The sequence below is a fragment of the Heptranchias perlo genome, chromosome 32, assembly GCF_035084215.1.
Source record: "Heptranchias perlo isolate sHepPer1 chromosome 32, sHepPer1.hap1, whole genome shotgun sequence".
NCBI classification, from domain to species: domain Eukaryota; kingdom Metazoa; phylum Chordata; class Chondrichthyes; order Hexanchiformes; family Hexanchidae; genus Heptranchias; species Heptranchias perlo.
Window position 1 is genome coordinate 19,675,273 of NC_090356.1, and position 71,603 is coordinate 19,746,875.

The 71,603-nt window shown below is 48.8% G+C and overlaps 2 protein-coding genes across 3 annotated transcripts in view; both read right to left on the reverse strand.

Annotated features, from left to right (window-relative positions):
* Positions 1-2,516: 2,516 nt before the first annotated feature.
* Positions 2,517-30,736, reverse strand: efhd2 (EF-hand domain family, member D2). Its single transcript, XM_067970578.1, has 4 exons — positions 30,418-30,736; positions 13,049-13,196; positions 9,763-9,897; positions 2,517-8,347 (listed from the first exon to the last, which is right to left on the reverse strand). Exons 1-4 carry the CDS (start codon positions 30,702-30,704, stop codon positions 8,216-8,218), a joined length of 702 nt encoding a protein of 233 aa, XP_067826679.1. The 5' UTR covers positions 30,705-30,736; the 3' UTR covers positions 2,517-8,215.
* A 20,305-nt stretch (positions 30,737-51,041) lies between these two features.
* The window catches only part of fhad1 (forkhead-associated (FHA) phosphopeptide binding domain 1), a 112,675-nt gene continuing 92,113 nt past the window's right edge, over positions 51,042-71,603 (reverse strand). The window contains exons 27-31 of one of the 2 annotated variants that reach the window (XM_067970580.1): positions 69,553-69,773; positions 63,495-63,660; positions 60,317-60,397; positions 58,104-58,244; positions 51,042-51,801 (exon numbers count right to left, since the gene is read on the reverse strand). In XM_067970580.1, coding sequence (XP_067826681.1) covers positions 51,769-51,801; positions 58,104-58,244; positions 60,317-60,397; positions 63,495-63,660; positions 69,553-69,773 — 642 coding nt within the window. In that variant the 3' untranslated portion in view covers positions 51,042-51,768. Of the gene's footprint in view, positions 51,802-57,909; positions 58,245-60,316; positions 60,398-63,494; positions 63,661-69,552; positions 69,774-71,603 lie in introns of those variants that run through there. The other variant, XM_067970579.1, reaches the window with a different exon arrangement.

Here is a 71,603-nt window from a genome sequence, read left to right on the forward strand (position 1 = left end):
TACATGGGCACACGGCAACAGGTGCACACTCCTACATGGGCACACGGCAACAGGTGCACACTCCTACATGGGCACACGGCAACCGGTGCACACTCCTACATGGGCACACGGCAACAGGTGCACACTCCTACGTGGGCACACGGCAACCGGTGCACACTCCTACATGGGCACACGGCAACAGGTGCACACTCCTACATGGGCACAGGCAACAGGTGCACACTCCTACATGGGCACACGGCAACCGGTGCACACTCCTACATGGGCACACGGCAACAGGTGCACACTCCTACGTGGGCACACAGCGACAGGTGCACACTCCTACATGGGCACACGGCAACCGGTGCACACTCCTACGTGGGCACACGGCAACAGGTGCACACTCCTACATGGGCACACGGCAACAGGTGCACACTCCTACATGGGCACACGGCAACAGGTGCACACTCCTACATGGGCACACAGCGACAGGTGCACACTCCTACATGGGCACACGGCAACAGGTGCACACTCCTACGTGGGCACACAGCGACAGGTGCACACTCCTACATGGGCACACGGCAACCGGTGCACACTCCTACGTGGGCACACGGCAACAGGTGCACACTCCTACGTGGGCACACGGCAACCGGTGCACACTCCGACGTGGGCACACGGCAACCGGTGCACACTCCTACATGGGCACACGGCAACCGGTGCACACTCCTACGTGGGCACACGGCAACCGGTGCACACTCCTACATGGGCACACGGCAACAGGTGCACACTCCTACGTGGGCACACAGCGACAGGTGCACACTCCTACATGGGCACACGGCAACAGGTGCACACTCCTACGTGGGCACACGGCGACAGGTGCACACTCCTACATGGGCACACGGCAACAGGTGCACACTCCTATGTGGGCACACAGCGACAGGTGCACACTCCTACCTGGGCACAGGCGACAGGTGCACACTCCTACATGGGCACACGGCGACAGGTGCACACTCCTACATGGGCACACGGCGACAGGTGCACACTCCTACATAGGCACAGGCAACAGGTGCACACTCCTACATGGGCACAGGCAACAGGTGCACACTCCTACATGGGCACAGGCAACAGGTGCACACTCCTACATGGGCACAGGCAACAGGTGCACACTCCTACATGGGCACAGGCAACAGGTGCACTCTCCTACATGGGCACAGGGCGACAGGTACACATTCCTACATTGTTTATGAATTAAAAATTGAAATGATTAATTGTACCACCTGAAAGCTTGAGATTTCAAATAAAGCTGTTGGACTATAACCTGGTGTTGCACGACTCATGACATTCCTCGCCTCTGTGACCGACTGTCCAACAGGAGATTGTTTGTAGGGTCAGACGAGGACAGGGTTCAGCTCTGCTCCTGACCTCCTCTCCCGTTTGGTGCAACCTGGAAGCAGCAAGAGGAGGTCGAGCAGCCGGCGATCACTCGGTCACCCGCTATGGAAAGGCTCTCCACCTCCTCCTGAGGGCTGGCAGCGTGGCCAGTGTTCCAGGGAGCCGCCCTTAGCTAGGGGGGCCTCCCACCTGCAGACCGACCTCTCCACCAGCCACTGCATCAACACCGTCTGGCAATTCTGATACACACTCTGCAGGAGTGCTTGTCTAGAACCAGACAGGAGGGCTCCCTCCCAGTCGGGGAACACTTCAGCAGTCAAGGACATTCAGCCACCGACCTTCGGGTAAGCGTACTCCAAGGCGGCCTTCGAGACACGACAACGCAAAATCGTCGAGCAGAAATTGATAGCCAAGTTCCGCACCCATGAGGACGGCCTCAACCGGGATCTTGGGTTCATGTCACGCTACACGTAACCCCACCGGCGAACAAAGGTTATCTGTTTTTAATATAACGGGTCAATTGCTGTCTTTTCCTTCCAGATGTTTCTATGTTTGTGCCTCGCTCTGTTTTTTTTTGTTTTGGCCGTTTGTATATTCCGTGGCCCTGTAGGTAACACCTATCTGTCTGAACACTGTGATTGCCTTGGCAACGGGCAGTTGAAAAGACTATCTGTAATCACCATGTATTGTTCTGTGATTTATAAATGCGAGAGGTTTGAGGATTTCTTTACATTCACCTGAGGAAGGAGGAAGCCTCCGAAAGCTTGTGAATTTTAAAATAAAATTGTTGGACTATAACTTGGTGTTGTAAAATTGTTTACAATTGTCAACCCTAGTCCATCACCGGTATCTCCACATCATGTCTAGAACCCATGCTTGCTTGGAATTATTACTTTTTTCTCCCGAATTTTCTCTCTTCCTTTCCCAAAGCTGACAATTCCCATTTGGGGGGGGGGAAGGGGTGATGAACAGTTCTATGGGCACCTCCCACTACCTCCCCTGCTCCTCATGCGTTGTCCAGTTATTGAACTGGACTTTGCCCCCGCCCCTCCATGGGGGAAAAAATAAATTCGAGCTGCCCAACCCTCTCCTCCATATGTAACAATCCTCCATATGTAACAACGTCACACAAAGTATAAAGAAAAATCAAAACTTAAGATGTATTTATTAGAACGTATAGGTATAATTAGATTTTTTTTTGGTAAGAAAATCAAAAATAGTTTCTTTCACACAACTTCTGTTTCCCCGATTGAAGAAACTTTAGACAGCGATTGTACAACATTATAGAAAATGTCATTTTTCAGTACACACAGATAAAATGTACAAGAGATGACAGCAACATTAATTGTCAATTTTATGCAGATTCATTGGTGCTGGTGTAATTCAGAGAGCTGCAGCTTTCTCTCCTTGGCTCCTGTTACTGAGTCTCCCCCCACCCCTCAAACCATGGGAGCCCCCTTCAGATTCCAGAGTTTAGCAATTCCTGGTTATTCCCTCATTCCCATTGTCTCCTCTGGGAGAACTATTCAGCTCCTATTCCAGGACAGAACACAAGCAAAATCACACCACGGCAAACTTGGATTCTCCCAAATCAGAGTAAAAGACACAGACACGACACAGAGTCACACACAACGCACTCAGAGTTAGACTCACACAAAGAGCCCAACTACACCACTCTTCCATATTCCAGATACACTGAAAGCAGAACCGTGCAAAGACAAACTCAGATTCTTTCCAATTGAAGGCGAGGGAACCTGTCAAGCTGCGGCCAAATTTTATGATCTGATAGCTCAGCGCTGGCTGTGGACAAACCCAGTCCTCCCGACCAGTAACCCATCCATCTTTGCTGTTCACGGCCATGATATTGAGAGGAGGGGACACAGATGGAACGCAGCTCAGTGAGAGACGAAGGAGCAAAACTGAAGGCTGGGAGGCCAGGCCCCCTACCCTGGCACTGTGATCAGAGGGCCAGCCCTCTCGAGTGCTTCCCCGAGGCCTGTTGCAGGTGGTGCACAGGCCGTGGATTGTCCTGCCTGGCCACCTGTGCCCTCAGCTGCTGCTGTGGAGGAAAACAGAAAGCAGCGAGGGTAGATGTGAATTGTCCTGTTTATGGCGGCCCAGTCACTCAACCTGACTTCAATGCAGGTGCCGGGTGAGGGCTCAGCAAAGGCTTGATTCAAAGTCCACGGAGAGGCCGTACCAGCTGCCGATGCTGATGGCTGTGGTGGGGGGGGAAAGAGTGTGTGTGTCTGAACTCGAAGCTAAATAAATCATGCACCTGTGACCTCAGCTTGGAAATGGAAGCAGTGACTTGCTCGTCAGTGGGGCACGAAAGGGTAATTTAGCTCCCCACCCCGCTACCGCCTCCAGTGCCTTTAAAACTAAAACGGGCATCGGTCCGATACGACAAGTGTTCAGCACAACAGATCAACAGGATACAGTCAGCAGACAGGAATAAGCCCCACCCACCCCAACATTCGCCATGCAAAGGAACGTAGAACAGTTTAAATCGACCGTCTTGTGGGGTAAAGAGCACCCCCCAAACTGTGAGCTCAACCCGTACTATTTACATCATCAGGAGCTGTAACCACAAGAAATAGGAGCAGGAGCAGGTCATTCGGCCCCTCGAGCCTGCTCCACCATTCAATAAGAACATCAGTTCACACTGGAGAATCAGACACCATTACCTTGTGCTGCAGGTGCCTGTCGGTGTTCAGGCCACTGCGGGGCCGGGGGTGGGGGGGTCATGATTTCCACCCCCCCCTCCCTCCTCCCAATCACTTTGTATGTCAGCACTCAGCCCAAACCATGGAGGTAATTGTAGCTGAGCTCACCTGATGCCCACACACACAAACACACAAACAATGACACAGCAAGGGTCACTGACTGGTGCTCAGGTGCAGGAACCCTAATTGATATTCCCCCTCCCAGCCCAAGAGAGGTGAAATCAGCTAACTTGTCACAGACCAGGGATTGAATCGGAGGCCTCTCTGGTGTTAAAAACAGAAAATTCTGGAAACACCCAGGTAGCATCTGTAAAGAAAGTCAAAATGTTAACGTTGCAGGTATAACCCTGGACTGACAAACGGTTCGATCTGAAACATTAATATTGATCCTTTTATTGCAGAACCTGTTGCATATTTCCAGAAGTTTCTCTTTTTGTTTCAGATTTCCAGTATGTGTGGTATTTTGTCGTATTGTTTAAATCACCTCCCTGGCGTGTGCGGGAGTTCCACCCCGAGCAGTGTATTTACTGATTAGACCACTACAGGAGCCAGTTCAAATAAACAGCTCAGTCCGATTCCGCCCCCCTCCCGATATTTTACTCCACAAATAAAAAGGAAACCACATGTAGCTTAAATGCGGACTGCGAGCAACCACGGAGCTTTATTCCAAAGAGGGTTATTTCAAAGATATTTTATTTGTTCACCGAGGGGATGCAACTGGGAATGTTGGACATTAATTGCTCCCCTCTCACTGTGAACATCTCAGCAATGAATCTGATTTTTATTTTTGGTACAGCTCCACCACATGGGCCGGTTTTATTTTAGTTTAATTTTTAATAAGCTGAAAGACACTGCACTTAAGTTTTTTTTCCCAATCTGTTGCAACAAAACGACGGTCATTCTGAGCCTCTGTTGAAGAACCGGGTCGCGTCCTGCACCTGAGTTTCACAACCAAATGTTTGTTTCCAAAAGGCACTTCTATTGTCAAACGCACCCTGGACTTTTTGCATGAAATTGATTTGGGAACTGCCGCGATCCACAGCAACAGGACTAATTGGATAGTTCTGTCAGAGCTGGCACAGGTGCAATGGGCCAAATGGCCTCCTTCCTGTGCTATATGATTCTATGAACAGCCGATTTCACCTACCCCCCCTCCCCCCCGCCAAACCCCATCTGATCCAGGGGTGGTCACAGGCAGGAGGTGGAGTATTGCTTCCCCCGCCCCCCCACTTTGGTCCATCTGTAGTTAGTCAGGTTGCAGAAACAGCATTATGTACAAAAGGCAATGGTCTGGCCCATGTTTTGTTCAAGGAAGTCAGGGCAGATCGTGAGAGGAAGGGGCCTGGAACATCTGTAACTGGGGATAATGAGACAATTAACTTAGTGCATGGCCCTTTAAAAAGACAATCAGGTTCTTATACTGCAGGATATTGTAGGGACATTTGGGGGGTGGGAAATGGTAAAGGAAAAACTGAAACTAAATGGTTGCTACGCTGTTCATCAGAGCACGAATGAGACAGAACAGATTACAAGCCGCCCTGACCGACGTGGTTTACATACTGCGCAGCTCATCAGAACACAAACCTCATCACAGTGATAATATTTAGGGAGAGTGGTTAAAATAATTCAAAGCAACGAGGTAGGCACTTTCCCTGTTTCCTGCTTCTCTCCCCCCACAAGAAACACAAGCCCCTGCCCCGCACCTGTGTGATTACCATCCCTTGGAACATCCATACGATACATAGAGAGAGATCCACAGAGCAAAGGCTTTACATTAAGGCCGGCTGATTTTATTGCCCACCTTCACGTTCAGGGACTGGCAACTGTAAGGCTGTAACTGTCCATTTATTCTCCAAGTGGGATAGCCAGAAATTCAAATCAGACACTGAACAATCTATTTATTAAAACCGAACTCCGTTCCTCTCCCCTGTTTCTGCCGCCTCTGAGGGGCGATAAGTTATCGAGGCTCTCATTAGTTGCAAACACCAGACCTCGAGCCCCCCACCCCCGGCTCTCTGGGGGAGCGGCTGGCGTGCTAACCCATGACTACAGTCAGACTCTCTGCTGGGCTCCTCCCGCACCCACAGTCGGGGGTCTGAATGGTCCTGGGCAGGGCCTGCTCACCAGCTGCTCCATTCCCCACCCATCCAAGGTGGTGACAAACTGTCCCAGGCTTGAAGTGCGCCATGTTAGGATAGTAAAGTGAATGAAGCCATGACGATGTGGCTCAGGACAATCCGAGTGAGATTGTTCCATCTTCCCAACACCACTCCAGCTCCGCACAAAACACTGATCATTTAAAGTGTTAAATACGCGACCGATTTCTGATGGTTAGATGCCTGAGAAAAAAATAAATTTTGGTTCGAACAGTGTTACGGACTCCCCCTGCTCTGAGTGAGGTTATTGGAGCAGGAGGATGTTGCATTGAATGGCGTCCAAGTATGCAGAGGAAGTTGCATACCAACACAGCAAATGGCATCACATACAGATGCAATTAAGACACGTTTGCACTCGGAGACAAACACAATTCCAGACTAGAGTCCATTACAGCAACACCAGACCACAGTCCCGTGAGGATTACAGTCCATTACAGCAACACCAGACCGCAGTCCTGTGAGGATTACAGTCCATTACAGCAACACCAGACCACAGTCCCATGAGGATTACAGTCCATTACAGCAACACCAGACCGCAGTCCTGTGAGGATTACAGTCCATTACAGCAACACCAGACCACAGTCCCATGAGGATTACAGTCCATTACAGCAACACCAGACCACAGTCCCATGAGGATTACAGTCCATTACAGCAACACCAGACCAGAGTCCTGTGAGGACTCCAGTCCATTACAACAACACCAGACTACAGTCCTGTGGAGGACCACAGCCCATTACAACAACACCAGATTAGCATTACGTGAGGACTACAGCCCATTACAGCACGGCCAAAAGCAAGTCGGGACTCTTGACAATACTGGACAGGCCCAACTGCTGAACATCTGGGAAATATAGAATTCTGCTCCCCCCCACCCCACCCTCCCAACAAGCGCAACAGAAAAACAAACCCCCACCTTGATTGAGGAGGTACAATCTAAGTGTTGGCCCCACAGTAAATCTTTGAACTGGTGTTAAAAAGGACCCTACATAAAAAATAAACTCTAAGAGGTTGAACTTGCTGCCAATAATTTAAATTTTAACCCTCTTCCCCAAACAATTTTAAAATATATATTTTGCAAGAGGTGCAACGCTATAAAGGCCAAATTAAACAGATCCTTAAAATCATGGCCTTGATTGGAAAGGAGTGAAAGAAGTGGCTGTGACCAGCAAGAAAATGCATTCTGGGACTAGGCAGCCATTTTGATTGGACTTTTTTTTTTAAAAACATTGGCCAGATCTGGTTGGAAAAGATACTGGAAAAAACCCTTCCCCCATTTACAGGGGTACTTTAGCATGGGGGGGGGGGCGGGGGGGGGAATCCGCTTGGTTCAGTTCCTGGATTAGCCTTTTCAGAAGACCCTATTGTAGAAGGGGGAGCATTGGAGCAAATTTCAGCATCTTCACTGCAGCCAAGGCTGGCATCAGTTAATTCACCGCAGAGCCAAATGTCCCTTTTAAAATGTGAACCAGGCATTGATCAACGACACTGGGAGTTCAACCCGCATGTATCCCACCCCCAGGTCCCATACACCCACCCCCATCAATGGGAACTATGTTCTCAAAGCCAAGTAACAGGAGTAAAGCAACACGGCAAGACCTTCAACCAATGCAATAAAAACCGCAAACTTTGGTCGGTCAAGATTATCTCGCTCGACACAACCCTCCCACTCACGTCCCAAAGGCTTTGTGTCAACACAAGGGGCACAGTCTGGTAGTGCAATGTTAAGACTGAGGACAAACCTGGAAGTGACTGAGACATTTCGCTCCTCCCCCTTGTTCCCCCCCCGAGTTAGTCATTATGGTCTGTATGCCTCTCGTGCACACCTGGTGCTCAATAATCCACCCCCCACCCCCCCATTCTTTTAAGAAAAAAAGTAGTCAGTCATGTGCGTCTTTGCAGGATTAGAAGCCAGATCCGTGGACCCCCCCCAACCCCAAGCCATGCATTTCCATCGGGAATGTGGTCTTAGTTGAAGGCGGACTGCAGTTCCTTGAAGGCCGCTTGCTTCTGCTTCTTCTGCTCCGCTTGCTTCTTCTTCTCCTCCTGCTCATCCTTGATCTCCTGTTCGAATCGGTTTGAGTCATTGATTGCCCGAACCTGTGGAGGAAACGCATCTTTTGGTTTCGTTTCATTATCAAATCAAAACTCTCGGACCGTAAGGGCCCTACGTCACCCGAGTTTGGAGCAGGTTCACAGAGAATGCGGCTTACAGCAAAAACTGACTGCATTTGGCACCTCGACTGTCAACGTCACAAAGACTGAGGGAATACATGATCCAGGTCTTTAAAGTATCCAACAGTGGAAATAAACAAGCTATTTCTTGTGACAATAAGCACAGGACTCGAGGTGACAGGTACAAACTCACAAGCCTTAAGAAAGAACATTTCTCCATCCTTGTCACCATTAGTTGCCAGATTTGGGGTCAACTCTGGGTACTGGATCCATTGTCTGTTAAGAAGAGGGATTGAGGATTAGGGAAATATTGACAGCCTGGATGGAGTGGGCCTGACGGGCTGAATGGCCTTTTCTGACTCTGGACTTCCTTAGGCAATGGGAGCAGCTGGTGTAGGGAATAGAATATCACACTGAGATAGGAGGGGGGTTGAGCAGAGATACTTTGTTGGGACAGTGGAAAGGGAGCTTTACTCTGAATCTAACCCATGCTGGACCTGACCTGAGAGTGTTTGATGGGACAGTAGAGAGGGAGTTCATTCTGTATCTAACCTGTGCTCTACCTGACCTAGGAGTGTTTGATGGGACAATGTAGAGGGAGCTTTACTCTGTATCTAACCTGTGCTCTACTTGACCTGGGAGTGTTTGATGGGACAGTATGAGGAAGCTTTAATCTAGAGCTAACCTGCGTTGTACCCGACCTGGGAAACTGTTCCATTCCGCAGCATTAGCAATCCTCACCTTGATGTAGCACCAAAGCTACATAAACCATGGGTCCTCAACCAAACAGAGGTGGAACAATGTATAAAGAGTGGGGTGGGGGTTGCAAGGAGAGGTTGGCAGATCAGGTAACATTCTGGGATTTGGAACATGGAAAATAGAGACATACCCATAACTCAGGAGGATGGGGGGGGGGGGGGGGGGGGGGTCACATCTCCCCATGTCTCTCATTGGTTGCCAGCTTCACGTTTCCATGGCAACTCTTGCTACATTCTAGAATTCAACATGAGGAGGGAGTGAGAATGTGGAACTGGCTACCACATGGAGTGGTTGAGGAGAATAGTGTAGATGCATTTAAGGGGAAGCTAGATAGGTGCACGAGGGAGAAAGGAATAGAAGGACATGTTGATAGGGTTAGATGAAGTAAGGTGGGAGGAGGCTCGTGTGGAGCATAAATACTAGCACAGACCACTTGGGCCGAATGGTCTGTTTCTGTGCTGTGAAATTCTATGTAATTCAATATAAGCCCTGAAACTGACACGAGTAAAACTGACACAGGCAGCAAAATAGTCAATCGTCAATAACCAAACGCAAAGCATCAAATTGCAGCCGGTACTTACTTTGGCTTCAAAGAAGGTTTTGGCTCCTTTCACTCCCTCTGTAGAGACATCAATCTCGGAGAGCTGGGCCAGAACGTGCAAACCACTGTCTACGGCCAGCTCTCCTGCAGCCGCTTTACGGAAAATCAGCAGGAACTAGAGAGGGAGGAAACACAGAATCAGGAGGCTCAGTGTTAGGGAGCAGTGTTAGACCAGGATGGACTGGTTCACAAGAACATAAGAAATAGGAGCAGGAGTAGGCCATTCGGCCCCTCGAGCCTGCTCCGCCATTCAATCAGATCATGGCTGATCTTCGACCTCAACTCCACTTTCCCGCCCAATCCCCATGTCCCTGGATTCCCCTAGAGTCCAAAAATCTATCTATCTCAGGCTTGAATATATTCAACGACTCAGCATCCACAGCCCTCTGGGGTAGAGTTTTCCAAGGATTCACAACCCTCTGCGTGAAGAAATTCCTCCTCATCTCAGTCTTGACTATCCCATTGAGACGACAGTAATCCAGTCCTGGTGGTAGAGCCATGCAGAATGTCCAGGCGGAAGTCACAGCGAGACAGACCGGCCAAGTCAGCACATAACCTGTTTATAAACCAGTTATCGACACTCCTATACAGGGAGTCGGCTATGCCATTTGACAACTGGGGGAGAGGGGGGGAAAACCAGGGGACATAGCATGCCAACCCCCCCCCCCCCCCCCCCCCCACCATTTTTGTTCCTGTTCCCACCCTACTTCCACACATGTATCTTCCAGCTGAGGTGAGTGGATAGTGATCAGAATATTTCTGGGTGCAGCAATAACCCATCAGATTACCAGACAAGGGTCTAGAAATTCGGGTGCATCTATTTTTGGGCACTCAGCCGCAGGGCAGGGGGGGGGAGGGGGGTTGCCCAGGGTCCGATCCCTGCGCCCGAATGGTGAAGCCCGAGGAGCGCCCAATATTGGGCCTTATTAACATCAAACTGGTGCAGCAGGAGGATCCCTCTGGCGAAGAGTGAACCATGATCGGTAAGTGAAGGCCACAGGGGAGTGGGGGAGAACGACCACGTTCCTTTAATGTGGGGTCGGGAGGATCACTCCAGCTGCACTGTCAGGTAAGTATGGGGCCTTCCTGCCGGTTAGCGCCATGTTGTGCTGAGCAAGGCCAGCCTGTGGTGAGTGAAGTGCTGGGACGATCAAAAGTGGGAAACCGGTCCTGCAAAACATGCAGGACCCTAAATTAATTCTCTCTTTAAACGTTCCTGATGTGCGTTCCTAACATCAGTGTAACCACCTTCTCCAGTAGAGGGGGTGGCGCACATCGTGCCCGCAATATTGGAGGCATAGGAGGCCGTTTAGCACCTGGCTGAATTTCTAGGCAAAAGTACAGTCCACTCCTCTCAACTTTAAGTGGTTTAATTCAAATTAACATATAAAATCAAACTTTTAAGCACTCAATTCCTATTTTCATACATTATTTATGGGTAATTCAATTTTTTAATAACACAAAACATGACGGGAAAACGTTAAGCTTCGGAACATGCAGGGCGCAGTATTTAAAGTGACCAGCAGAGGGTGACAGGAGCTCACAGCCTCCCGGAATCTTGCTGGAATTTAATGGTATTTCCTCCAGTTTTCTACAATCCTCTCCTGAATTTCCTGAATCTGTGCTGGGTGCGGTTTCACAGCTCCTGCCTGCTGTCCGCTGTCTCACCCAAGCAGCCATCCTTCGCCTGCAAGCCTACACTATGATGATTTTTATTTCCTCCTCTGCCTAACACAGGGGCACTGAGGCCAACTATAGGCCCCTAATACCGCAGGGCCCCAGGCCAGACCAGCTATCTCCAGGGATGGGGCCTGCGATCCTCCAGTTTGTACGGCTCATCCAGTAGGTCACTCCCCCGAGTGTATGAGGGGGTTGTGTGCAACAGTAAGGAGGGGGTGGGGGGAGAAAGAGAGGGGTGAGGGAAAGATGCAACTTAAAAGGGAGAAGTTATCAAGATGAAAGATCCCACTTTAAAAAAAAATCATTGTTACAGTGAACAACGTAATGTCGCTATGCATCGAACGCACCTTGTTGCCAATATTTAAACGCTTCCATTTTAAACACCAAATTGAAATGGTTTGTGCAGCCACGAATCCTGAACCAGTTTTACTGAACTGGCTGTTCCAGTTCGTGGTGACAGAGTCGCTGGGTCAACATCCTGGAACTCCCTACCTAACCTCACTGTGGGAGAACCTTCACCACACGGACTGCAGCGGTTCAAGAAGGCGGCTCACCACCACCTTCTCAAGAGGCAACTAGGAACGGGCAATAAATGCCGGCCTTGCCAGCGATAATCACGAGAATAAATAACAAAATACTCACCGCAGAGATGGCGCTGCTCCTTTAACAGGAATAAAGCACAACTAATACACTCACTAACCCAGGAACAACCTAATAACTTGTGGCTCTCTGGAATTCCCTTCCTGAGCTCCAGCCTTTCCACCTCCCTCTCATTCCTTCAAACCCCACCTCTCTGACTAAGCTTTTAGTTATCTGTTCTAATCTCTCCTTCTCTGGCTCAGTGTCGATTTTTCTTTAGGCCTCTGAAGCATCATGGGATGTTTCCCTACATTAAAAGTGCTGAATAAATGCAAGTTGTTGTTGTAGACCAACCGACCCAGTGACCCGGGCCCGTCCCGCCCGCCAACCGACCCAGTGACCCGGGCCCGTCCCGCCCGCCAACCGACCCAGTGACCCGGGCCCGTCCCGCCCGCCAACCGACCCAGTGACCCGGGCCCGTCCGCCAACCGACCCAGTGACCCGGGCCCGTCCGCCCCGCCAACCGACCCAGTGACCCGGGCCCGTCCGCCCCGCCAACCGACCCAGTGACCCGGGCCCGTCCCGCCCGCCAGCCGACCCAGTGACCCGGGCCCGTCCGGCCCGCCAGCCGACCCAGTGACCCGGGCCCGTCCGGCCCGCCAGCCGACCCAGTGACCCGGGCCCGTCCGGCCCGCCAGCCGACCCAGTGACCCGGGCCCGTCCGGCCCGCCAACCGACCCAGTGACCCGGGCCCGTCCGGCCCGCCAACCGACCCAGTGACCCGGGCCCGTCCGGCCCGCCAGCCAACCCAGTGACCCGGGCCCGTCCGGCCCGCCAACTGACCTGGGACTGTAATTAGCCCAGGACTGCTGAAGCTGACTGATCCTGTATTGTGCATCATGCACTAACTCGCCCTGGAAAAACCTTGTTCAGTGATTTACACTTGCTTTTACCCATATTACGCACACTCGTGAATCTCATTTCCCATTCCATGGGTCCCCCGTTACCTCTCGGAAGCTGAGCTTTCCGTCAAAGTCTTCGTCCACCTCCTTGATCATGTTCTTCAGTCCCAGGTGCGTCTGTGGAGCTTCGAGCTTCTCCATCATCAGTTTCAGCTCCATCAGGTCAATGAATCCATCCTTCCCGGCATCGTACCTGTGGGGAGTGAATAACAAACCACGTCACAAAGGCCCGAGACCCACGCGAGGGGGAGGGTCACTGGACGGAGGGGGCTTTTTCCACCAAATGGCTGATTCTCTGCTGAAGCTCATACAGAATTACATAGAATTTACAGCACAGAAACAGGCCATTCGGCCCAACAGGTCTTTGCCAGTGTTTATGCTCCACATGAGTCTCCTCCCACCTACTTCATCTAAACCCATCAGTTTATCCTTCTATTCCTTTCTCCCTCATGGACTTATCTAGTTTCCCTTTAAATGCATCTATGCTATTCGCCTCAACTACACCATGTGGTAGCAACTTCCATATTCTCACCACTCTCTGGGTAAAGACATTTCTCCTGAATTCCCTATTGGATTTATTAGTGACGATCTTATATTTATGGCCTCTAGTTCTGGTCTCCTCCACAAGTGGAAACATCTTCTCTACATCTACCTATCGAACCTCTTCATAATTTTAAAGACCTCTATTAAATTACCTTCTCTTATCTCTATAAGAGCCCCAGTCTGTTCAGCTTACATAATTCTATCCAATTTCACACTGGCTGTTTGGCTTTATATTCTCGGCAGGTTTTTAACCGGTGAGACTTTGGGTTTGTACTGTTCACAATCTCATCAATCCAGGCTCCCAAATTCTAGTATAAAACGTTTAACACTTAGAACTTGGTCAGCCCTTTTGGCCAAGATTACATGACAGACCCAACACGATAAAATGCCCCACCCTACACTCTCTTCCTGCTCCCTGTATCCTCATTGTGTTGAAATCGAGATGCGATGCACCATTTCCTACTCGAACTGTAGCTGCCCTTACAATGGGTTTAGTGACGCTTGGATCTTGTGTGAATGGCATAAGCCTGAGCAACGTTTTGGGATTTGATAGCCATTCACGCAACACAGAAGCAGCGTCACTCTTTCCCTGGGCTTCAAAAACTGTGGGACTCCTCACTTCCCTCTGTCTTCATTCCTTGCTACAATCTACAGGCTTATAAAACACAACCTTGGTGTCACTTAACATCTACTGCTTAATTCATCTCATCTTCTCTCCTGCTCCCTTCAGCCTTGGTCCTATCCAATGTTGTAGGCCTCAGCTTCGTTGCCGTGGAGGCTGCGGGTGGTACCGATTATTAGAGCAACTGGCGGAACAAGTACCTCGTGCACCGACAAACAGCCAACACTGGCAGTGGGTTTACTGGCATTCACCACCACCTGACAGGAAATAAATGGGCATACTTGCCCGTTGCCCCGTCCAAAATGGTTGGTTCCCACCCTGTCTAGGAGAAGGCCCCGCCTCCTCTGTTATGCACCCTCGCACCAATGGAAGGTCGAGACAACAGCCACTGGGAGCTGTGCTGCCGGGCACCGGCTGGGAGGTGAGAGCAGCGAACACACGCAGACTGGACTGACAATTTTCTTTAGGCTGTTGCACTTTATTCCCTGCCACCCCCAGGCTCCTTGCTGCGGTACAGCCACTGGGCCTCAGCCACCTTCCCCAAATACCTGGGCCCAGAGAGTGTCGGTGGGCTGCTCCACAGAGGAGGAATTACACTCGAGCCAAACCCTGTCTCGGTCGCTGCTCACACACGGGTGGGTTTTCCAGCAGGAGCCCCGGGTGATTTTCCTCTGGCCTTGGGGGGGGGGCGCGCCAAGGTCAGAAGTAGGATCACCCTGCCCGAGATCAGCCGATTGAGCAGAGATTAGGGATTGAAGCCGGGGCCTTCCGGTTTGCATGGCTCAGCTGCACAAACACAAATCCTGCCCAAGGAGTGTTAATTCAGACTTCACGCACATATCATGGGGAACATGAGAGTGTTAATACAGACTACACACAGACACTACAGGGCAGCAAAGGGGCCAATCTCCTCCCCACATCAGAGAGACTCGTGCTCTGCTCTCTCCACATTCCAGTGCACAGGGAGATTCTGGTCCAGGCAAGCCTCGGCTAATCTCCTCACTGTGACAAAGCTTTGCATTCACAATGAACAAACCTGTCCAACTGCCTCAGGAGGTGTTCAGTGTCTCTTTCTGGGAGTTATTCAGATGGATTTTTCTTTTCTCAAAGGAGTAAAATGAGAATGCAGGCGCAGCCCAGGCCCCTCCCAGGACGGGACGGGGGGAGGCTTATGCATTCGGTGTACGAGATTGGAAGTTAAAGGTCTGATAGTGGAGGGATAAAGTGGGTCTGTCTTAGACAGAGGAGAGCAGTGAGGAGGGAGAGAGGCCAACTAACTGAGATTGGCCGGGGGTGGGGGGGAAAGAGAGGGAGGGAGAAAGAAAATTAAGAGGTGGGGGGAGGAAATCACATTGGGTTTGAGACTGGTACAGTTGGATGATCAAATCAACATGTCAGCAGGAGATGCTCGTTTTGTTGACTGAGTCAGTGAGGGTTAAGATACCGATCCCTCACTTACATCACACTGCACAGGAAAGGCAGGCACGTGGGAGTCTGTCTCAGCGCTGTCTCCCGAGACTTGGCATGTAACTGAGGAGACCCCAGCATCACCAGGTCTGGACAGACGCTGCCACACCAGCACTGGCTGGTTTAGTGCAGTGACTTGTGGCGTCAGGACACCGTGTCCTGATCAGTCGGCCGGAGCTGAAGTGTGAGTATAGGATTCACGGCCCCTGGGCACGGACCAGACTGTGGGAATATTAAAACCCTGTCGGTATTGAAGAGCTCAGGAGAGACAGAGAAAAACACAGACAGGATGATGGACACACACAGATATATATATATATATATATATATATATATATAGAGAGAGCGACCGACAGAGCCGCCCGCGGACAGAGCGACCGACAGAGCCGCCCGCGGACAGAGCGACCGACAGAGCCGCCCGCGGACAGAGCGACCGACAGAGCCGCCCGCGGACAGAGCGACCGACAGAGCCGCCCGCGGACAGAGAGACCGACAGAGCCGCCCGCGGACAGAGAGACCGACAGAGCCGCCCGCGGACAGAGAGACCGACAGAGCCGCCCGCGGACAGAGAGACCGACAGAGCCGCCCGCGGACAGAGAGACCGACAGAGCCGCCCGCGGACAGAGAGACCGACAGAGCCGCCCGCGGACAGAGAGACCGACAGAGCCGCCCGCGGACAGAGAGACCGACAGAGCCGCCCGCGGACAGAGAGACCGACAGAGCCGCCCGCGGACAGAGAGACCGACAGAGCCGCCCGCGGACAGAGAGACCGACAGAGCCGCCCGCGGACAGAGAGACCGACAGAGCCGCCCGCGGACAGAGAGACCGACAGAGCCGCCCGCGGACAGAGAGACCGACAGAGCCGCCCGCGGACAGAGAGACCGACAGAGCCGCCCGCGGACAGAGAGACCGACAGAGCCGCCCGCGGACAGAGAGACCGACAGAGCCGCCCGCGGACAGAGAGACCGACAGAGCCGCCCGCGGACAGAGAGACCGACAGAGCCGCCCGCGGACAGAGAGACCGACAGAGCCGCCCGCGGACAGAGAGACCGACAGAGCCGCCCGCGGACAGAGAGACCGACAGAGCCGCCCGCGGACAGAGAGACCGACAGAGCCGCCCGCGGACAGAGAGACCGACAGAGCCGCCCGCGGACAGAGAGACCGACAGAGCCGCCCGCGGACAGAGAGACCGACAGAGCCGCCCGCGGACAGAGAGACCGACAGAGCCGCCCGCGGACAGAGAGACCGACAGAGCCGCCCGCGGACAGAGAGACCGACAGAGCCGCCCGCGGACAGAGACACCGACAGAGCCGCCCGCGGACAGAGACACCGACAGAGCCGCCCGCGGACAGAGAGACCGACAGAGCCGCCCGCGGACAGAGAGACCGACAGAGCCGCCCGCGGACAGAGAGACCGACAGAGCCGCCCGCGGACAGAGAGACCGACAGAGCCGCCCGCGGACAGAGAGACCGACAGAGCCGCCCGCGGACAGGTGGGCAACAACCCGCCTCCTCACTGACAGTTTCTGTGGTCCTAGTACAAATATTCCATCACAGATTTGCTACATGGACTCAGTTGGCGTCCCATCGGTCGCGGGCTGGGGGGATGCAGGGCCAGGGGTCGAGCAGTAGGACTGTGATGGTTATTGAGACCCAAGCAATGGCCAACAGTCGAAGGTTTTCCAACTCGAGTCTGATGGACTCACCAAGCGGTTAAAAGGCTTCTCTATCCAAAAGGTGCCCCAACAGGCCGTGGAGTAGAGGGGGGGGATTGGGGGGGGGGCGGAGATATTGAGCAGGTGCCTCTCTCTATCCCCACAGCACAGACCTGACAGCTGGAATGTAGCAAGGGCCGGTGAGCTCAAGCAGTCCGGGGGAGTAGCTGTGACACAGGTTGTGTGGGAGAAGGAATTGGGACAGTTACTAAATTAGAAAAAGGATCATTTGCAGACACCTCCACCAATACAGGAGAGGGAGGGGGGTAGGGTGAGTGCGAGAGACATGGGAGCAGTGAGGCAGAGGCACTGACCAGATATTTCTGCTTCTTAATGGTGTTCGGAGACAGAAACCCCTCCTCCCCCATCCCTACTCTCTGATTTTTTTTGTGCCAATTTTCCCCGCTGTTCCACTTGAAGCACCGACTCTCATCGGGATACGGGTTCCAACAGTGCGGGCAGATCACTGGTACCTTTCCCAATACGCCCATTCTCCACATGTGAATCTAGACAGTAAATGTCGACAGTCTGTTCAACCGTGGGAGGAATCACGGGCCGAGCTCAATCCAGTACACAAACGGGGTCACTGCGTGGTAAGCAGCCAGGAATTTTGTCCCTGATCGTCTCCCAGTGACTCCCGTCGTAAAACGTGTGGAGACCCGGTGGTGAGGACGGGATCGGGCTCGGGCTCACGTGGGAGTGGTTACTGGCAACGCCAGCCCACTGTCTACACACAAAGAATGGCCACTTGTGCGAGGTCCTGAAGGAACATCGGCATCCTTGGAACTTGTCACCCAGTGAGGGTCAGCACCCGTCCGAAGAGGGGTGGGTGGGGGGGGGTGGGGGAGAAAATCAGCAATGTGATGCCTCTTTAGTCGAATAGCCTGCTGCCACTCACTGGCTAGGTTCACACATGAAGCCATTTGCATAGGATGCTGGCGTTCCTGGAACTCCGCCTCCGCCCCCGCCCCCAGCAAGGAGGGAAAAGCCTCGTTTACCAAAAAGGTACCATGGCAACTGTGAATATCCCAGCACTGACCGTCGGTCAACCAACCCCTCCCATTAAAACTAAACCAGGTGCCATCATGAGGAACAACTTCACATCATGCGATTTCCATTTCCCCACTGAAAAAGGGAAGAGGAACCTTCAGAAAGATGAACTCTCCAACGTTCCTCTTTTCACGTTACAACACTTCCGCTTAAAACACAATCTCTAGTTTCCCAACGCCAAAAATCTTTTTTTTTTTTTTTACAAACTGTATTTTAACTCTTCCCTGGCTGACCGACCAGTAGCTCGCCAGTGGGCCCTGTGTCCACGAATCTCCATGGCAACAGACCCGACATACTTTCCGTGCCTGGGAATCCTGACTGCAACCCTTACCCCGGCCTCCGATTGGTGTGGGTCACGCCCCCTCGCCGTAGAGTGAGGGAAATCGGCCCGTCTGCACGAGCAGGGGCTGGGGCCCAGAACGTAGCCTGTTGGGGAGGCGGCCGTGTTGGGATTTATCACAAGCACAGCAGGTCAAGAGTGAAAAGTACGGGCATCAGAACAGAGAGACAATTCCAGGATTCAGAGTGGGGTGACGTTCGTGGACTGGATCGAGCTCGGCCCGTGATTCCTCACACGGTCGATCAGACCGTCGACATTTACTGTTGTGGAGAATGGGCGTATGGGGCGAGGTGCCAGTGAGCAGCCGGCACCATTGGAACCCGTACCCCAGCGAGAGTCAGTGCTTCAAGTGGAACAGCGGGGACAATTGGCACCAAAAAAAAGGTTGGGAGGGGTCTGTGTCTGTGTCGGAATGATGCCCCCGATTGGAAGTGTTCCACCAACGAACATGGGAATGATCCCACATTCTGGGCACCAGGGCGTGACTCACAGCTGTGTTTTAGTGGAGAGCGGGTATGAAAAACCCAGCATTAACGGCAGGGGAAAATGCGAGGCTCGAGCTGGACAGTCGGAGGTGAGACTCCGGCCTTGATCTCAAACGCTCGACTTTTAATATCCGGCTCAGAGGGCTGACTAATTCTCTCCACACACCCGCCATTAATATCGCACCACTTCCTCCAACACTCTCCCTCATTCTCACTGGATCTGCTTCCCCTTCTGCGGTGAAGGGTTTGCCTGCCGGCCTGACCCGAGTGATTTATCGTGTCTTTCCTCTTGGCCTGCACGGCTCTGTGGGAGGAGGCGAACACGAGAAATTCAGGGGCACAGACTGAAAGGAAGATGGGCAGGCGTGGCACAGGGTGGTGCGTCCGGGAGGGGCAACACCTCGTTGAACAAGTGACGAGGCTGCTCTCTCTCGATTCCACAAGTTTCAGTCTCCTGCGTTTTAATAGTTTCAGACCCACCAAGCACATCTCAGAGTTATTATAAATAACAGGGATAGTTGAACAGGAAGTTTATTTTAAATAGATTGTCATTTGTGTTTGGGTTTTTCTTGATGTATTTCGGCCTAGCTAACCTCTGACCGGGCCTGAAAACAACAGAGCAACTAAGATTATTCCAGATTAAAAAGGAGGGTACCAGCTTCCCGCCTCCCCCCCAACACCCCAATGACCCAGTGGTCAAATGCACAGCCATAAGAAATAGGAGCAGGAGTAGGCCATTCAGCCCCTCGAGCCTGCTTAGCATTCATTAAGATCATGGCTGATCTTCTACCTCAACTCCACTTTCCCGCCTGATCCCCGTATCCCTTGATTCCCTTAGTGTCCAAAAATCTATCCATCTCAGTCTTGAGTATACTCAATGACTGAGCATCCACAGCCCTCCGGGATAGAGAATTCCAAAGATTCACAGCCCTCTGAGTGAAGACATTTTTCTCATCTCGGCCCTAAATGGCCCCTTATCTCGAGACTATGCCCCCCCTAATTCTAGACTGTCCAGCCAGGGGAAACAGCCTCTCAGCATTTACCCCGTCAAACCATGAGCACATGCACTTTATATTTGGCGGGGGTGGGGGGGTCATATGATAACGATCAGGAGCACGAACCCTGACTGACTCTTTACCTGCTCTAATCCGGGGTGCTGAGGCCAATTGTAGCTTCCCATCTGGGGGTAGGGCTGAGATCCGTTTACTCAGCACAGACCTGGCACCCCATCCACCACCCTAAACATTCACTCCCTTCACCACCGGCGCACTGTGGCTGCAGTGTGTACCATCCACAGGATGCACTGCAGCAACTCGCCAAGGCTTCTTCGACAGCACCTCCCAAACCCGCAACCTCTACCACCTAGAAGGACAAGGGCAGCAGGTACATGGGAACAACACCACCTGCACGTTCCCCTCCAAGTCACACACCATCCCGACTTGGAAATATATCGCCGTTCCTTCATCATCGCTGGGTCAAAATCCTGGAACTCCCTTCCTAACAACACTGTGGGAGAACCTTCACCACATAGACTGCAGCGGTTCAAGAAGGCGGCTCACCACCACCTTCTCAAGGGCAATTAGGGATGGGCAATAAATGCCGGCCTTGCCAGCGACGCCCACATCCCGTGAACGAATAAAAAAAAACCCTCTAAGAATTTTTGTGGCATTTGCGGTACTGAGTCATATAGACTGGACGGCTCCAGCTTCGATCCTGGTCTGTGCTGAGTAAACAGATCTCAGCCCGACCCCCAGATGGGAAGCTACAATTGGCCTCAGCACCCCGGATTAGAGCAGGTAAAGAGTCAGTCAGGGTTCGTGCTCCTGATCGTTATCATACGACCCCCCCACCCCCGCCAAATATAAAGTGCATGTGCTCATCAGACAGGACAGGATCTGTGATGTCACACATGGCTGAATAGCCTGCTGAGGCTCACTCGTGGAGAATGGGCACTTGTACGAGGTACTAGAGGGCGACTGGATTCAGAGCCCGAGTCAGGGCAACACAGTGTGTGGGAGTGGGGGAGGGGCTCTGACATGTTTCTACACTTCCCCCAGACCTGGGCCCTCACCCCTCATGAAGACTGAATATTTAGATTCTTATCTCAAGTTCATTCATCAACTGAACGAACCATCGGGGACTTATGTTTAAACAGTGAATTCTGAGTGACTCAGTGACTCCAGTGACTGTCTCTTACAAGGAGAATCTAATAGGATGTCATCGGCTGACTAATGCCTCCTGCCAATAACCAGAAGGGATAGATGGGCAGTGACAGCGTCAATAAACCTTCCATTTACCTTCCTGAAACGTATACAGAGAGAGAAAAAATCTTTAACTGTGGTAATCTTACATGCCACAAATTCCTGACACCACAGTAAGATGCTGCCGGGTGCTGCTTAAAAGTGACTATAACCTTGGAATGAATGAGGGAAGGGAAGGAATTTTAGACTGGGGAAAGCAGGAACGATTTGGGATTTTCCGTTCTTGGCCAAGAATAGGCAAGATTTCCCGGCAGTTCTGGGCTCAGTTCGATTGCGAGAAGCTGAGCAGCTCCCGGCTCATTCCCAGCGATCTAAAATCATAGAACGATAAAGCACAGGAGGCGGCTATTCGGCCCATCGTGCCTGTGCTGGCTCTTTGAAAGAGCTCTCCAGTTAGTCCCACTCCCCTGCTCTTTCCCCATAGCCCTGCAAATTTTTCTCCTTCAAGTATTTATCTAATTCCCTTTTGAAAGTTATTATTGAATCTGCTTCCACCACCCTTTAACCTCTAATTTTCCAATCTCCTCCTCTCTTGTTGGAGGGCACCGATCCTTATCGAGGTTCGGGAATCCAGAGACTCAGGCACCTCACCCAAGTGGCTATTCTTCACGGGTGAGCGTTGGAAGGCTGTTCGACCGTGGGTCACGATCCAGTCCTCACTTACAGTCCACACTTTCCAGCAGGCGTCACTGGACAGTGATCAGCAACAGGAACCCCCCACCACTGACTCTGTCCCTCCCTAACCCAAAGGCACCGCTCAACGTGGCAGACAGGGCTGTGCACGATTTACAAAATGCCGTGGAGAGTGCATTGTGTGGAGAGAGGTGCTACTGTACATACACAAGTGGTTGGGGAGGGGTGGACTCCTCTCACCCATTAACCACTCAATTCTGCAAGTGAATAAAATAAAACCAGCGAGGTAATGATTGGGAGGCCACAGCGAAATGAGAAGTCAGTACCTGACTCATGAGAATTTCTATCCTACAGCAAATCGGAAATACAGAAAAAGCAAAACAGGCCAGGCTGTGACCACTGCCCATTAACCAAGGCCAGGCTGTTCAGCTCAGTCACACTTTAGAGTTAAAATTATAACTGTAGATGGAAGGGAAACTGAGCGACACAAGCAGCCTTAACCCACCCTAATGAAGCAATGCTGTTCTGACTGTGACATGTTCTGACAAGGTGCTCTGTTTGGTTGTCAATTCTTTTCAGTTTTATCTTTCGAGAGCTAGATTGCATCCCCAGTCTGTGCAGTTAATGGATCGCAGATGGGACAGAGATAGAGGATCTACAACTGACCACAGGACCCTGGGCTAGAGGCAGAGATAGAGGATCTACAACTGACCACAGGACCCTGGGCTAGAGGCAGAGATAGAGAATCTACAACTGACCACAGGACCCTGGGCTAGGGATAGAGATAGAGAAACTACAACTGACCACAGGACCCTGGGCTAGAGGCAGAGATAGAGGATCTACAACTGACCACAGGACCCTGGGCTAGAGGCAGAGATAGAGAATCTACAACTGACCACAGGACCCTGGGCTAGGGATAGAGATAGAGAAACTACAACTGACCACAGGACCCTGGGCTAGAGGCAGAGATAGAGAATCTACAACTGACCACAGGACCCTGGGCTAGGGAAGGAACAAAGAAACAGCCAAGTTGCTACTCTTGATCAATACCTCGATAGATAGATAGAAAGAAAGATAAAGAGATAAAGATAGACATAGAGAGAGAGAGAGAGAGAGAGAGAGAGAGAACAAACATTGGTTGAGGACTGGACCAGGCTCTGCTGTGATGCATTTGTGGGAGAATAGCCCACTGAAAATCACCATTTGGGCTGATATATTAAGGATGGCCAGGTGAGTGAGGATGCCGATAGGGGCCAGCGCCCATGTATGAGTCGGCACTTTCAGGGAGATGGGGAGAATCGGAATATGCTCACTTCCTTTTACCTGGCAAAGCGATTCTCAAAAATATTCAGTAAATGTTCTGCAATTCACCATCTCTCTGCAACACCTCGAGTTCCTGACAAAAGACGTCACCATGAAGCACCCATACGGAGACAACATTCAGCTCCAGGAATTTTTTTCTGATATTCCTACATACTCTTTCTGTGCCTGGTCCGTGTCCCTCACTCCCAGGCGGGACACTTTACTGGGAACCCAGGTGCCGATCTATTGATTACTGTGGCCCACAGAGCAGGTGTGCAGTTGGTCTGTGTCCCTCCCTGGGCTCCTCACTCACTCTGCGAGGATGAAACGTTGCACCAGTTTATTCTGTTCAGTTTGATTCTCAACTTCAATCCCAGCCTGGATGTACCTAAACACCCTATAAACCCAGGATGAACTCATTTAAGGGGAAACTAGATAAACACGAGGGAGAGAGGAATAGATGGATATGTTGATAAGATTAGATGAAGTAGGGAGAGAGGAGGCTCGTGTGGAGCATAAATACCAGGAACGAATGGCCTGTTTCCGTGCTGTAAATTCTGTGCAATTGCTCTGAGGAGACCAAAGGTGACTTGAAGTTATGACCACACCCCACAATCAAACAGCTTATTTGCAAATATTTAACCCGATCCCCACACAAGCTCCATTTGTATCCCAGGTCCGGAGTGCCGGAAAAAACCCTTCAATAACTTGGAATACAGAGACTCAGTCTTTCACTGGTATCTCCGCCACTAAATGCCTGCTGTCTGTGGAGAGGAATTCCAGGTTTTGAAAACGAATTCATGTGTCAACATGCCTGCAAACGTCGACTGGCACCAGCTGTAAAACACAAGGCTGAACTTCAACTCAAAACCCCGATCCTTCCTGCAGAAAAAGCACCCCAGTGGCTCAGTTGGTGGATGCACCCCCCAGCGTGGGACTAAGCCACGGTCCTGGAAGGCCTAGCTTTAATCCCTGGGCCGTGCCGACTTTGGTTGTGCATGGTCCAGCTCTGTAGGGTTACTACTGTAATCCTCATGTTTCACTTTAATCAAAAAAGTTAGCACCTGTTTCAATGTCACACACCACGAGCTGAAACTGTGCAAAATCAGTCAGATCAGGGAGACCGCACATTCCCAGAACCTGTCAGCAGGGTTAAAACTAATGGCTCCCCTTGAGGCCGAACTGATAAAGACATTGCCTGATGTGTTACTGAGCCACACAGAAGGCCCCGGGTTCGGATTCCTGTTTTGTGCTGAGTTAGGGGCTATGATTGACCTCAAGTGTCCCTGGACTTGGAACGGGATGGGGAGGAATCAGCACTGATCCCTGCCCCTGTTCTCTACCCAGTGATCCTCGCTGCAAGGCGTATGCACGCTGACACTGGAAGAAGGCAGTGTGTCAGACTCGACAACAAGTCCCTCCGCAGTCGAATATCTCACTGTTTATAGACTTACAAAGGTAGACGAGGAGCCGCAGAACAGCCAGTGCTCTTGGAACCCATAACCCCAGCAAGAGTCAGAAAGAAACGGGCAGAGAACCGGAGACCAAAAAAAAGGAAATACAGTTTAAATTAAAAACTGCAACGTTCAAAGAAAGAGTTAATTACGATGTGGGAAGCCTCCCCAAGGCCAAACACAGGTGACCGAGCAAGACTTCTGTATTATCTACGTACAGAGACACACACGAACCATACAGTACCAGGCTCGAGATTTTGGCCCATATTTTTCCCTCGTGGTCCGTGTCACCCCGAGAGGGGGCGGTTTAATCAGACTGCAAACACTCGCCTGATCCAAGTCCATTTCCTTCAGACTTGGCTTGGACCAATATTAGGAAGTGGGAGTTTAGAATTTCACACAGGGTGCAGAATGTATTCAACCCACAGCAGCTGTGTACCACCATGCAGTGTGAGCTGATAATTGTATTGCAGTGCAGGAGATCGTAAAGAGATGTTAAATATTGCCAAATGTGCGCCTCTACGGGCAGAAATGCTGAGCTGCACTAACAGACAGGTTGAGGCAGCGTCTTAATCTGAGCGATAACTCACTGCAGATCCCCGCTTGCTCTGCTGTCTCTCCCAATGCATTGTTTGGGATCGTGAGGCACCCACTGAATCTACTCTCTGAAACTGCTCTTTTCTCTAGAAAAGAGAAAGCTGAGGGGTGACCTAATAGAGGTCTTTAAGATTATGGAGGGGTTCAATAGGGTAGATATAGAGAAAATGTTCCCACTTGTGGGGGAGTCCAAAACTAGGGCCCATAAATATAAGATAATCACTAATAAATCCAATAGGGTTCCACGGGGCGCTGACCCGCCTCGCCGGTGAACGGGTCGCACGGGCGCTGACCCCATCGCCGGTGAACGGGTCGCACGGGCGCTGACCCCCCCCCCTCGCCGGTGAACGGGTCGCACGGGCGCTGACCCCATCGCCGGTGAACGGGTCGCACGGGCGCTGACCCGCCTCGCCGGTGAACGGGTTGCACGGGCGCTGACCCGCCTCGCCGGTGAACGGGTTGCACGGGCGCTGACCCCCCCCCCTCGCCGGTGAACGGGTTGCACGGGCGCTGACACCCCCCCTCGCCGGTGAACGGGTCTCGCATGGGCACCAGCTGCCCTTCGGTACCTCACCAAAGTGATCCTACACATCGAGAGCCAGCAAGCTATTCAACTGAGGAAAATCCCAGCGGAGCCCAATCTTGTCCTCACCCAATGTCCACGCACAAACGCTTTCCAGCAGAGGTCAATGGACAGCAACTAGAAGTGGGAGCCTCAGCTGATTTCCTCCTTCCAAGCCTATGGTCGACTGTAAAACCCCAAAACTTACAGAAGTGTTTATCAGTGAACTACAAGCACCGATGAATTAGTCAAATCTTCTCAATTTTTACTGCTTGGCATATAATTATTGGTGTGACCGTTACACTGCTTTATCCCTGACCGTCCCCCACACGTACACAAGACAGTCGAATCTTCATCATCAATGACTGGAATTCCATGTTCCACTACGAAGAACAGATTAATTCAAGAATTTAACCCAAAGGAAGAATGTGGGAGTGGCACATGAAAAACAGGTTAAAGTGAAGTGCCCCGTACCTGCTCCCAAACCCCATACATTCCCTCCACACACCACCCTCTCCCAAACCCCATACATTCCCTCCACACACCACCCTCTCCCAAACCCCATACATTCCCTCCACACACCACCCTCTCCCAAACCCCATACATTCCCTCCGCACACCACCCTCTCCCAAACCCCATACCCGCCCTCCACACACCACCCTCTCCCAAACCCCATACATTCCCTCCGCACACCACCCTCTCCCAAACCCCATACCCGCCCTCCACACACCACCCTCTCCCAAACCCCATACATTCCCTCCACACACCACCCTCTCCCAAACCCCATACATTCCCTCCGCACACCACCCTCTCCCAAACCCCATACATTCCCTCCACACACCGCCCTCTCCCAAACCCCATACATTCCCTCCACACACCACCCTCTCCCAAACCCCATACATTCCCTCCGTACACCGCCCTCTCCCAAACCCCATACATTCCCTCCACACACCACCCTCTCCCAAACCCAATACAGTCCCTCCACACACCACCCTCTCCCAAACCCCATACATTCCCTCCACACACCACCCTCTCCCAAACCCAATACAGTCCCTCCACACACCACTCTCTCCCAAACCCAATACATTCCCTCCACACACCACCCTCTCCCAAACCCCATACATTCCCTCCACACACCACCCTCTCCCAAACCCAATACAGTCCCTCCACACACCACCCTCTCCCAAACCCCATACATTCCCTCCGCACACCACCCTCTCCCAAACCCCGTACATTCCCTCCGCACACCACCCTCTCCCAAACCCCGTACATTCCCTCCACACACCACCCTCTCCCAAACCCCATACATTCCCTCCGCACACCACCCTCTCCCAAACCCCGTACTTTCCCTCCACACACCACCCTCTCCCAAACCCCATACATTCCCTCCACACACCACCCTCTCCCAAACCCCGTACTTTCCCTCCACACACTGCCCTCTCTCCTTACATGTCCTCCATTTGCCACTCTGTTCCCTTATTACATACCTGGGCTCCGTGTGTCACCTTTTCTCCTTATCCCACACCTATCCTCTCTCTCGTCCCATAATGCCATCCCTCCCCATTCTCCTCACAGCACCTAGAATTGTTCTGAAATGGTTGATCAGATTGAACCCCGCATAAAATCTAAGCCTAAAAATGAGATCCAACTGTGAACTCTTCTACCCACTGTCCCTTGTTAACATGATGCAGCTGAGCTATAAAGGTGTGCGGCTTTTATTGCTTGTCGCATAGCACGTTCAGCAAACATTTGAAGCAGTATCAGACAGTAAGGGCAGAGGACTGAGAGAGGACAGGTTGATGCATGTGTCAGTACTCTGACAGGTCTGAAGTCATTGACTGCATTCTGCACAAAAACACCCGGATGCATCAAAAAACCGAGAACTCCCTCAATTCCCCGCTTCAGCCCCACCCTACCCAGCTACACAAACTGCATATTCTTGGAATTAATTGGGGGCGAAGGAGGACGACTTTGAAGAACATTCATTTAACAGCCCGGCTGCTGTAACTCACACTGCTAAATAATTATTTTCCCACAACCGGGGGAATCTGGCAGCCTTTAAGTCGTGTCTGTATTTACTCCAAATACAAATTTCCATCAGTAATTCAAACAATTTGCAACAGTTCAAAGACGGCCTTTCCCTCTAAGTTTAATTTGATTTACTGATCTGCACCCTTTATACAGTGCTCCTGTACATTATATCCAGCACAGAGGACAGACGTCAGGTTACTTACTGTTAGTGATCTACACCAGTCTTGTCACTGTGCCTATTTACCATTAAATGTGGGCCAGACCATAAGGGTCTTCTTCAAATGGTGCCTGGCATCTTTAACATCCACATGGACTGAAAGACAGGGCCATGGCTTAACATCTCATCAGAAAGACAGCACCTCCAACAGTGCAGCACTCCCTCAGTATTGCACTGAAGTGTCAACCTAGAGTATGTGCTCAACTTGAACCCATGACCTTCTGGTTCAAAGGCAAGAGTGCTACCACTGAGCCAAGGCTGATCCTACTCGTAGGACACTCTTCTTTCATAACCTCTGTTGTTTCCAGTCCCAGTAACAGACCTGAACCCACCAGTGCTTAACCCCGGCTCTCTCTGGATACAACCCAAGTTTGGAAGGGAACAATCTAAAGTCACACTGCTGAGTGTTTCTCACAGTCCAAATGGACACAGTGGGGATAACTGAACAAGTGCACGCTGCAGGAGGGAGCCTCTCATGCCTACAGCACAAATTACAGTTTCCAGCAAACACTGTCCATAATTTGACCAGACAATTGTGGGCATTGTGCTCCCATTTTCCAGGAATGGATGATAATTTCAGATACCCACCAATTACTGAAATTCTACTGATAGCAGCACTGTCCTAACCCTCCCCTGGGGTAATGAGCAGCCCCATTACAAACAACGCATCTTTTCTAAGAACAATGTTGGGTAAGGAGGGGCAGGGAATAAATAGTAATTTTTCCTTTGCTAAGTTACACTTGCAAGCCCTGTTGAGCACTAGGACCCAGCACAGGTCACCAAACCCACCAGCAGCACAGATTAAAGCACAGGTTTTCAAACAGGGATCCCCAAACTGTAGTGGGTCCATAAAGGATCCTAGAGGTCCTGAGCTGTGTCAAATTTCTATCATTTTTGATTTACTAACAGGCAATTTCTGTGGCTGTACACTAATAAATGTGTTTGCAAAGATAGCACTCTTTCCCTATAGGTAGCTGACAATATCATTCAGGAAGTTTACACTGGAGGTCTCAGGGGTGTCAATGTTTATGGAGGGAATTCCTGGGAGTGATGATAAAAGGAGACCCTGGAGTGTGTCGGTATTTACAGGGGATGGAGATGCCCGGGAGGGTGTTGGTATTTAGACGTGGGCTCCCCAGAGTGTGTTCACATTACTGGGGGAAATCTCCCATATACTGTGCCGATGTTTATAGGGGGTGGGTGTCAATATTTGTGAGATCCCTAAGCAGTATGGACATTTATAGTAGGGGGGTACCCTGGCTGTATGGACATTTACGGGGGGGGGGGGGGGGGGGAGAGGAGGAGGGGGTACCCCCCCCAAGGCTGTATCCATATTTACAGTGGGGGGGGGGGGGGTCCCCAGGCTGTATCCATATTTACAGTGGGGGGGTCCCCAGGCTGTATCCATTTTACAGTGGGGGGGGGGGGGTCCCCAGGCTGTATCCATTTTACAGTGGGGGGGGGTCCCCAGGCTGTATCCATTTTACAGTGGGGGGGGGGGGGTCCCCAGGCTGTATCCATTTTACAGTGGGGGGGGGGTCCCCAGGCTGTATCCATTTTACAGTGGGGGGGGGGGGGGTCCCCAGGCTGTATCCATTTTACAGTGGTGGGGGGGGGTCCCCAGGCTGTATCCATTTTACAGTGGTGGGGGGGGTCCCCAGGCTGTATCCATTTTACAGTGGTGGGGGGGGTCCCCAGGCTGTATCCATTTTACAGTGGTGGGGGGGGGGGTCCCCAGGCTGTATCCATTTTACAGTGGGGGGGGGGGGGGTCCCCAGGCTGTATCCATTTTACAGTGGGGGGGGGGGGCCCAGGCTGTATCCATTTTACAGTGGGGGGGGCGGGATCCTCAGACTGTAGCGATATCTACGGGGGGTTCGAGAGCGGCGGGACCAGAACTACAAAGAGTGACACCGAGTGAGGTGCCGGGAGCCCTGGGATCCCAACCGGCTTCTCGCCTTCCTCCCGAGGACACGTCTCCCGGTGCAGAGTCACCCTCGGTCTCCGAGTCCCTCTGCCTGCCCCGGGTCCCTCTCCTCTCTATGCCGCGGTCCCCATTCTTCTAAACCCGGATCCCTCTCCCGGTCTGCACCCCCACTCTCCCCTGGTCCTCGCCCCAGTCCACCGCTCACTCACCGCCGGAACATGCTCTCCATGTCGCGGATCTGTTTGCGGGAGAACTCCTTGAACTCGGTGTTGGGGTTGAAGACCCGGAGGCTCGGCTGCAGCGGGTCCACCGACCCCTCGTTCAGCTCCCCGCGGCGGACCAGCTTGGCCGAGAGCTCGTTGTCCGCCGCGGCGGTAGGCGCCTTCTCCTCGGCCACCTGCCCCGACCCGGGCACTTGCTCCGACCCGGGCTCCGGCTCCTTGTCCCCAATCTCCAGGCGCCGCTGCAGCTTCGAGGCCAACTCATCCGAGGCCATCGCGGCGATAACGGCCACTCCGTGCTCGCTGCCCGCCAGACCCAGACTGGGGCCCCGCCCCCCATCCCGGACACGCCCCCTAGTCCTGGCCCCGCCCCTCTAAAAAATGACCCGCCCACAGGACGCTCCTGGTCACCCACCAACCAACACCACGAGCTTGGAAAACACGCCCATTTCCCCCCAAGCCCCGCCCAGCCTCCTCTCCAAACCCCGCCCACTGGATCACATGTCTCGCCCGCTCGGAACAAGATCCCGCCCACGTGCACTCAGGCCCGGCCCCCCTGATCGCCAGTCAGTCGGGCTGGCCGCCCAAAGGAGGACTCTGCGGGTGTAATTTTAACTCTGGGCGATGGTGTGAAACGGGCGGTAGCGAATTTGCCGCGCATTGTACACCAGGCCCGATTTCCCTTTCCATGGAAGGGATTGAAAGGTTAATTGGGCGAGTTGTACAATGGGCGGCCAATACGACTGTCGCCCGTTTTATACCATCGCCTAAAGTTAAAATTACCCCCGTGTCACTGAGGAAGTGGGAGGCAGTGTTACAGGACGGGGTGTAGGGAGGGACACGGGTTACACCCTGAGGGACACACGTTTAGCTCAGTATCGCCATTGGTTGGGTTCAGTCTTTGTGGGGCAGCTGCTGCAAGGAGTTGTTGAGAATGGCCTGTAAATCTGTCAGAGTTTTGCAGCAGATTAAGAACATAAGAACATAAGAAATTGGAGCAGGAGTAGGCCAATCGGCCCCTCGAGCCTGCTCCGCCATTCAATAAGATCATGGCTGATCTGATCCCAACCACAAATCTAAAGAACACAAGAAGTCGGAGCAGGACCCGGCCACATAGCCCCTGGGCCCTCTCCGCCACCCACAGGGCATTGACCGATCCGAACTCAGCTTCATGTCCAATTTCCTGCCCACTCCCCATAACCCCTAATTCCCTTTACTTCCAGGAAACTGTCGATTTCTGTTTTAAATTTATCTAATGATGTAGCTTCCACAGCTTCCTGGGGCAGCAAATTCCACAGACCTACCACCCTCTGAGTGAAGAAGTTTCTCCTCATCTCAGTTTTGAAAGAGCTGCCCCTTATTCTAAGATTATGCCCCCTAGTTCTAGTTTCACCCATCTTTGGGAACATCCTTACTGCATCCACCCGATCAAGACCCTTCACAATCTTATATGTTTCAATAAGATCGCCTCTCATTCTTCTGAACTCCAATGAGTAGAGTCCCAATCTACTCAACCTCTCCTCATATGTCCGCCCCCTCATCCCCGGGATTAACCGAGTGAACCTTCTTTGTACTGCCTCGAGAGCAAGTATGTCTTTTCTTAAGTATGGAGACCAAAACTGTATGCAGTATTCCAGGTGCGGTCTCACCAATACCTTATATAACTGCAGCAATACCTCCTTGTTTTTATATTCTATCCCCCTAGCAATAAAAGCCAACATTCCGTTGGCTTTCTTGATCACCTGCTGCACCTGCATACCAACTTTTTGATTTTCTTGCACTAGGACCCCCAGATCCCTTTGTACTGCAGTACTTTCCAGTCTCTCGCCATTAAGAAAATAACTTGCTCTCTGATTTTTCCTGCCAAAGTGCATAACCTCACATTTTCCAATATTATATTGCATCTGCCAAATCTCCGCCCACTCACCCAGCCTGTCTATATCCCCTTGCAGGTTTTTTATGTCCTCCTCACTCTCTACTTTCCCTCCCATCTTTGTATCATCTGCAAATTTTGATATGTTGCACTCGGTCCCCTCCTCCAAATCGTTAATATAGATTGTAAAGAGTTGGGGACCCAGCACCGACCCCTGTGGAACACCACTGGTTACTGGTTGCCAGTCCGAAAATGAACCATTTATCCCAACTCTCTGCTTCCTGTTCGATAACCAATCCTCCACCCATGCCAGAATATTACCCCCAATCCCGTGATTTTTTATCTTAAGTAATAATCTTTTATGTGGCACCTTGTCGAATGCCTTCTGGAAGTCTAAATACACTACGTCCACTGGTTCCCCTTTATCCACCCTATACGTTATATCCTCGAAGAACTCAAGCAAATTTGTCAGACATGACTTCCCCTTCATAAAGCCATGCTGACTTTGTCCTATTAAATTATGCTTATCTAAATGTTCCGTTACTGTCTCCTTAATAATAGACTCCAAAATTTTACCCACCACAGATGTTAAGCTAACTGGCCTATAATTTCCAGCCTTCTGCCTACTACCCTTTTTAAATAACATTAGCAGTTTTCCAATCTGCCGGGACCTCTCCTGAGTCCAGGGAATTTTGGAAAACTATCACCAAAGCATCCACAATCCCTACTGCCACTTCCCTCAAGACCCTAGGATGGAAGCCATCAGGTCCAGGGGATTTATCCGCCTTGAGTCCCATTATTTTACTGAGTACCATCTCCTGAGTGATTTTAATCGTATTTAGCTCCTCCCCCCCGAGAGTCCCCTGTTTGTCCAGTGTTGGGATATTCTTAGTGTCCTCTACTGTAAAGACTGAAACAAAATATTTGTTCAGCATTTTTGCCATCTCCATGTTTCCCACCATTAATTTCCCGGTCTCATCCTCTAAGGGACCTATGTTTGCCTTAGCCACCCTTTTTCTTTTTATATAACTATAGAAACTCTTGCTATCTGTTTTTATATTTTTTGCTAATTTCTTTTCATAATCTAACTTCCCTTTCTTAATCAATCCTTTAGTTACTTTTTGCTGTCTTTTGAAGAATTCCCAATCTTCTATCCTCCCACTAAGTTTGGCTACCTTATATGTCCTTGTTTTTAGTCGGATACTATCCTTGATTTCTTTACTTAGCCACGGATGGCTGTCATTTCTTTTACACCCTTTTTTCCTCAGTGGAATATATTTATTTTGAAAGTTGTAAAATAACTCCCTAAATGAACACCACTGCTCATGTACCGTCTTACCCTTTAATCTATTTTCCCAGTCCACTTTAATCAATTCCGCTCTCATACCATCATAGTCTCCTTTATTCAAGCTCAGTACGCTTGTTTGAGAATCAACCTTCTCACCCTCTAATTGGATATGGAATTCAACCATGTTGTGGTCGCTCGTTCCAAGGGGATCCTTAACTAGGACATTATTAATTAATCCTGACTCATTACACAGGACCAGGTCCAAGGTTGCCTGCCCCCTTGTAGGATCAGTAACATACTGCTCAAGAAATCCATCCCTGATGCACTCAATGAACTCGTCCTCAAGGCTGCTCTGCCCAATTTGATTTGTCCAGTTAATATGATAATTAAAATCCCCCATAATTATGGCTGTTCCCTTATTACATGCCCCGACTATCTCCTGATTAATACTTCTTCCAGCAGAGTTGCAACTATTAGGAGGCCTATATACTACGCCCACTAATGTTTTTTTTCCCTTATTATTCCTTATCTCCACCCAAACTGTTTCATTATCTTGATGCTTTGTCCCAATATCATTTCTCTGTATTACAGTGATTCCTTCCTTTATTAACATAGCCACCCCACCTCCCCTTCCTTCCTGCCTGTCCTTCCTGATTGTTAAATACCCTGGCATATTTAATTCCCAGTCGTTGTCACCCTGCAGCCATGTTTCTGTAATGGCCACAAGATCATACCCATACGTAGTTATTTGTGCCGTTAACTCGTCCATTTTATTACGAATGCTACGTGCATTCAGATAAAGAACTTTCAAATCTGTTTTGTGATGCTTAGTTCCTGCTTTTTCCTTTTTTAACACTTTACCTATTACTCCATACCTTCTGTCCCTTCCTGTTACGCTTTCCTCTCTCTCCCTGCTCAGGTTCCCAACCCCCTGCCACTTTAGTTTAAACCCTCCCCAACAGCACTAGCAAACACTCCTCCTAGGACAGCGGTCCCGGCCCTGCCCAGGTGCAGACCATCCGTTTTGTACTGGTCCCACCTCCCCCAGAACCGTTTCCAGTGTCCCAGGAATTTGAATCCCTCCCCCTTGCACCATTCCTCTAGCCACGTATTCATTTGAAATATCCTCCTATTTCTACTCTGACTAGCACGTGGCACTGGCAGCAATCCTGAGATTACTACCTTTGAGGTCCTATTTTTAAATTTACCTCCTAACTCCCTATATTCTGCTTTTAGGACCTCATCTCCTTTTTTACCTATATCGTTGGTGCCTATGTGCACCACGACAGCTGGCTGTTTGCCCTCCCCCTCCAAAATGTTCTGTAGCCGCTCCGAGACATCCTTGATCCTTGCACCAGGGAGGCAACACACCATCCTGGAGTCTCGGTTGCGGCCGCAGAAACGCCTGTCTATTCCCCTTACAATTGAGTCCCCTATCACTATAGCTCTGCCACTCTTTTTCCTCCCAGCCTGTGCAGCAGAGCTACCCGTGGTGCCAGGAAGTTGGCTGCTGCTGCCTTCCCCTGATAAGTCATCCCCCCCAACAGCATCCAAAGTGGCATATCTGTTTGAGAGGGGGATGGCCACAGGGGACCCCTGCACTACCTGCCTGCATCTCTTACTCTTCCTGGTGGTCACCCATTCACTTCCTGCCTGTATACCCTTTACCTGCGGTGTGACCAACTCGCTAAACGTGCTATCCACTCAGAGGTATGGCCATTCAGACCATACCTCTTAAGAGACTGAGGGGTTAAATTCAGGAGCATCCACTTTTGGGCGCCCCCCCCCCCACCCCCGGAGTAACGTTATTCTCCTCAAACAAATGGAGAGGTCGGAGGAACCCCGGTTATTGCGCCTTGGACCTCATCACAATAAAGAAGGATCTGCGGGAGGCGGCAACCTCAGGTAAGTGGCACAAGTTTGAGCCGCTGCGCTATGAGAAGTTGGGGAGGGAGATTGGGGGCCTCGGGATTCTTGGAGGGTCGGGCAGGGAGATCAGGGACAACCAGGCCCCCTGGGTCTGAGGGGAGGCAGGGAGATCGGAGCCTGGAGGTCGGACGTCGGGGATCCCGGGACGGAGAGTGGTGGCAATCGGGATGGTGATGGAAAGTACTTTTTTTTATTTAGGCGATGCTTAGGGTTGATTTTCCCTGGAGCTGGCTGCCTCAGGGCAACCCAAAGCAGCAAAGACCTGAAGCTGACGTTAGACCCCGTATTTGCATTTGTAAATGCCCTAACGTCTGCTTGCGGCGTGGGTAAATGCCGTCTCGTTTGTCTTTGCTCAATATAGTGGGCGGCACACTTCCTGCCGATCATTTTGGGGCCTTAGGAGGCCGCATAGCACCTGAAAAACGTGGGCCAATTTAACCCCCAGACTCTTCAGGACGCATAGGTGGCTGCAGGAGTCATGAAGGCCCTTGAAAATAACCAAATAGAGGGAGTGCCTTGCTCTTTATAGAGGTTAATTTTCAGATGTTGACTCCATCCTCCTGCTGTGATTGATGCGTTTAGTTCAATATGATCCAGTTCAACGCACACCCTCTTTATTCAGATTTGCACACTTATGTATGGGCTCTAACACAATCCACAATCAGACCACAATGTCCATTCAGCAACTATCATCATGGATGCTAATTGTCATTGACACCTAATTCCTCCAAAATGTGTCAAAACTTTGAGATTGATCCTCTGATGCATTTCCAGTATGGAGGTTGAGAAGCAAATAAAGAGTGTGCCCTAGCAATTGAGTAGCAGTTGACTATAAATTTTCACTACACTCGGTAATGGATATGTATTGTCTACTTATAATTATTTTATTACTGTTACCCACATGGCTGCTGATCTCCACGTACAATCGCACTTCGCTGTGGAGACAAGGAAAGCATTACTCTAAGCTGGCTGAATAAATTCAACATTTGTTGTGAATTTTGTGCTTATCAAAGTGAAGGATGTTAGTACTGGGGAAGAGAACACTTTCCTTTTAAGGCACCCTGTGTCAGCATCAAGCATCCCCAGGTCAGGTACAGTTAGTTGATGCAGAGTAAATCTCCCTCTATACTATCCCATCAAGGAGACCCAGGTCAGGTACAGCAATTGGTTAGATACAGGAAAGCTCCCTCTATACTACCCCATCAAGGACTCCCAGGTCAGGTACAGCAATGGGTTAGATACAGAGTAAAGCTTCCTCTACGCTGTCCCATCAAACACAGCACAGGTTAGATATAGAGTAAAGCTCCCTTTGTACTGCCCCAACAATGCATCTCAGCCATAACCTCCAAAAAGTGCTGCCCATTACTGCCCCATTTTATTATTTCCCCATACCCGCAATCCTATGGCACCTCTGAGTGAGATTGTCAATTTAACCCTGTTCTGTGCTAATTAATTGTAATGGATGGAAAATCAGCAGGAATGCAGAAATGGAACTTTTTTCTCTAGGGTTCTCAAATTCAAGGTAAGATCCTCCAAAGATGACTGCACAGCATGGATACAGCTCAACATCAGAGGTTGCTCTTTATTTGATGATACTGCCATAGATGGTACTGAGCTGACAGCTAAATCACTAAAAACACAACTCCATCTGTCATTAATCGCTCGGCTCCAAACAACAAACTCATGAAACCACAGGCCTCTAAAAACTCCCTGGCGAGTCTTACTCCTTAAAACTGAAAACTGCACCAAATGATGCAAAAAATAAAATTAAAGAAAATCCCCTTTAAATGTCAACCTGCAGTCTTTAAAAATCCCCCCCAAATCATTCAGTCAAATTCAGACTTACAAATATTACCATGGAAAAATTATTCAGAAAATTCTGAGCACCCAACAAGCCCATTAACCATCATGAAAAATATTCCATCCCTGTCATAGTGCCATGGGTAGACGTGTATGTCAGCACAGGTCCCACCGCCTTGTAGTTCTGCAACACGACTAAGATTCCGCTTCAAGTCAGCAGACCCGAAACAGCTCCTCCATTCATCCTCTAACTCCGGGGAAATGTCTTCATTTCAAGATGTTCAAAGTGCAACCAGGGAACGACAACATCAATCAGACAGTGCATGATGGAAATGGGGAAATTTGTGCTCTTGGAGGGGAAGAGCCTCTGTGGCTATCTCAGAGTGATGTTAAGATTGGAGTTTTTAAAAAAAAACTTTCATCATAAAGGTTTTACAGGAACAAAAACGCAAAAACTGCAGAGGGCAAAGAGTCAATCATTACAAATATTCGGAAGCCCGAAGTCATTGTCTTCAGCCCTCGCCACAAACTCCGTTCCCTAGCCACCAATTCCATCATCCACCCTGGCCACTGGCTCACGCTGGAGCAGACAGTAGGAGAGTGACTGTCAGAGAGCAGTAGGAGAGTGAATGTCAGAGAGCAGTAAGACAGTGCCCTGTCAGAGAGCAGTAGGAGAGTGACTGTCAGAGAGCAGTAGGAGAGTGACTGTCAGAGAGCAGTAGGAGAGTGACTGTCAGAGAGCAGTAGGAGAGTGACTGTCAGAGAGCAGTAGGAGAGTGACTGTCAGAGCGCAGTAAGAGAGTGACTGTCAGAGAGCAGTAGAGGAGTGCCCTGTCAGAGAGCAGTAGGGGAGTGCCCTGTCAGAGAGCAGTAGGAGAGTGACTGTCAGAGAGCAGTCGGAGAGTGTCCTGTCAGAGAGCAATAGGAGAGTGTCCTGTCAGAGAGCAGTAGGAGAGTGTCTGTCAGAGAGCAGTAGGAGAGTGACTGTCAGAGAGCAGTAGGAGAGTGACTGTCAGAGAGCAGTAGGGGAGTGCCCTGTCAGAGAGCAGTAGGAGAGTGAATGTCAGAGAGCAGTAAGACAGTGCCCTGTCAGAGAGCAGTAGGATAATGACTGTCAGAGAGCAGTAAGACAGTGCCCTGTCAGAGAGCAGTAGGAGAGTGACTGTCAGAGAGCAGTAGGAGAGTGACTGTCAGAGCGCAGTAGGAGAGTGACTGTCAGAGAGCAATAGGAGAGGGTCCTGTCAGAGGGCAGTAGGAGAGTGTCCTGTCAGAGAGCAGTAGGAGAGTGTCTGTCAGAGGGCAGTAGGAGAGTGACTGTCAGAGAGCAGTAGGAGAGTGACTGTCAGAGAGCAGTAGGGGAGTGCCCTGTCAGAGAGCAGTAGGAGAGTGACTGTCAGAGAGCAGTAGGAGAGTGCCCTGTCAGAGAGCAGTAGGAGAGTGATTGTCAGAGAGCAGTAGGAGAGTGACTGTCGGAGAGCAGTAGGAGAGTGACTGTCAGAAAGCAGTAGGAGAGTGTCCTGTCAGAGAGCAGTAGGAGAGTGACTGTCAGAGAGCAGTAGGAGAGTGCCCTGTCAGAGAGCAGTAGGAGAGTGACTGTCAGGGAGCAGTAGGGGAGTGTCCTGTGAGAGAGCAGTAGGAGAGTGACTGTCAGGGAGCAGTAGGGGAGTGTCCTGTCAGAGAGCAGTAGGAGAGTGACTGTCGGAGAGCAGTAGGAGAGTGACTGTCAGAGAGCAGTAGGAGTGTGCCCTGTCAGAGAGCAGTAGAAGAGTGACTGTCAGGGAGCAGTAGGAGAGTGTCCTGTCAGAGAGCAGTAGGAGAGTGACTGTCAGAGAGCAGTAGGAGAGTGACTCTCAGAGAGAAGTAGGAGAGTGACTGTCAGAGAGCAGTGGGAGAGTGACTGTCAGAGAGCAGTAGGAGAGTGTCCTGTCAGAGAGCAGTGGGAGAGTGTCCTGTCAGAGCAGTAGGAGAGTGACTGTCAGAGAGCAGTAGGAGAGCGACTGTCAGAGAGCAGTAGGAGAGTGACTGTCAGAGAGCAGTAGGAGAGTGACTGTCAGAGAGCAGTAGGAGAGTGAATGTCAGAGAGCAGTAAGACAGTGCCCTGTCAGAGAGCAGTAGGAGAGTGACTGTCAGAGAGCAGTAGGAGAGTGACTGTCAGAGAGCAGTAGGAGAGTGACTGTCAGAGAGCAGTAGGAGAGTGACTGTCAGAGAGCAGTAGGAGAGTGACTGTCAGAGCGCAGTAAGAGAGTGACTGTCAGAGAGCAGTAGAGGAGTGCCCTGTCAGAGAGCAGTAGGGGAGTGCCCTGTCAGAGAGCAGTAGGAGAGTGACTGTCAGAGAGCAGTCGGAGAGTGTCCTGTCAGAGAGCAATAGGAGAGTGTCCTGTCAGAGAGCAGTTGGAGAGTGTCTGTCAGAGAGCAGTAGGAGAGTGACTGTCAGAGAGCAGTAGGAGAGTGACTGTCAGAGAGCAGTAGGGGAGTGCCCTGTCAGAGAGCAGTAGGAGAGTGAATGTCAGAGAGCAGTAAGACAGTGCCCTGTCAGAGAGCAGTAGGATAATGACTGTCAGAGAGCAGTAAGACAGTGCCCTGTCAGAGAGCAGTAGGAGAGTGACTGTCAGAGAGCAGTAGGAGAGTGACTGTCAGAGCGCAGTAGGAGAGTGACTGTCAGAGAGCAATAGGAGAGGGTCCTGTCAGAGGGCAGTAGGAGAGTGTCCTGTCAGAGAGCAGTAGGAGAGTGTCTGTCAGAGGGCAGTAGGAGAGTGACTGTCAGAGAGCAGTAGGAGAGTGACTGTCAGAGAGCAGTAGGGGAGTGCCCTGTCAGAGAGCAGTAGGAGAGTGACTGTCAGAGAGCAGTAGGAGAGTGCCCTGTCAGAGAGCAGTAGGAGAGTGATTGTCAGAGAGCAGTAGGAGAGTGACTGTCGGAGAGCAGTAGGAGAGTGACTGTCAGAAAGCAGTAGGAGAGTGTCCTGTCAGAGAGCAGTAGGAGAGTGACTGTCAGAGAGCAGTAGGAGAGTGCCCTGTCAGAGAGCAGTAGGAGAGTGACTGTCAGGGAGCAGTAGGGGAGTGTCCTGTGAGAGAGCAGTAGGAGAGTGACTGTCAGGGAGCAGTAGGGGAGTGTCCTGTCAGAGAGCAGTAGGAGAGTGACTGTCGGAGAGCAGTAGGAGAGTGACTGTCAGAGAGCAGTAGGAGTGTGCCCTGTCAGAGAGCAGTAGAAGAGTGACTGTCAGGGAGCAGTAGGAGAGTGTCCTGTCAGAGAGCAGTAGGAGAGTGACTGTCAGAGAGCAGTAGGAGAGTGACTCTCAGAGAGAAGTAGGAGAGTGACTGTCAGAGAGCAGTGGGAGAGTGTCCTGTCAGAGAGCAGTAGGAGAGTGACTGTCAGAGAGCAGTCGGAGAGTGACTGTCAGAGAGCAGTAGGAGAGTGACTGTCAGAGAGCAGTGGGAGAGTGTCCTGTCAGAGAGCAGTAGGAGAGTGACTGTCAGAGAGCAGTGGGAGAGTGTCCTGTCAGAGAGCAGTAGGAGAGTGACTGTCAGAGAGCAGTAGGAGAGCGACTGTCAGAGAGCAGTAGGAGAGTGCCCTGTCAGAGCAGTAGGAGAGTGCCCTGTCAGAGAGCAGTAGGAGAGTGACTGTCAGAGAGCAGTCGGAGAGTGACTGTCAGAGAGCAGTAGGAGAGTGACTGTCAGAGAGCAGTGGGAGAGTGTCCTGTCAGAGAGCAGTAGGAGAGTGACTGTCAGAGAGCAGTGGGAGAATGTCCTGTCAGAGAGCAGTAGGAGAGTGACTGTCAGAGAGCAGTAGGAGAGTGACTGTCAGAGAGCAGTAGGAGAGTGTCCTGTCAGAGAGCAGTAGGAGAGGGTCCTGTCAGAGAGCAGTAGGAGAGTGACTGTCAGAGAGCAGTAGGAGAGTGACTGTCAGAGAGCAGTAGGAGAGGGTCCTGTCAGAGAGCAGTAGGAGAGTGACTGTCAGAGCAGTAGGAGAGTGACTGTCAGAGAGCAGTAGGAGAGGGTCCTGTCAGAGAGCAGTAGGAGAGGGTCCTGTCAGAGAGTAGTAGGAGAGGGTCCTGTCAGAGAGCAGTAGGAGAGGGTCCTGTCAGAGAGCAGTAGGAGAGGGTCCTGTCAGAGAGTAGTAGGAGAGGGTCCTGTCAGAGAGCAGTAGGAGAGTGTGCTGCTGCCTGACAGGACACTCTCCTACTGCTGCCTGACAGAAAATCTGCCTCATTTGCATTTGTGCCCTTGAAAACCTGGAATTTCACTACCACAATCCAAATATAATTGCACGATGATAAACATCAAACTGTTATGCAAAGAAATTTTCTGCCTTGGTCACACTTTTTTGATAAAAATAAACTAATTTGCAAATCTTTGTACCACAGGACAGTGAATCATTTGTTCAGCATTTCGCTGAAATCAAAGTTTAATTGTTGTTTTCCTAGGCTGTCAGGAATCTCTGCTGTTTAAATTATTCCTGAAATAATAGTGTCTTGCTAAGCCATGTATACCGTGAAGGTCCCAGGCTTGCTGTTTTCGGCTGGACTGGTGGTGGGGACACTATAGTTGGCCTCCGGGATAGATATGGAGGGGTGGAATTAGCCAGGGTTCTTCATCCTGGTCACTATTCAGTGACACCTGCTGGAAATTGCGTGTGTGGACGTTGGGTGAGGCGAGGATCGGACTCGGCTGTGATGTCCCTCATGGATTGGTCAACACTCACTGTTCCACAGGTAAGAGATGGCACTTGGGTACGATGCCAGACGGCGGCCGGTGCCAGTGGAACTGTACCCCAGCTCAAGACAGTGCCCTTCAGGGGAGAAGGAGGTGGAAAAACCAAAAACCAAAATAATTTTGAGAACATTCCAGGGCACCAGTCACATTGGCACAGCAGGTAAGCAGCGGTGTGACGGACTGAGCTGTTGGTACTTGTAGAGGCGGTTGGCATGTCTATTTAAATTAGTCCAATGTGGTGACACCTTTATAACTGCCCAGTGAAAATCATTTCGAATGGGTGTTAGCCAATCAAGGCCTGGTGTCTGGAAGCAATGTCACAAGGTGCCCAGGGTTCTGTGCTGGTCACCGAGACTGTAATTTTGAAGGTACTTTGTACAATTTTTTAAAAAAAGCACACACACATCTTGAACAGTGTTACATTGAATTTAAAGCACAGAGTCAGGCCATTTGGCCCAACAGGTCTCTGCCGGTGTTTATGCTCCACAAGAGCCTCCTCCCATTCTATATACTTCATCTCACCCTATCAACATATCCTTCTATTCCTTTCTCCTTCATGTATTTATCTAGCTTCCCCTTAAATGCATCTATGTTATTCACCTTAACCGTTCCATGTGGTAGTAAGTTCTGCATTCTCACCACTCTGAGTAAAGAAGTTTTTCCTGAATTCCTTATTGGATTTATTAGTGACTATCTTAGATTTATGGCCCCTAGTTTTGGACCCCCCCCCCCCCAAATGGAAACATCTTTTCTACATCTAGCCCCTTCATAATTTTAAAGACCTCTCTCAGGTCACCCCTCAGTTTTCTCTTTTCTGGAGAAAAGAGCATCAGCCTGTTCAATCTTTCCTGATAGCCATAACCTCTCACTTCTGGTATCAACCTTGTAAATCGTTTTTGCACTTTCTCTGGTGCTTCTATATTCTTTTTATAATAATGGAAACCAGAACTGTGCCCGGTGCTCTAAGTGTGCACAGGACTCTAAGTGTGGTCTAACCGAGGCGTGTTGAACAGAAATCCAGTGCATGTTGACCAAAGCAATCTCACTGAAAAACTCCCTGTGTACAGATTTGTTTTAAAGTTTGCTGATGCTGTGGGTAATTGTGTTGTCCTTGTTAATTGCTGAAGCAAGGTCTGAGTTTGCCTTTCCTCACCAGCCTGATGACTCAGAGCTGACAGTAAAAGATCAATTGCACTTGTGGCTCCTCCTCCCTCTTGCTCAGCCAGCTCGCTGCCCATATAAGGTCCCTCAGGAGAGCTTTACTCTGGATTCTTGTGGTGGCTCACATTCAAAAAAATACTGAGAGAGAAAAAGTGGTATCACTTCCTGAGAAGCTGAATTTAGCCTGCAGTCCAGGAACCCATTGGTTCTGTGCGCAGTGACACAGCACTAACCTTCAGGGGACAATTAGAAAATACAGAACAGTTTTATGGAGCCAGAAAGAGAGTCTAATATACTCAAGAAAACTAATTCCATAATTTTTTTTTAAACAGGTGCCTTGTTGAATTCAATCATTGTAAAAGTTGCTTTGTACCAGACATGTGATCTTAGAGACGGGGCTGTTTACAGATATACCAAATTCTGGATGTGACCCCGAGTCCAAAAAGTGGAACGCACTGAGTTATCAATCCTCCAAAGTGGAGGTTAAAATAAATTTCCGCGGTGTTGTCCGCCATAACGTGGTTTATGCCAATTTTCCACGGCTCTTCCACTAAAGTTACGGCGAACAAGAGGGAGAACCCCCACAGAAATTCACCCCCATTGTTTGGGGCAGTGTCAAGGGAGTGTTACTCGGTATCTGACCTTTGCTGTACCTGACCTGGGAGCTTCATGGGACCGTTATGATTTTGACATCTTTTTTACCCTGGATATTTGGTTCAGTGTCTCAGACCACTCCTATAGATGGGCCTTTCTCCAAATCCCTGAGCTTTCACTTGCCCAAATATCTAAGTAAATTTGTAGCGTTCCCAGGGATCAAACAGACAACTCTCTTCATTATATTTCATCTTACTGGTTTCATCATGTACCTCGTGTCATGAATAACACTTCACTAGACTGTGACTTGGGCTTTAACCAAAATATATCCTTGAGTAACAAATGTCGCACTAAACTATAATGTATGTAATATTCCTTTGTGGTAGTTCCTATTTTGTTTCCTGACTGTCCACGGAAGATCTCTGGAACTAGCTCTCATCAAAGGTTCCAGAAGGACTATGAAATTGAAACCAGCCAGGCTGAGAAATACTTTAAATAACTGTCTGCCAAACTCCAATTGTATATTTAAACCTATCCAATAAATGTTTATATTTGAGTTGCATGGCTTGGCCCCTCCCTTGGATACCTTGCTCAGACAAGTGACTGATTGCAACTGTTATTTCAAATAAACTTGGATAGTTTCCAAGCTGGTTTTAATTCCTTATCTACCTTGACAGAACGACAGAAGCTGAAACCATGCTACATCTTAGCAAAAAAAGACATGGACAGTGTAGAGGGAGCTTTACTCTGCATCTAACATGCACTGTACCTGACCTGGGACTTCTTAATGAAGCAATGTAAATGGAGTTTATATCGGACATCTAACCCATGCTGTAGTGCCTTTGCTGCCTGAGTGCGAGACTCTAACACATAAAGCACAACAGGAACAATCAACAAGTGACAACTTTAATTAAAAATCTCACAGAAAATATTTAAATATCAGCATAATCAACAGTGGTTCAGCTTAAAAGTACATCCTGTACAAAGATACAGTGATTGGCATCGCTGTCTCCGTGTGGTAAAAGAGCAGGTGGAGGGGAGGTAACAGGATGATACAGTTCTTTTAGGGTTTTAGGGCAAGACTTTGTGTGAAGGATCCATAAATTTCTAAAATCCAAACTGGATACCAAAAGTCTGATTTTTTAATCAATTTGCATTTACTTTTGTTTTATGATGTGTAAGTATTGGTTTATTGAGGTTTTTGATGGATTTTCATCACCAGCAAAGCAGACATTGGCACACATGCCACATTCTGACTTCCTATCCACCCCACCCCCCCTCCCCCTAATCTGGTTTCTGCTTGACAAAAGGTAAAGGCCAAATTCTTTTACAGATGTCAGGCCTGGGGAGATTGGGCATCAGTCTCACAGATGAGAACTTCTGTTGCCATGGTAATATTACACAAAATGGAGGACAGCTGAGGATGGAATCAGGAGAGACTGCTCCTAGTAACCAAGATCAGTACACCAATGCAAAAGTTTTGCAAGGGGTAGTGGATGGCACAGAGAGAGCCAGGAAGTGGGAAAGTAAATTATAATAGGAAATAAAAAAACAATTTAAACCCAACCTGAGTCTCCAGTGACCCAAACCTTTAGCTCTGGTGCAAAACAGATGTAAAAGCTCTTGAGGGGGAATTTCCAAGGGGTTCTCCCAATCAGAAATCCTAAGAAAATAGCTGTTGTTTTAGCCATTTCTTTCGGGGATCCACCAAAGTTTTAGCAGTAGATCGGGAGAACCCTGTGGAAATTCCAAGTGCGTGTTTCAGAGTACAGCAGCTAAAAGGACATCTTGCTGCTACCTGTAACTCAGTGCGTCTCTCTCTGGGCTTGGGAAAGAAACAAAAAAGAGCCAGGCTTTTTGTTCCTGATTGCTATCCAGTGACCCCTGCTGGAAAGTGCGTGTGTGTGGACATCGGAAGCTTGGTTGTGATGCACTCTGTGGGGGAATAGCCTGCTTGACAATCACTGTCTTGGTTCACACACTAAGAATGGTCACTGGGCAAAAGGTGCAGGAGGGCTGCTGATGCCTGTGCACCCTTACCCCAACATAGAGCAAGAGGGGGCGGGAGTAAAATAGAAAAGCCTGGGGTCAGTTAAAATGCTTAGCAGATTGAAATGGAGCCACTGAACAGCCGTGGCAGGAGCCTTCCTGTGCATTGATATAGGAATGTGGAAAAGGCCATCACTCCAAACTAGCTTTATAGAGACTGCAAAACACACCAGAAACCTTCCTAGAAAAGTGGTGTCAAAATTCAGTTTACACTTTTAAAAATAAATCAGTATAAACTCAATTTGACACAATAGAGGAGGGTGTTCATAGACCTGAAGTTCACCTCCATGCTTTCAGTGTGTGGTAGTTATGGATAATCAGCTGAATGATTCAATAATTCAGTCTGTCTCTAATGAGGTGCTTGTTAGTAACATCTGATGGTTATTTAAGGGAGTGATTGTAGCAGGCTGGTGTAATTAGAAGGCCGTGCAGGGCCAAGCCTTTTCAATCAGCACTGTCTGACTCTCAATGAGGAGATGACTGGGAACTCGATTGTGGACATTCCCTTTATACAGTTAGGTTCAACTCATTTATAAAGATTTTTTAAAAAATCACCCCCCCCTCCCTTTTCTGAAGGTGCTGGTGCAGGGCACGGTATCACTGGCACCTATGGCCTGCTGGCATTTCACTCAAGTGGCCATTCTTCATGTTTTTGTCTGGACAATGAGCTTCAGCAGTTTAGCCAACTGGATAGGGGAGGGAGAAGACAGCAAAACCAAGCCCAATCTGACCTGACTTACAAACAGGTGGACATTCCAGTCAGTCACTGAATAGTGACAAGGAGCGGGAAAGCCAAGCTTTTCACCCTCCCTAGTCTAGGGGCGTCGCGGGCCAATTGTAGCACCCAACTGCTGCCCAAATAAGATCGATTCACTCGGCACACTCTGGGGGTTGAGCGAGGTGTCCTTTTAGCTGCTGTACTCTGAGACGTGCACCCGGAATTTCCATGGGTTTCTCCCGACCTACTGCTAAAACATTGGTGGAACCCCCGAGGAAATGGCTAGTAACGGCCGTTTACGCTGTTTTCCTAGGATTTCTGCTAGCGGGAGATTGGGCGAATTCCCTGGAAATTCTCCCCCATGAGATTTTACATCTGTTTTCCCAGTCTGTTTGGCTCAGCAGCACATTTACCACAAAGGATCTATTGGAGAAGTTTAAGATTAGTGTTTCACAAATTAGCTGTGACAGATTTTCAGTGTCAGTAATGTTGTTGTTGACATTCCCAGTGCAGTACTGAGGGAGTGCTACACTGTCGGAGGTGCTGTCTTTCGGATGAAATATTAAACTGTGACCCCGTCTGCCCTCTCAGGTGGACGTAAAAGATGCCTTGGCACTATTATGAAGAATACGAGAGTTTTCCCCAATGTCCTGGCCAATATTTATCCCTCAACCATCATCACGATTACCTGGTCATTTATCACGTTGCTGTTTGTGGGATCTTGCTGTGCGCAAATTGGCTGCTGTGTTTCCTACGTTACATCAGTGACTGCACTTCAAAAGTACCTCATTGGCTGTAAAGCACTTCGGGATGTCCCGAAGTTGTGAAAGGCGCTATATAAATGCAAGTTCTTTCTTTGTTGCGAGGGCAGGTGGTGCTTTATGTGGCATAGCGGCAAAGGTCTCAAGAAAGGACTCAGCAGCCCAAAGAAGAGAAACTGTGGGAGCCTCGAAGAGGGAGGCAGCAGCAAAGAGACGGGACAGGATGTGAGGGAATTTATCGGGAGTTTGGCTCTGTCTAGTTGGATTAGAATAAGCTGTCTTTGCAGGTTTTCTGAATGCACAGAGGGAGGTGTGAGCTTCTGGGGACCTTGGGGAAGTTTTTTTTTTAATCATTCTCTTTTATTTTCTGTAACAGTTCAGTTCTTTGAAAGCAAGTCAGCAGGAAAAGTAACGGAACAGAAATGGGAGTGAGCAACCTTCAGAGTAATGAATATTTCAGCCAACTGGGTTCCTGGTACAAGGGGTAGAGATAAAAAGAAAACCCACAAATGCGGGAAATCTGAAATAAAAACAGAAAGCGCACAGCAGGCCTGTCAGCATCTGGAAAGAGAAAAGACATGTTAACATTTTGAATGTAGACCCTTTGTCAGTTCTGAAAAATGGCCTCTACCCGAAACAACAATTTGCATTTATTTAGGATCTTTAACGTAGTAAAACGTCCCAAGGCACTTCACAGGAACGTTATCAGACAAAATCTGACACCAAGCCAAATAAAGAGATATGAGGGCAGGTGACCAAAAACTTGGTCAAAGAGGTAGGTTCTAAGAAGCATCTTAAAGGAGAGAGAGGCAGAGAAGGAGAGAGGTTTAGTGAGGGAATTCCAGAGCTTTGCAACTAGGCAGCTGAAGGCACGGCCATCAATGGTGGGGTGAAGGGAATCGGACAAAGTCAATGCTGAGCCAAAGAAACAGATATGAGGAGGGGTGACTAAAAGCTTGATCAAAGAGGTGGGTTTTAAGAAGGGTCTTAAAGGAAGAGAGGGAGGAGGAGGAGATGTTTAGGGAATGAATTCCAGAATGTAGGGCCTGCCTTTCCTTTTATAGTTGCTGGTTGTGTATTTCAGACATTTACCTCTTTTTAAAGTTAAACACTTCCAGAGAGATTTGCCTAAGAATATACTAGCAGATCTCTCATGGCGTCAATCATCCCAAGTCAGTGGATATGCTGTTTTATTAAGGCACTAATATTATACTGTGTAATGTACAATATATTATTCTATTATTAAAGGGGAGCTGTGTGCAATGTGGTCTGCCTTGTTAAGGCCGTTAAGTCTTAATTGCTTTAAATAGACACATCCTGAGGTTAATTAGAAGGTAATTTCTCTTCGCTGAATTCTAAGATCAATTAGACGATGTTTTTATTGCCGTACTGCTTCGAGCAGGATTTGCTATAATTTTATTATACTTTGCTTATCCCCTTTAAACAATCAGCTCAAACCCTGTATCCTCCCCGCCCCCCTGTTCCGCTGTCTTTCATTTCAACTCTCCATCCACTTCCCCCTCACCCGTGACCTGTTTCCCTCCTCTCTCCCTCTTCTACCTCATTTTGTGTCTGTTTCCCTCAAAGAGGCTTTGTTTGCCTTCAGAATTAATCTCACTTCTGTATTTTTAGATGATAGAAGGAGGAAGGACACTCTGGCCTTGATTTTAACCCCCCAAAGGTGTTAGCAATTAGAATCTGTGTCTCACAGATGTAACCAACTACCTGTTTCATCACCTGTGTGAGATAATTCATTGGCTTCAAAATTCAATTGGTGTTTTTTTTTAAATGAACTAACATTAACCTGAAGAAAGGCACTTTCTCTCTGACTCCAGTCTCTCTCGCTCTCCCTCATCTTCACACACTTTTTAAGTTTGTAGAACATAAAAGCCACAAAGGATGTATAATCAACACACTGCCATTTTTTTCACACACTCCCACAAGTGGTGACCCTACAGCACCTCCACTGGGGCAGGGTTTATTTACAGTGTGACGTTTACATGGACAGTTTCCATTATTAATGTGGCGATAGGAATTTATATTGGAAAAAGTTGTAAAGGAAGTGTGCGAGATACAAGATTATTAATATATTAAAGATAGCTGGATAGATAGGAACTTGTCTGGAAGGAGTTACTCAATTTGACAGTGTGATGAAGCCGAAGTAACAACCACGGAGTTGCAGTCAGTAACCCAGTTCCTCCCACAGAGATCCCCCATAGCAAAACATCAGTGCTCTGAAGTTGTTTAAATTTTCTTCCCATCTCACAAACTGTACCCCAGCTGTAGGCAGACAGGTAACTTAATCCTAGGCATATGGTCATTCCTCTCATTCACTGTTTGTGGGACCCTGTTGTGTGCAAGTTAGCTGTTGCACTTGCTTGCATTACAACAGTGACTACATTTAATTGACTGTACAGCGCTTTAGGACAACCTAAGGATGTGAAAGGCGCTATATAAATGCAAGTTCTTTCTTTCCTTTTCTGACAAAGCTACTCTATCATCACTCACAGTGAGGTCCCAGTAAGAAGTACAGTGTGAATCAACTTAAACATTCCCCCTCTACCAAAAGATATCTGGCCTCCATTGAGCACCTCCCCCTCAAGGCATTCAGGTCAGGCACTCGCCCTGGGAGGCGGGGTGGTGAGCTCGCCCCGGGAGGGGGGTTGGTGAGCTCGCACCGGGAGGGGGGCGGCGAGCTCGCCCCGGGAGGGGGCGGTGAGCTCGCCGTGGGAGGGGGCGGTGAGCTCCCCCTGAGAGGGGGCGGTGAGCTCTACCACTCTGCCCTGTACACAGCTAGCCCTGAGAATTGGCCTGCTCATTGATTGGACGGAGGAATTGCCCTGATCACCGCGTTGTGGGCGTTGTAAATACATTCTGGTTCTTTCACAACAAATTCACTAGAAATCCTGACCAGAGGAAAATGTCATGACCACATTTACGATGTCACTAGCACAGCAACCAGAGAATTTTTCCCCAACGGGTCTTGGGGATTTTAAGCATTAATCTTCAAGGCTGGAATTTTAGGGGAAATTTCAGGCCCTGGTTTTCAATTACAGGCTAATGAAAATAATTTATCTGTTGACAGTAGTTTTTCTTCTCGCGTGCACATTTCCTTCTGAGGGACAGGCCTCACTCCCAGTCCTGAGTTTTTGACGAATCTGTTCCTGAGGTAGTCTGGTGCCTCTGATGCTGACATCCCACCCTTCCCTGTGAGGAACTGCCTGTTTTCCGCTCTTCCCTCCCCACAGCAACATGACCGAGATCAGGAGTTCAGTGGGAAGGAGGGAAGGTGTGAAAACGGAAGTCCATCCTGACGTGTGTTGCTGCTCCAACACAGCACCAAGAACAGCGTCACTTTAATCAAACATTTCATCTTAACTTTCTCCACCAACCAATGAATAAAAAACATTTGGCCTCAGTCATGAGCTTGGTCTCTGACTGTCAACATAATTAGGTAGCGTTCTGTGTGCTGCCTGCATTGTCAGTCCAGATCCCTGATTCTAATCTGCTCTCTGCAGTCTAAAAACAAAAGTTTGCTTCATCTAATCGAGACTCACTCTAATGATGCATCCGGAACCTTCCGCCTCCGATTTGAAATGTCACTTGATGCTTGCCTGGAGGCAGGAACTTGATAAATCAGCTTGGAAAGCTGAACGTGCTAACTCTCCCTCCACCCCCCGCCCAACACACCCAAACCCCCCCTCCCAGATGTAACGAGGTCAAAGGCAATTAATTCCCATTTTAAGCCCATGTCTCTCTGGAGGAACACACAGCATGTTTGTAATTACCGGTTACTGAATTACTGACTGACAAAACAAGCAATGTTTGCAACGAGCAATGCATCTGGCAACATAAATACAGGCTCTTTTATATTAAATGCTGGGGCCACAGGAGAGAGGCACTCAAACAGAGACCTCAGACCTTTGGAGTTCCATTTGCCCCTTTTTACATTTACCAGCATGCTGGTGGTCCCCTGTTGGAGAAGCAATTGGAAACAGCCCCGTCTTTCTAACACTTCCAGCGGCTACTTTTGGGCCTGAGGCTTGGATCCTGGCTCTTTTATACTTTAGTGGGCCATTTAGGCCGGAAATACAGTCTATTGCTGAGAACTCAGTCATTTAAAAATGAAATAATTATCCAATAATTTGAATTAAGCAACATTAAGAGTAGACTGTATGCAAGAGTGCTTTACATTACAACACTTCAACAGGTACTTCATTGGCTGTAAAATACTTTGGGACATCCTGAGGTCGCGAAAGGCGCTATATAAATGCAAGTCTTTCTCTTTAAGACGCATTTGACAAGACTCAATATTAACATGTGACAAGTCAAATCAAAGAAACCACCAGAGATAAGGAGCTTCCTAAAAATAGAAACGGTTTCCTCAGCAATGAACTAGCCCGCGGGGAGCTACGGGTGTGCGGAGGCTTCAGCATTTCCCGGGTTGATCCCTCGCTCACTCCTCTGGGAGCTGCCTCTGCTTCATCTCCTGGGAAAGAAAACCATTGGATAAGGCTCCGTGTTACAAAATATTTACAGAAGCAGGATGACAGTCAATTGGAGTAGACTCTCATTTTGAATGGTTAAGGTTACAAGATACAGACTATAGATCCTGGAAAAAACAGTGTGAGCTATATATAAACTTGCACCTGATCCAATATAATGCCAATAAAATGATATAACATAATTTATAATTGAAATGATGTTCTATTCCCCCCCATCTCCCCTGATGGTGCTGACTCTTGCTGGGGTACAGTTTGGGCGTGAAGCCAAGTGGCCATTATTTGAGCAGACGGTGGGTGTTAGTGGGCTATTTGACAGTGGGAGGAAAGCCTGATTCTGTCCTCCCCTGACGTCTACAAACGTACACAATTCCCAGCAGGGGTAACTGGATTACAGTCAGGAGAGGGAACCCCATTGATTTTCCTTCCATAGCCTTAGGCAGCTGAAGATGTGGAATTCCCATTGCTATCCCATCTGAGATCAGATCTGAACCTGGATCACTTTTCATTGAATCATAGAATGGTTACAGCACAGGAGGCCATTTGGCCCATCGAGCCCGTGCCAGCTCTTTCTAAGAACAATCCAGTTAGTCCCAAACCCCCGCTCTTCCCCGTAGCCCTGCAAATTATTTCCCTTCAAGTATTTATCCAATTCCTTTTTTGAAAGCCATGATTGAATCTGCTTCCACCATCCTTTCAGGCAGTGCATTCTAAATTATAACTACTCGCTGCGTAAAAAAGTTTTTCCTCATGTCGCTTTTGTTTCTTTTGCCAATCACCTTAAATCTGTGACCTCTGGTTCTCGACCCTTCTGCCAATGAGAACAGTTTATCTTTATTTACCTTATCTAAACCCTTAATGATTTTGAACACCTCTATCAAATCTCCTCTTAACCATCTCTGCTCTGAGGAGAACAACCCCAGCTTCTCCAGTCTATCCATGTCACTGAAGTCCCTCATCCCTGGAACCATTCCAGTAAAACATTTCTGCACATATACCCCCAGGTCTCTCTGTTCCTGCATCCCCTTTAGAATTATACTTTTGGTCTATATGACTTAGTATCACAACTATTTTCTCCCTCCACCCCCCTCCCATATGACTTTTTTTTTACTTTCCCTGATTCTTTGCTATTAGTTTTGAGTCCTGAGACTTGAGTACATAATCTAAGCTGTCACTTCAGTGCAGTACTGAGGGAGTGCTGTACTGTTGGAGGTGTCGTCTTTTAGATGAGACATTAAACTGAGGGCCCATCTGCCCTCTCAGGTGGACATAAAAGATCCCGTGGCACTATTTTGAAGTAGAGCAGGGGAGCTCTCCCGATATCCTGGCCAACATTTATGCCTCAACTGACACCCCCAAAAACAGATTATCTGGTCATTTATATCATTGCTGTTTGACCTTGCTGTGCATAATTAGGCAGCCACATTTCAACAGAGACTAATTTCAAAAGTACTTCAATAGCAGCGAAGGTGAAAAGTGCCATACAAATGCAATCTTGCTTCATATTATTGAGAGTCTGTTGTGACGGTCACAGAAGAACATAAGAAATAGGAGTAGGAGTAGGCCATACAGCCCCTAGAGCTCCGCCATTCAATAAGATTTTGGCTGATCTTCTACCTCAACTCCACTTTCCCGCCCTATCCCCGTATCCCTTGATTCCCTTAGTGTCCAAAAATCTATGAATCTCAGTCTTGAATATACTCAATGACTGAGCATCCACAGCCCTCTGGGGTAGAGAATTCCAAAGATTCACAACCCTGAAAAAGTTTTTCCTCACCTTGGTCCCTAAATTGCCGACCTCATATCTTGAGACTATGACCCCTGTTTCTCGGCTCTCCAGTCAAGGGAAACAGCCTCTCAGCATCTACCATATCAAGCCCTCCAAGAATTTTATATGTTTCATTTAGATCACCTCTCATTCTTCTAAACCTCAGAGAATATAGGCCAATTTTACTCAATCTCTCCTCATAGGAGAACCCTCTCATCCCAGGAATCAATCTTGTAAACCTTCATGGCACCCCCTCTAAGGCAAGTATATCCTTCCTTAGGTAAATGTAAACAATCTTACAACACCAGGTTATAGTCCAACAATTTTATTTAGAAATCACAAGCTTTCGGAGGCTTCCTCCTTCGTCAGGTGAATGTCAGGAAATCCTTGAACCTTTCGCATTTATATTCAGAGAACAATACCTGGTGATTACAGATAATCTTTCCAACTGCCCGTTGTCAAGGCAATCAAAGTGTTCAGACAGAGAGGTGTTACCTACAGGACCACCGAATACACAAACGGCCAGAACACAAAACAGAGAGAGAGAGGGAGAAACATCCGAAAGGAAGAGAAAGACAGAAAATGACCCGTTGTATTAAAAACAGATAACTTTTATTCGCTGGTGGGGTTACGTGTAGCGTGACATGAACCCAAGATCCCGGTTGAGGCCGTCCTCATGGGTGCGGAACTTGGCTATCAATTTCTGCTCGACGATTTTGCGTTGTCGTGTGTCTCGAAGGCCGCCTTGGAGTACGCTTACCCGAAGATCGGTGGCTGAATGTCCTTGACTGCTGAAGTGTTCCCCGAATGGGAGGGAACCCTCCTGTCTGGCGATTGTTGCGCGGTGTCCGTTCATCCGTTGTCGCAGTGTCTGCATGGTCTCGCCAATGTACCATGCTCCGGGGCATCCTTTCCTGCAACGTATGAGGTAGACAACGTTGGCCGAGTCACAGGAGTATGAACCATGTACCTGGTGGGTGGTGTCCTCTCGTGTGATGGTGGTATCTGTGTCGATAATGTGGCATGTCTTGCAGAGGTTGCCGTGGCAGGGTTGTGTGGTGTCGTGGACGCTGTTCTCCTGAAAGCTGGGTAATTTGCTGCGAACGATGGTCTGTTTGAGGTTGGGTGGCTGTTTGAAGGCGAGTAGTGGAGGTGTGGGGATGGCTTTAGCGAGGTGTTCATCGTCATCGATGACATGTTGAAGGCTGCGGAGAACATGGCGTAGTTTCTCCGCTCCGGGGAAGTACTGGACGACGAAGGGTACTCTGTTGGTTGCGTCCCGTGTTAGTCTTCTGAGGAGGTCTATCGCATAGACCTCCTCAGAAGACAAACACGGGATGCAACCAACAGAGTACCCTTCGTCGTCCAGTACTTCCCCGGAGCGGAGAAACTACGCCATGTTCTCCGCAGCCTTCAACATGTCATCGATGACGACGAACACCTCGCTAAAGCCATCCCCACACCTCCACTACTCGCCTTCAAACAGCCACCCAACCTCAAACAGACCATCGTTCGCAGCAAATTACCCAGCTTTCAGGAGAACAGCGTCCACGACACCACACAACCCTGCCACGGCAACCTCTGCAAGACATGCCACATCATCGACACAGATACCACCATCACACGAGAGGACACCACCCACCAGGTACATGGTTCATACTCCTGTGACTCGGCCAACGTTGTCTACCTCATACGTTGCAGGAAAGGATGCCCCGGAGCATGGTACATTGGCGAGACCATGCAGACACTGCGACAACGGATGAACGGACACTGCGCAACAATCGCCAGACAGGAGGGTTCCCTCCCATTCGGGGAACACTTCAGCAGTCAAGGACATTCAGCCACCGATCTTCGGGTAAGCGTACTCCAAGGCGGCCTTCGAGACACACGACAACGCAAAATCGTCGAGCAGAAATTGATAGCCAAGTTCCGCACCCATGAGGACGGCCTCAACCGGGATCTTGGGTTCATGTCACGCTACACGTAACCCCACCAGCGAATAAAAGTTATCTGTTTTTAATACAACGGGTCATTTTCTGTCTTTCTCTTCCTTTCGGATGTTTCTCCCTCTCTCTCTCTGTTTTGTGTTCTGGCCGTTTGTGTATTCGGTGGTCCTGTAGGTAACACCTCTCTGTCTGAACACTTTGATTGCCTTGACAACGGGCAGTTGGAAAGATTATCTGTAATCACCAGGTATTGTTCTCTGAATATAAATGCGAAAGGTTCAAGGATTTCCTGACATTCACCTGACGAAGGAGGAAGCCTCCGAAAGCTTGTGATTTTTAAATAAAATTGTTGGACTATAACCTGGTGTTGTAAGATTGTTTACATTTGTCAACCCCAGTCCATCACCGGCATCTCCACATCATGGCTTCCTGAGGTAAGGAGACCAAAACTCCCCACCCCACCCAGGAGCCATGTAATCTCCTGGGAGAGGCATAAAAACCCAGACCAATTAGAGGTGCGGGGGGAATGGAATATTCCTCTCCGACCCCCTTCGGCGATTGAAACTAGTCCAGGAGATCACACTGATCCTAATTTACAAGTTACAAACCATGCAAGTAATTGCAACAAGTAACTAACTGTGACAAGTAAGTGACCGAGGCAAGTATCTGCGGCAGAGCCCTGATTCATTAGGAGTGTGGCCAGTGCAGCCCGGCACCTCCCTCGTTCCACAGGCAGTCATTTCCTTGTGAAGGAATGCAACTTCTCTATCGAGCTCGATGACCCAGCTCCATTCATCCCACTCAGTTTGTATCCTAAGTTGCAACTGTTTTTTGATCTAATCTCGCTGCTCCCTGTCAGACTGCAACACTTTACGAGATACAGAAATTGGCAGAATGCTCTTACTCCGCAGTGACCACAGGAACAACGGAACAATCAAGGGCGAGGAGAGGACATTCAGCCCATTGAAGCTCATTGCTCTAAGAGTCTAACTCTCTCATCCTAGCATCCAACCACATTTCACCTGTGTCTCCATTGACTCTGCCTGGCACGTTATTAGAGACATTTGCTATCCTTTGTATTAAGAAGTCCATTCTAGTGTCCAATTTAATTTTCACTAGCTCATATTTATAAGCTCTGAGGTCAATGCCCCTGGGCCAAGCAGGGAAAAATAACCCAGCCAGGGCTGCTCTATCCAGTATTCCCCTTCCATGGTTGAACAGCCTCCCAATACTCATTGTCTAGAATCCGATATGTAGGATGGTCACTTGGGAGAGGCACCAGAGGGTAGCTGGTGCCTGTAGAACCTGAATCCCAGTGAGAGTCAGCAGCTTTGGCAGAGCCGGGGGAACTCGCTAGTTTAACGTTATGTGAAAAGGCCAATTGAAGGTGCAGTTCAGAACCAGTTTCTGAGGCTCAACACTCCCCATCCTCATCCTCGTTTCCTCCCTCCCTCCAATGATGCCAATGGGGTGTCCCTCAAGCATTGGGAGATGCTCATTAAGGTTTACTAGGGAAAAACATGTTAGGTGCAAGAGGTTGGTTTTTTTTGTTTGTTTGTTTTGTAGAGATAAAACATCCCATCAATGGACAGCCAAAGGTCATTTCTCCCACTGAATGGCAGTGGGATCTTTAGCTTCCTGTTTTGTCTGTTGCCGTGTTTTTTTTCACGGGTCCATGCAGAACGCTCTGGAGATTGGTGTTAGAGATGTGTTAACGCTGTTCCCAAACTCTGATATTTCTCTTAATATCTAGCTGACATTGTTCTCCCCCCGTAAATGATCCTAAAGGTTTGGCCCCAGGATTCACATTAAAAATCAAACTGTTACCAAGTCATTCGGACTAATTTTAATATTCATTTGATTTTTAAATTTTAGTTGATTTTTTTTAATGTTAGCCATTTAACAACAAGAGAACCAGCTTGAGAAGTCACAGTGCGAGGGAGCTGGACTAATATCGATAGAGATACAGTCAGTAACACAGGATGTCGGTACTCAGCCTCATAGTGTGAGGGAGCTGGATTACCATCAGTAGAGATACAATCATAGTGCTCAAATTATCCCATCATTTCAAGTGTACTTGTTTATTCAGCTCCTTGACAGGACTGGGGTCATTAATTCCTCTCAATCAATGCCCTGTGTTACTGACTGTAGTTCACAATATTGGGTGCAGTAACTCCTTCAAGTTATTACCCCTGATGATGTTATGAGTGCTAAACATATCATTGTTTACATGAATTGTGTGCTGATCACGGCGAGGCAAACAGAGCCTTCCATCTCAGGCACCCAGTGTCAGCATCAAGCACTCCCAGGATACACACAGCACAGTTAGCTCCCTCTACACTGCTCCCAAAAATGTGCCTCAGCTAAAGGCTACCGCAAACTCATTTTACAACCAGCAGGGAGAGCAGGCTTCAATCCTTTCAGTCCAAGCTCCCTTTCAACCTAGATTCCAGGAAAAGTTTTTTTCAAAAAACTTAAAACCTCTTAAAAAGTTTCATTTTGGTGACAGACACACACAGATTACATGCGAGCATTAAACCTGCATTGGGCTCTCTGGTGCAAGGTGTCTGCGTACCCTGGCGTTCTGGAGGTTGACGAGCTGTGTGGTGGTGTCACACAGCTCCTGGTCCTGCTTTCTCAGCTCTCGCTTAAGAATTTCTATCTCATAGTCCTTCTTCTTCAGCTTCTCCTGCATCACCTTCTTTCGAGCCTCAGCCTAGAACCAGAACACAAACAAAACATCAAGGAGGACAGAGGTGAGCATCCTGGTCGGCAAAGGGTTAAATACGACATGCGGTGCGGTACTGAGCCATTCTGGCCAGGAAGATCCCGGGAGCTGGGTGAGCTGACCTTAAATCAGGGCAGCAGCTGGGTGTTACAAAAGGCCACAGAGCCCTTTGTCTAGGGAGGAGAAATATCAGCTCCTGCTCTGGATCATAATCCAGGGAGTACTGCTGGGTACACGTGTGTGTGCATGGAGTGGTACTGGATGAGGTTAGGCTCAGGCTCGGTTGTGATAACCTCCACAGCCAAGCAGCCTTCCATTGCTCACTAGGGCCTGCTGTACATGCATGGTACCCAGCCAAGAGTCACCCTCAACCCCAGAAGACATTTTTCCATTTCCCACATCCTGTTACCTGCCTGAGTGAGTCTGCCAGTAATTGTGTTGAATTAAGGGCAGTTTTGGTCCTACGGCCTTATACCCACTCGAAACTTCATTGAGATGGTCCAAACTCATTTCATATCGGCCACGAAACAGACACTTTCAACCCATCAGTCTGAGCTGGATTTGAAGCCAGGTCCCAGAGGTGAGAGAGCAGTTTCTAACCCACTGCATCACCCTTTACTGAGTGTTTAATCCAGTTGCTCACTCTTTGTTGAGTGCCTTGCTTGTGGGCACTCTCAGGAATGCTGCAGCATGGAGTGATGGGACATGGGACTGTGCCTGTGATTTCCCCACATAGTAAGCTCCTGATTCCAATCCTGTCACTGGGGACAGCTGCCAAGACGAAGCCAAGCCCCTCCCTATAGAGAAAAGGAAAAAAGAAGCTAGGCCCAACAGCCCTCTAGGCCCTGAGCTCTGGAATTCCCTCCCTCAACCTCTCAACCTCTCTCTCCTCTTTTAAGACGGTCCTTAAAACCTAGTTCTTGTCCTAATATCTCGTAATGTAGTACAGTGGCAAATTTTGTCTGATAACGCTCCGGTGAAGCGCCTTGGGACGTTTTACTGTATAAATGCAAGTTGTTGTTCTATTAAATAGTTCTCACTTAACTGTTCCTTTCACTTGCTGGGTGAATACAGGGAGAGCCCTGATGGAGAGATCAAAAAGAAGTGGCAATGACTGCCTGTTCAGTTAACATCCCACAATCAGGCAGGTTTTGAACAGAGGACTAGAGGCTACGTGTAATAGAGGTCTTTAAAATTATGAAGGGGTTCGATAGAGAAGATGTTTCCACTTGTGGAGGAGCTCAAAACTAGGAGCATAAATATAAGATCGTCACTAATAAAGCTAATTTTCCTATATTACAACAGTGACTCCACTTCAAAAAAGTACTTCATTGGCTATAAAGTGCATTGGGACATCCTGAAGTCGTGAAAGTTGCTATATAAATGCAAATCTTTCTTTCTTTTTAATAAGGAATTCAAGAGAAACTACTCAGGGAGTGGTTAGAATGGAACTTGCTACCGCAGGGAGTGGTTGAGGCGATAGCAAAGATGCATTTAAGGGAAAGCTAGATAAGCACATGAGGGAGAAGGAATAGAAAGATATGCTGATAGGGTGAGATGAAGTAGGGTGGGAGGAGGCTCATGTGGAGCATAAACACCGGCATGGACCGAATGGCCTGTTTCTGTGCTGTAAAATTCTATGCAATTCTATGTAAAGGGAAAGGGATCTGCAAATGCCCCAATTACTAGCTTATTAGAGACGTATCAAAATCTATTAAATATTCAAGCAGTGAGGGTGTACGGTCAACTTTTTACACTAGGAACACCAAATATAATGCAGGGCCTGGGTCTTTTACCTGTAAGTGAAACCCACCTGCCTGTTACCATTTGTTACACATGTCTTTCACAGAGTAATTTTAACCCAACCCGCCGAATGGGCAATTGACAGATTGGATCGGCCGCCTGTTTTACACCCAGCCCGATTTTACTTTTCATTCACCGATCCGATCCCATCAGTTTCCCACCAGGCGGGTGAGGTTAAAATGATCCCGTCAGTAACAAGTGCAGACATTGTGTTCATGTATGATCGCAGTCTGACAGCCTTGGCTCAATGCTCTTACCTTGCCATGAATGTCCTCCTTCACGCAGCTGTGAGACGGGGACTTGGTAGCTCTTCTCTCCAACTGTTCCAAGTGGAAAGTCTGCATCAAACAGAAGGAATAAAGTCAGTGTGCTCTGTGTGTGTGTGTGTGTGTGTGCGTGCGCGTGTGTGCTCAGTGCATGTGTGCATGTGCTCAGTGTGTCTGTTCAGTGTGTGCGGGTGCATGTGCTCAGTGTGTGTGTGCTCAGTGTGTGTGTGTATGTGCTCAGTGTGTCTGTTCAGTGTGTGCGGGTGCATGTGCTCAGTGTGTGTGTGCTCAGTGTGTGTGTGTATGTGCTCAGTGTGTCTGTTCAGTGTGTGCATGTGCTGTGTGTGTGTGTGTGTGTGTGTATCCCATGTTTGAACTCCATGTTTGAACCCCTCTAATCAGATTTCAGCCCCTGTCACAGCACTGAAACGGCCCCTATCAAAGTCACAAATGACATCCTATGTGACTGTGACGGTGGTAAACTATCCCTCCTCATCCTTCTCAACCTGTCTGCAGCCTTTGACACGGTTGACCACACCATCCTCCTCCAAGCTCTTCTCCGTCATCCAGCTGGGTGGGACAGCACTCGCCTGGTTCCATTCCTGTCTATCCAGTCATAGCCAGAGAATCACTTGCAATGGTTTCTCTTCCCACTCCCGCACCATTACCTCTGGAGTCCCCCAAGGATCTATCCACGGTTCCCTTCTATTTCTCATCTACACGCTGCCCCTCGCGACTTCATCTGAAAACATGTCAGGTTCCACATATACGCTGAAGACATCCAGCTCTACCTCACCACCTCGTCCCTCGACCCCTCCACTGTCTGATTTGTCACACTGCTTATCCGACATCCAAATGGATGAGCAGAAATTTCCTCCAACTAAATATTGGGGAGACCGAAGCCATTGTCTTTGGTCCCCGCCACAAACTCCGTTTCCTCGCCACCGACTCCACCCCTCTCCCTGACAACGTTTACAGTTTAGTACCAAATTAGGGGCAGCTTTATGCTGTGGGCCTAGGAATAGGTTGGGACTGCCCAATTCATTTTACATTGGGCCCTTACAGCCAGCAGACAGAGAACTTTCAAGTAAAAAGAAACTATAGATATTGGAAATCTGAAATAAAAACAGAAAATGCTGGAAGATACACAACAGACCAGACAACATCTGGGAAGATGAAAGGATAGATTAACATTTTGGATGTGATCCCTTCTTCAGAACTGATAGTGATGTCAGAACTCTGTTCTGCGACACATTAACTTGTCTTTTCCTCTTTATAGATACTGGGGCCAAATTCCTTCACCCATTCTAGAATTACATAGAACTTTACAGCACAGAAACAGGCCATTCGGCCCAACTGGTCTATGCCGGTGTTTATGCTCCAAACAAGCCTCCTCCCACCCTACTTCATCTAACCCTATCAACATGTCCTTCTATTCCTTTCTTCCTTATGTACTTATACATCTTCCCCTTAAATGCATCAAGCCGTAACTCCAGCGGGATGGCTTTGGAAATAGACTGAGACCTGGATACGCCAGGTCCTGACCTTAGTTGGGAAATCCCGGTCAGCCTTGTAAGAGGCGGTGCCTCTATCCACCCCTTACAAGGCCAGTCATGTCAGAGGGGTTGGGGCCAAAGGGAACTCTCTATGCTGGGAGTTCCTGCCCACAATGGACTCTGCAGGCTATTAGTGTCCAACAATGCAGCCCCATCAGTCCAGGCACATCATGAGAGATTGGGCTTTATCCAGCGAGGTCAACTCGTTTGTGTGTAGGTGGAACAGCAGACGAGCTCCATTATTGGCCCTGCTCAGTCATGGTGAATCGTTGGCCTGCTGCTAATGAATAGGAGATTCTCAGCTGATGCCTGAAGAGCTGTGAATCATCAGATGTACAGCATTCACTTCAATTCCTCTTTGTTTAGTTAACTATTGATTTGAGAGTCTCCCAGGTTTATTACTAAACTCAGAGTACATATACTCAGCACAAGTCAACAGTCTCCAGGGTCAACAGGGCTTTCAATTCAGCAGCAGTTACTTTAATGGAAGGGATTTATGGTGGGCCTCCTGAGACAGGAATTGTTGGTCTCATTTGATTTTTGTTTTTGCTAAATAAAAACTCAGCTCTTGGCTGAGGGAAAGGAAATGATCTGCTCTCGCAAACAGACCTTGGGATCTCTCGTTTAATTGTGGGAGAGATGGGGGAACTGGGCTACAGCGCAGTAAATCTGATCATCCACAAAACTGGGACACTTGAGGGCCTTTAAATAGATGACTTCTTCAGACACAGCTTCTCCGATCATCAGTAACAACGCTGGCTGCTGCAGTACTGGCCCATACAGAGCACATGTTCCAGGTTGGATCCCTGGTCTTTGCTGAGTCAGTTGATATCAGCAAAGGCATCAGCGAGGGAGCTTCAACTGGCCTTAGTGCCCCTGGGCTAGGGAGGAGAGATTGACGGTCCTGATTGCTAACATGTGTGAGGGGGCCTCAGCTGAAGACAGGGTTAAGCTTGGGTGTTACGCCTCCCAAGATTGAATAGTCTACCAAAACTGACGATCCTGGCTCACACATAAAGAGCAGCCACTTAGGTGAGGTAAAAGAAAGACAGTCTTGCATTTATATAGCGCCTTTCACGACCTCAGGACTTACCAAAGCACTTTACAGCCAATTAAATGCTTTAGAAGTGTGGTGCCTGTCGTAATGTAGGAGAGAAGCCAGCACCTGTAGAATCCGTACCACAGGAAGAGTCAGCACCTTCGGGAGAGGTGGGGGAGAAAATTGGAAGTCAGTTTCTCCGTTCTCTCGGGATATGGGGTCGCCATCTAGGGCATGGCAGCTGCTCATTTCATTCTAAGAGATTGGGAAGTTGAAGACCAGGCACAAAGAGGAAGCCAATTGTACAGCAGCACGATGGTGAGAACTGGAGAGGGGAGAAATCTGAGTTCTGATGTAGGTTCTTACCTGAAACACTAACCTGCTTTTTCTCTTTCAGATGCTGACTGACCTACTGTGCATTTGCTGCATTTTCTGGTTTTAACACAGAGGGAAGAAATCTCTTTACCAAAAGCAGGCAATGTGGTGCAACCCCAAAATTGGATTAGTCGCAGGTGATCGCACGTCGGTGAGGTTGCCCCACGGACACTCTGGCGGCCATTTTACGCCCTCTTACCTTGCGCTGCTTGATGGTTTTGTTTAGTCTCTTCTCCTGGTCAAAGCGCGACTGCAATCGCTCCATGGACTCTCGAATCAGGCTGTTCTCCTCAACCTGTCTCTGCAACTGCTCCTGGAACCTCTCCACATCGGACTGTTGTTTGTGTAGAGTGATCTGCGACCGTCTACTGACAGCAAAGTGACAGGAGAGAAATGAAAGGGATCTGAAGCTTTTACCTTTCACAGGGGCCATTGCTGCTCTTTGGGGAAACGTTCCTTTATTTTTAAATTGGGAAACACAGGTGCAGGATTAAGACCCCCAGTACAGGGTGCCCCAAAGGAGAGAAAAGAATATGAGGTAAATTAGGAAGTGGAGGTGAGGTGGCATCAAGCATGGGTTTTAAAAGCTCGTAGGCCACAGCAGGAAGGGAAGGATGACGGAGGGAGGGAATTTCACAATTTCAAAGGAAAAAAATTAAATTAGGAGACGGTGCAACGAGGCTTGATTTCTACAAAAACGAGCATGCAGGTTGAAGGGGGAATGTGCAGGCCAGGTTCAGTGATGGAAATACTCCTCTTCCACTGGGAAAGGCCATAATTGGTGGCAGTAGAAGAAAAGCTGGCAGTGGTAAAATCAATGGTAAAATGTCACAGGGCAACAACAACAACAGCTTGCATTTACAGACTGCCTTTAACGTAGAAAAATGTCCCAAGGCGCTTCACAGAAGCGTAACCAGCCAGAATTTGGTACCGGACTAAAGAAGGAGCTGTTAGGACAGCTCAAAATGGTAAACAAATAGAAAACCGCTTTCATTACGTAAAGGTTAGAGGGATGGGAGTATGTATCAAGGCACTGAGGCGGTAAAGGGGTTCAGGTGGTGTCCTACACCACAAGGCTGAAGCTCAAGGAATTTATCGTCCGAACACAGAGATTGCTTGTTTTTAACGCCTTGGTAGTGATCAGGAGCAGGAACTCTGGCTGATTTTTGCCTTTCCCTTAACCAGGGACACTGAGACCAACTGTTGTGGCCCTAAACTGAGATAACCCAATGGGGGGGGGCTGATGGAGACCACCCTAGTCTGTAGGGCTCAGTACGATACAGGAGGACATTTACCCCCTCGGTCTTCGGGGAGAAGCTAGACTATTTTTTTTAAACATCGTTGAAGACCATAACACGCTGTCCTATTCTGATGACATCACACTTGTGGTTTAAGATTCAGTCAAAGCCCCTGGTGTACGTTATAATCTCTCCGCCTCACATCTCACTGCACAGCACAAGGCAGATTAACTGTCACTGTCACAGCCACTGACAGGAAAACATGTTGTTTTTAAAACATGAGGTTGATGGCTATAATCACAGAATAAAGTGAAACTCATCCATCTGCCCCGATATTAAATCAAAATATGGCGTCAAAGCATGTACATTACTTGTCACTGGTGATAGGAGAATAATTTCCATACCGCTGTAAACAGAGCCTCCTTCTTTGATCGTTATTAGCAATAAAATTCCCTATTCCCTCAATTCCTTCCTCCAACCCAGACTCCTGGATATTTAGAACCAACTCCTGATCCCTGTGCCAAGGCGTTCTGCTTTTCTAAAATAATTTTCTCCTCTTTTCACTCCTTGCTGGGCTGCGGGTTCCACAGTTACCAGCGACCCAGCCCATACCTCATTCTTCATGCGTGAGCCTAGACAGTGAGGCTGAGATTTTCTGGCCCCCTCCTGCTCGTTTTTCAGTGGTCCTGAGGTGGGCAGGAGTGGAATATTGCTCAGGCTGGGGGGCCGGGGGTTGTTCTGGCCCTCTGTTTGCCTCCCCTGTGCTTTCCCCAGTGGCCAGGGCTGGCTGTGCAGAAAGCACCTGCCCATATGTGAGCGGACATGTTTTAGGCCCAGGCGTCCAGAGTTCTGAAGTTGGCAGAGAGGTTGAAGGACTTTTTTCTCAACCAGGGCAAGGGCACAGAGAGTCATCAGGCCAAAGAGGAGCCAGAAAAATTATTTTTTCAAACGTTGCCACTTTTGTAGACAGCAGAGAGGTTACAGCAGGCCTCCCGCAGAGTCAGGCCTCCCGCAGAGTATGGTTGGCTGGGCATTCGGCACGGGTCAGAGGCACTTTCTCCATGGCGGGCAGAAGTCCTGCCCTGCCAGAAGGTGCATCCAACAAAGGGACCAGGAAAATCAAGGCCTGAGTGTCAGCAGGCCATGTGATTATGGTGGTTGTCACAGTGGAGTCCGATCCCAGGTTAGAGAATAAGCAAATCTTTTTCTCACAAGGAAGGCAGTTGAACTGGAATTAACTGAACCCATTAAAAGGAGCTGGATCAATACTTTTTGAATTTGGAGATTGAGACTGATAGGAATATTTACAGCACAGCTTATAATAATTTTTTTTCCGGGGAAGGAATGTAATGTTTCCGAAAGTAAAGGATCAACAGGTGGAGGGAGGGAAGTCCGTGATAGAATAATCAGGCATGGGCTCGAGTTGGTGCAGGACTGATGGTTGGAATGGCCATTTCTTACTACACTCACCTGACATCCGTGCACACAAGATGGTGATCAGGGACAGGAACCTTATTTTCCCCCTTCCTAGCCCAAGGACTCTCAAAGGCAAATTGTAGCCTCTCGACTGCAGACGTAGTTGAGGTCATCCAGCTCATTCATTGACTGGGGACTGAACCCAGGACCTTCCTCATCTGGACAGCTTGTACCACACTGGGTGGTGCAATTACCCACTGAGCCACTTAGGGATTTATTAGGGCTGACTTTCCTCTCTGGGTCCCCGCTGGGCGCCAGACAGTCGTAGTGTACCAGAAGTTAGCTGTGCCTGTGAGCAGAGGAGTCCACCCAATTTTTCGTGCCTGAACCACCTGAATGGCCTGAGCACTCTGGAAGTACAGGACTGCCCCAGGAAGGGTCTTGCCTGGAGATCGAGGGGTGGGAAGAATAGCTCAACCCTGAGAGGCTTACAGCTGCATTCCTGGCCATCAACATTGAGGAAAGCTGAGATCGAAAGGTTTTTGTTAGGCAAGGGTATTAAGCGATATAGAACCAAGGAGGGGTAGATGGAGTTAAGATACAGATCAGCCATGATCTCATTGAATGGCGGAACAGGCTCGAGAAGCTGAATGGCCTCTTCCTGTTCCTATGTTCCATTCTGGAGAGCAGTAGCCAGAAAACCCCAAGGGCCAAGGATCGTCCTGCAAAACAAAGAGGACATCTTCATCAAAGCTCCATTTTTGGGATGTCCAAGAGACCTCGCCTCAGATCCTCTGATCTGCAGTGAATCCTGGTCCAAGCAGCACCACTAGGGGTTTTTGGAATGCCCTCTGTTTGGGTGTCCCATGGGCGCACTCAGAGGAAAGTGAGATGGTGGTGGTGTGGAGTGGTGGGGGGGGGGGGTGCAGGAACACCCAGTCCCACCTCATCTGCATGTCAACACTGGGCCTACACCCGATCCAGGTGCAAGCCCAGCGCCACCCGTTTTCAACACCACCAGAAATCCTAGGCTAACGTTGTGGGGGTGGGACCTGAGGCAACGTGTCTCTGTTCCTAATTTCCTCTTCGCTGTGCCTGGAAATTCAGCTTTCCCCAGGTTCAACAAAGAGGAAAATCGACCCTGTTCGCTCACAGTGAGAAGTGATACAAGAATCTCATAGCAAGGTGACTCAGAGTGAGTTTCTGCTGGTGTGATATGCACTGGTAGGACCGGAAGAGATAGATGACAGAATTCTTGGCAAGTCCACCCACAGTGTGACGCACATAATGACTATATCTGAGCTCCGCCTTTCCTAAATGATTAAAATTCAATGGCACCAGGCCAGGTGGGCTGTGGGGAGGCTTATTATTAGCACGTGCGAAGCAATGTAAAGTCTATGATTGCAGGAACAAGGAGCTGAGTTCAGCGTGGCCCAAACTGCAGTTGAAAGAGAACCGTACAGCCAGTGAACAAAGGAGTCTTTCAACCTGCCTGTCCGGACTTTGAGCTCAGGTCCCAGTGACGGTCTCTAACCCAGTGCACCAGCCAGTCCCAGATATTTACATATCCTGATCTGCTGATTGTTGCAAGAGAAACTGTACAAAAAGGCTGAGTTCTGTCTGGTAGAAAATCTGGGCCCTAATAAGAGTCAACTTCTTTGAGGAAGTAACACCCCAAATGGACCATGGAAAGCCCTATGGTAAAGCTATAGACTTCCAAAAGGCATACTGACAAAGTCCCATATGAAAGGCTGTTAGTCAAACTGAAAACTGTGGAGGTTCAGGGTAAACCCTGACAATGAATAAGAAACTAGCTGAGGGTAGAAAGCAATGAGTACTTGCTGGAGGTGTTATGTTGGGGTAGCTGGAGGCGGAGTAATGAATGGGGTGCCCCAGGGCTTAGTGTTGTGACCATTACTGCTTCTCATTTACATAAATAACCTAGACTCTGAATCGCATTTCAAAGTAGTTAAATTTCCTGATGATACCAAAGTGGGAGGGGCAGTGGAATCGGAGGAAGTAGCTCATAAATTACAGAGTAATATGGAGTAAGTATGTGGTCAGATCGATAGCAGATAAAAGAATGTCAATAAGTGCAAGGTATTGCATATAGGAAGAAAAAATAAGCAATACATGTATTCCATGAAGGATGAAGCTGAAAGGGACCTCAGAGTCCTAGTGGACTTGACATTAAACATGCCAGTGCAGAACAGCAATCAACAAGGACAACGGAACGTGGAAGTACATAGCCCGAATAGTTGAATATAAGTCAGAGGAGGTGGTGATCTAACTGTCCAGTGCTCTGGTCAGGTCGCACCTTTAGTAATGTGTTCAAGTGTTGGAAGCAGCGCAGAGAAGAGTCATGAGGCTGATCCCCAGTGTTAGAAGTCTGAATTATGGAGAAAGACGGGAGATCCTTCTTTTGGAAGTGAGGTGTCTGAGAGGTGATTTTTACAGAAGTATATGAGACAGTAAAATTAAATTGAGAATATTACTTTAAAGTAAATTGCAAGAGTAGGGCAAGGGATAACGCATTCAAACTAGTAAGAGGGAAATTTAGGACTGATGTCAGGATATGCTTCTTCACATAAAGAGTGATCAAAACATGGAACAGACTCCCCAACAGACAAGTGGATAATGCAATGGGTAGACCGTAAGGTGCTTCTGGATGGGTGAATTAGATGGGCCGAGTGGCCCATCAGAGCTGGAGTACCCAACAAGTAGCAAGAACTCAGAATGGTTCCCAGATTTAGACAAGTAGAGCGAGAAAGCATGCAGGCGAGATAGAAAGGAGAAAGAGATAGAAAGCTGAAGGAGAGACTGAGAATAAGATGAGAGAGAAGAGGCTGACAGTGAGGCTTCAAAGGAGTAAGATAAAACTGGAGGAGAGCTAACGACAGAGAAAATCAGAACTGTGGTGATCCCTCATCCATATTTATCTTGTGATCTTGTGATGTTTGATGGGTGTACGTTATTCTTTGCTTTAATAATATTAAAGATTGATGGTGACATGCTCCAGCTCCAAAACACCATCACACCCAACGTTAAGGTTCACACCTGTGATTCCCCGACAAATAAAATTCTCAATCTCGGACACTCTGCCGTGAGGAGGAATTCAGCTACTTCCCTTCAGGGAAAGTGGGCAAACTGGAGGAGGAGTCGCCTCAGTACACTCCTATCCACCTTGCAAAATCAATCGGCATGGTTTTTGGAAGGGTATTGGAGAAAAGGAAGAGAAGTAACAAGGGGAAAGATCTTTGGGAGAGAATTCCAGAGAACAGGATATAGTGAAGATCTGATGACAACGGCCACCAGACATCTTCTAAACTTGGCTTGTATTCCCTTGAGTTTAGAAGATTGAGGGCTGATCTGATTGAGGTGTTGAAAATGATAAAAGGATTTGATAGGGTAGATACAGAGATCCATTGGTGGGGGGAATCCAGAACAAGGGGGCACAATCTTAAAATTAGAGCTCGGCCGTTCAGAAGTGATATCAGGAAGCACTTTTTCACACAAAGGGTAGTGGAAATCTGGAATTCTCTCCCCCAAAAGGCTGTGGATGCTGTTGTCAGTGAAAGCATTCTCTTGGACTCTTCCACCTACCTGAGCTGCTCCAGGTCTTTCTCGTATCCCACCAGCAATTCATCTTTCCTCTCCAGCTGACTCTTCAGTTGAGTGATTCGGCTGTTCAGCAGCTCCATGTTCCTCTGCCGTGCTTTCCCGAGCTTCTCCCTCTCATCCTGCGGAACATGCTTCAATGAAAGTGACCCCGACAGTTCCTTCACGTTGAGCAGGCTCGAAAGAGCCTTTACCAGGTCCAGATACTACATGGTGGGAAAGAGGAAAGGTGAGAAATTATTAAAACAGAGATTTGGGTGTCCATGTGCACAAAGCACTTAAAGCTAGTGCACAGGTACAAAATGTAATCAAAAAGGCTAATGGAATATTGGCCTTTGTCTCAAGGGGGCTGGAATACAAAAGGGAGGAAATTATGTTTCAGTTGTATACAGCCTTGGTCAGGTCCCATCTGGAGTACTGCGATCAGTTTTGGGCACTGCACCTCAGGAAGAATATATTGGTCTTGGAGGGGGTACAATGCAAATTCACTAGAATGACACCAGAGCTTAAAAGGTTAAATTATCAGTCAGGTTACATAAACTTGGCTTATATTCCCATGTGGTTAGAAGGTTGAGGGGTGATCTAGTTGAGATGGTGAATATGATAAAGGGTTTTGATTGGGTAGGTACAGAGAAGCTATTTCCTTTGGTGGGGGAGTCCAGAACATGGGGGCACAATCTTAAAATTGGAGCTAGGCCTTTCAGGAGTGACATCAGGAAGTACTTCTTCACACAAAGGGTAGTGGAAATCTGGAATTCTCTCCCCCAAAAGGCTGTTGATAGTGGGTTAATTTTTATTAGATTATAGGTATCAAGGGATATGGATCAAAGGCGGGTAAAATGTAGTTGAGATACAGATCAACCATGATCTAGTAGAATGGCAGAATAGGCTTGAGGGGCTGAATGACCTGCTGCTGTTCTTATGTTCCTACTCACCTCATAAAAGTAAAGTGTCTCACTACTGAGGCAAGTATAGAGCCACACCCAATCTGAAGGCTATAGGGCCAAATACAGCTGAATATGACCAAATACCCCAGGGATTGCATAATTCATGTGAGGCTGGGATCAAGGAAATGCCTTCAGTGGGAAACAACAGGCCAGGGTTGTACAGTAGAGATGGGAGAATTGGATAGACATTTTGGACTTTTGTTTGATTATCTTTGTGGATCACGAAGAAATCACAGGAAACTTTTCCTTGAATAATTAAGCATCTGGGGAGAGCCTATGATGAGACAAATTGTATATTATAGTCTGCGAAAGAAGTGGGCTTAATGAACGGCCTTTTCTCATTCCAGTGAGAAATTATGTGAATTTTAAAAAAAATCTGATGACATTTTTTTCATCCCTTGGTAAGAAAGTGTAATAGGAACACTGGATATTCACGGATACTTTTTCATAGAACTGTTAATCCAATTAAAATGACAAAGTTTAAGTCAAGTAAATACTAGTGGAAAAAATCTGGTCTCTTGCTAAGCCTGAGCGAGTACAGTACTTATAGTATGAATAGTTCGAAAACTAGAGTGTGCATGGGAACTTAGCTCCATCGAGGTGAAGAAATACCCAATCCAATGCACTGGTGCAGCCTCAGATGGGCTGTTGCCATGACAGATTGTTAAGATTCAAGCAGCCCATTAGCTGGGGTTGTATTGTCCAACTTTGAATATCCATAGGGTGTAGATGGATAGGGACAACTGGAATCCTTCAACTTTTGCTGACCAAGTGCAGAACTGTCCTCTCTCTGCTTCATTGTCTCTGATTTTCTCTCTGCTTCTCGATGAATCTGATTGTCTATGATTTCCCTCTGCTTCTCAATGAATCTGATTGTCTCTCTGCTTCTCATTGTTTCTGATTTTCTTTCTTCTTCTAATTGTCTCTGATTTTCTCTCTGCTTCTCAATACTTCATTAGTTTAATCTCTGCTTCTTTACTTTAGTCTCACGGTTTTGATTTTCTCTGTCATTGGCTCTCTCCTGCAGCATCTTTTACCTTAATCTTTTTCAGTCTTGCTGTCGGCCTCTTCTCTCTCCTTAGTCTCTCT

Excerpts from the sequence above, each read along its gene's own strand:
- efhd2 (XM_067970578.1), bottom strand. The coding sequence starts at position 30,704 with ATGGCCTCGGATGAGTTGGCCTCGAAGCTGCAGCGGCGCCTGGAGATT. Across the intron at positions 9,898-13,048 it reads GAAAGCTCAGCTTCCGAGAG|TTCCTGCTGATTTTCCGTAA; the intron begins GTAACGGGGGAC and ends CTCCCTCTCTAG. Across the intron at positions 8,348-9,762 it reads AAACCTTCTTTGAAGCCAAA|GTTCGGGCAATCAATGACTC; the intron begins GTAAGTACCGGC and ends TTTCCTCCACAG.